General features: G+C 41.5%; 1 protein-coding gene and 2 long non-coding RNA genes across 5 annotated transcripts; 1 reads left to right on the top strand and 2 right to left on the bottom strand.

Annotated features, from left to right (window-relative positions):
• Positions 1 to 18527: 18527 nt before the first annotated feature.
• si:ch73-267c23.10 (serine incorporator 3) lies at positions 18528 to 65592 on the bottom strand. Of its 3 annotated transcripts, none has more exons than XM_034586841.1 (10): positions 65316 to 65589; positions 51592 to 51753; positions 47085 to 47278; positions 26806 to 26885; positions 26529 to 26666; positions 26137 to 26306; positions 25412 to 25502; positions 24678 to 24879; positions 21112 to 21339; positions 18528 to 19265 (listed from the first exon to the last, which is right to left on the bottom strand). In XM_034586841.1, exons 1-10 carry the CDS (start codon positions 65352 to 65354, stop codon positions 19130 to 19132), a joined length of 1440 nt encoding a protein of 479 aa, XP_034442732.1. In that variant the 5' UTR covers positions 65355 to 65589; the 3' UTR covers positions 18528 to 19129. The 3 variants fall into 3 exon arrangements, with proteins under 3 accessions (XP_034442732.1, XP_034442733.1, XP_034442734.1); XM_034586842.1 differs by having other exon boundaries at positions 26224 to 26306; XM_034586843.1 differs by lacking the exon at positions 21112 to 21339 and having other exon boundaries at positions 65316 to 65592.
• Positions 50017 to 54816, top strand: LOC117762281. The gene is made up of 3 exons (XR_004613987.1): positions 50017 to 50279; positions 54356 to 54370; positions 54806 to 54816. It is a non-coding gene; the product is annotated as an uncharacterized LOC117762281 (long non-coding RNA).
• LOC117762282 lies at positions 61873 to 62504 on the bottom strand. Its single transcript, XR_004613988.1, has 2 exons — positions 62335 to 62504; positions 61873 to 62084 (listed from the first exon to the last, which is right to left on the bottom strand). It is a non-coding gene; the product is annotated as an uncharacterized LOC117762282 (long non-coding RNA).
• Positions 65593 to 72089: the final 6497 nt, after the last annotated feature.

Genomic DNA, 72089 nt, shown 5'->3' with positions numbered 1-72089 from the left:
TCTACATTTAGTCAAGTCATGCTCAAAAAGAATAACCACTTCCATTGGTGACCCTTCACAGAGAAGGTCCCATACAAATACACTGCATATGATGACAGAAAACACGAATTCACTGACCAACCTTTCACAATAAGGCAACAAAATAAAGCTTACATTCACACTGGGCGATAATCCGCCTACAGCTGAGCTACACCTGAAATGTGTTTATATGGAGGGTTTATCTTGAAAATGGCCATAAATGTGTGTGTGTGAGAGAGACCGAGCGAGCAAGAGAGAGGAAAAGAGAGAAAGAGAGAGCAAGCAAGAGAGGGGGAGAGAGAGAGAGAGCCCATTGCCCTGCACCTGCCGTTTTTTACATTAACTTTTCATGTAACTATGTACTTTGTGAGGATTCGGGATCATGCCCATTGCCTTTGTGTTTTATTCCATTCGAAGCACACCTAGCGCAATTGCAAGACTCCTCAAGAGTCAAAAGTCCTAGGGCAAGCAGCACTTACAGGCCTTCGCACCCCACGAGAGTTGAGACTAGCCGGGACTGCGGGGCAACAACTGAAAATGGACAGGTCAAATGAGCTCCGTATTGCGTGCTTTTTGGGCACCACAGGAAGGATTAACGCATCACCACGCCCACTAATCATGCATTACGATCCACACTATCAAGTGTAGACCAAACATTGTCATACAAGGCTTACTTCCTGTTACCAGTAGTTGGCGCTATGACTATTACTAAATACAGACAAATAGATCTTTCAGGTCGGGGCTCTGATCAAGCGTGACAAAATTGGGGCCATTTCGACAATGCACAGTGGAGTTATAACGACTTCCTGTTTCATAGTCTAGTCTTTTAAAATATTGTTAAGTATTATTAAGCCATTTGGCCACGGCCATACCCAATGAACCATACAATGTCTTTAGAGTCTGACTCTGATCATGTCTGAGAAATTTGAATCTGAGTGGACAATGTACTGTGGAGTTGCAACAACTTCCTGTCCCATGGCGAAGCATTAACTTTCGCCACAACGCTATGGCTACATAATTTTAACTTAAGAGTATCATAAAGGACTTTTTTTAGCCTATTTGAGCTGTATATTGTAAACCAGCTAGGGGCAATGCATCAAAGTATAAAACATGTCACTTCCTGTCGCCAGCAGATGGTGATATTATGATGAGTCAATATTGACATATGGATCAGACCAGGACTGTCATTGTGCCTTCCAAGTATGGGCCTGATTGGACAATGCACAGAGGAGTTATAACAACTTCCTGTTTCATTGCAAATCATCAAACTTTAAGGCCACGTCATTCCATCAAACCTCAAAAGCTTAGCTATTTAACATCGGTGACTTTTCTTGTATTGGCTGACCGAATTTAAGGAATATACAATAAATTTCCCGGAAGGAGTTCTTTAAAGTTCGATGTGTGCAAATTGAAAAAATAATGTGAAAAATGCACAAGAAATACAAAATGAAGGACTTCCTGTTGGATTGACGTCATTGTATCCACTTGTTACGTCATTCTATCCACTGGTTACGTCCCCTCCACTTTAAAGCTTGCCGCCGTCACACCATTTCCAACCTGCCCTTCCTGTCAAAAGTACTGGAGAGAGTTGTTGCTAATCAGATCAAATCCCACCTTGATTCCAATAAACTCTATGAGCCCCTCTCAATCTGGCTTCCGTACAAAACACAGCACTGAGACTGCTCTGATCAAAATTACAAATTATCTATTGTTATCCTCATCCTCCTCAACCTTAGTTCAGCTTTTGACACCATTAACCATTCCACACACATCACACGCCTCAAAACCACCATCGGCATCACTGGCACTGCCCTCTCCTGGTTCCAGTCCTACCTCTCTGACAGACATCAATTCATCTCAATCAACAACGGCAAATCCATCACAGTTCATGTCACCCATGCTGTCCACCAAGGTTTGGTGCTTTGTCCCCTTCTCTTCATCATCTACATGCTACCACGTTGACAAATCCTCCGCCACCATGGCCTCCAGTTCCACTGTTATGCTGACGACACTCAGCTCTACCTCTCCTCCAAGACCATCACTGCTGCCACTCACTCCACCCTCACCACTTGCCTAATGGACATTAAAACATGGATGCAAAGAACCTTTCTAAAACACAACTGCAATAAATCTAAAATCCTGACTCCAGACTCCTGCCCCACGCTGGAATTCAAACTCAATATTGATGGCTCCATCGTCACCCCCTCCACCCAAATCCGCAACCAGTCATCCTCGACCCCACCCTCTCATTCCTGCCCCATGTCAACCACATCACCAAAACAGCCTTCTTCCACCTCCGTGACATTGCCCGCCTCCGACCCTCACTTTCACCTACTGCTGCAGAAACACTCATTCACGCTGTTGTAACATCCCGACTTGACTACTGCAACAGTTTACTATTTTGTGCCATAAAGAAAGTCCTTCACAAACTCCAGTATGTCCAGAACTCTGCCGCCCGCCTACTTACCAGTAACCGCTCAACTGATCATATCAGCCCAGTCCTCCATGACCTCTGGCTTCGGTAAAATACAGGATAACCTTCCAGATTCTACTCAACACCTAAAAGACCCTCAACAACCTGGCTACCCCCTACCTCTCCGACCTCCTCCACCAGCACACTCCCACCCGACACCTCAGATCTGCTGATGCCAACCTCCTTCAGGTCCCTAGGACCAAGGGCCGAACCTGGGGTGACAGGGCATTTTCAGTCGCCACCCCGTCTCTGTGGAACACATTACCAGTCAAAAATGCCCCCACACTGCTATCATTCAAAAAGGCCCTTAAAACCCACCTCTTCAGACTTGCCTTCCCAAGCTAAACCCCCCCACCCCATGCTTTTATAGTTTTAATTAAAAAAAATGTAGTATACCTTACTATCATCATTTTATAAATATTTTAATATATTATTATTATTATTATTATACTAAAGTCTGTTCAGGATGTTGTCTGTAGATGGTGAAAAGAAGGGGGCCCAGCACTGAGCATTGCGGCACACCTTGGTTGACTGGGGCTGAGTGGAGCTAGAACCTTTGACGGTGATGAACTGTTTCCTTTGGGAGATGTATGATTGGAACCAGGTGAGAGCTGTGCCAGTAAGGCCGATGTGTTTGGACAGATGGTTGAGGAGAAAATTGTTGAGATGTAAATGGCTTAAAAAAAGATCTCGTCAAAAAGCAAACTGACACAGGAGGAGGTGAAGGTAATGACTCACTGATAAGGATGACAAAATGTGCAATTGGAGATTATATTAGACTGGCATGTTTTCTACTGGTGCTGGATCAGACAATTAACACCTTATCCATTGCATTAGTATATCAATCAATCAATCAATAACATTTTATTTGTATAGCCCATATTCACAAATCACAATTTGTCTCATAGGGCTTAACAAGGTGTGACATCCTCTGCCCTTAACCCTCAACAAAAGTAAGGAAAAACTACCAAAATTTGTTTATTTTACATGGCGTCTCTGGAGTGTGGAGAAGCCACCAGCTATGTCAATACACATCCACTTGACCGTCATAACACCAACTGTGCACTTTGCCAAGGCACAAGCGTGATTTTTATGCTTATTCTATTAGAGCTCCTTTCTTTTCTGTGGGTTGACTAGAGGTGTAATGAAGAAATGTAATATTAATCATCAGGAGAAAATAATGACATTTTGGCAAATTATCAGAAAATAGCTTAAATGGCAGCAAATTAGTCCAACCAGCCATCTCTGTGTGCAACGTGTTCTAACCGCATGGTTTTACAGAACAAAAAGGTTGTCCACTCCATGGACACCATATAATCGATTCGGGTTTTCCGATACGTTCATTGTTTTAGCAGATTTTCACCGCTGAATAATCAGGAAAGACGCACATTAATGGTCCAGTAGTCCTGTGTCAGAGTCTCCGTCGGAGTCTGCTTCCTCCTCACTCCTCCTCTGACCTGCGCTCTCTTTACACTTTAACAATAAACATCACTGATCAGAAGTTATTAGGACACGTACAGTACTGACATTTACTTAGTGTTTGTTTGATTCACTCTGGAGTTTATGAGACACGTGTTTAAACCTGCTACACAACACGTGATGCGCAGTCAGGACATCAGGGATAAAGTGAGCGGAACGATCCAGAGTCATGATCCGACACCATCGATAAATAAATGTTTCAAGTTCATTGTTGCAGAAGAAGCCCTTTTATCCAGGAACATAAATATGAATTCAGCAGGTTTAATAAAGATCAGCTCTTCATGTGAGTGATTAGAAAACATCAGAGGAGCAGAGTGACTTTTTGACCAGCTTCAGTGCAGTGGTGCTGCCAAGGGGGGACCATGTGGGCCACCTTGATACAGTAAAGGCTATAATCTGAGTTTGTTCTTTTAAGTCTTAGGTGCAGCACACAAGTCTAAACTGAATGAATGTCAAATCAGTGTGGAGAGCACTGACCTCTGTCATGGACCTACAGTTGTAGTCAGATTTTTGAATTGCAAACCTTATTTTGTAAATTACAACACACTTGTAATAACAGTCTCTAATACTTTTTAAAGCACTTTCTAAATAAAAAGGTAGTTCATATTTGTCTGACTGATTTTATTAACTGATATCATTCAGGGGTACAGTAAACAGTTCTAATCAAGTTTTTTTACTATTTTGCTGCGGTCTCTGGGCTGAAATATTAAAATTTAACTACACCTGACACCGTCAGATACAGGCTAGTTAACTGTAATTAAAGTTTTAAAGTAAAAGTAGTAATTTGACCGATTATTATATTATTTTATTAAGCTATATGACATCACTAGATCATTAATACTGAAGGAGCATTATATTATACATTATATTATATATACGTTATATATAACAGTTTTATATACATTAGATATATTGTGAGAGCTTGTTTCTCTCTTTGACTTGTGGTGAGATGGATCATTAAAGTATTTGAGAACTCCAGAGGGAAAAGGCTTTTAATAACTCAGACATTTGAAATACAAAATTTATTTTTCAGAAGCAAAACATTTTCAAATCTACTGGTTTAGTCTTTAACAACTTTTTTTAACAGCTTGTTATATTATCTATTGTTTGTAATCTTCATTGTAAAAGGAACTAAAGCTGTCAAATAAATGTAATGCAATATAAAATACAATAATTCTCTCTGAAATGTATGAGAGTAGAAGTATGAAGTAGTATAAAGTGGAAATACTAAAGTGTTTACATGTTTTGAAATAAAAAAGAAATATTTAATATTTACAGTATTTGTGACATTGTGTAGTGTAAACTGTCCAGCCTGCAGAAGAGGAGTTATCATTTTATTCTGTCAAGCTTACTAGTTTTCGACCCTTCCATTCAGCCTGTCGCTGGATCCCAACATTTTGACAAAATACATGAGTGGCCTAAAAGTCACTAGGCTTGATGGGAGTAAAGATTCTCACTTATCCTCATCCTACTGACCAATTTGTGCCCCCTTAGTTCTGGAGGCAGAACAAGTGACATTGAAGGTCTTCTCAAACATTGTGGCACTGGCCATGTCAGTAAATTGGGAAAAGAGCTCATTGCATCCAACACAGCAGACCACCTTTATGTCTCTGAATTCTGTTGCAATGTGAACACGGCCGACTGTGGAGAGATTGGAGAGGATTCAATGCATACTGCATACTGCTGTCTTTTCACCTAGGAGCGAGTCTGACTGTACAGATATGACTCAGACAGTATGCTGACAGCAGCCTCAGCAATCACACCTCTGGGGCTCCTGCATCTATGGCCTCTGCAACATTCTCCACATCAATCCTCGTCAACACAGGAGGTTCAGGTCTTGGTCAGAGTTAATCAAAAGTGCCTTGTTCATATCTGTAGATGGAGGGATATTACATTTCAGCTGCATGGTGTTCCTCTTGGGTCAGTCCCAGAGGAGGGCAAGAGGTGGTGACAACTGATACCTCAAATCACTGTTGGGGAGCATTGTGGCAGAAGAGGTCAGTCCAAGGAGTTGGGATCCAGGGCGTTGCATAAATCTACCAGAACTCTACTTGGCACTGAAGCACTTCTTGCAGTTCCTCAAGGGCAAGCCTGTACTCATTCGGACGGACAACACCTCAACAGTGTTTTATATAAATAATTAAGGGATTCATTTATGGAAGCCCATAAACTGTAGACATGGTCTCAGCATCTATTGACCTCCTAGAGGACAATGTTCATCAGACAGTTAACTCAGTGGTAGATTATCTCTCATGCCAGAGGCTGTACGCTAAGGAATGAGGTTAGACCCAGGCTATTTGAAATCATTATGGGGAAGCCCAGATAGCTCTAGTCACTTCAACGTACACAAACTCATCGGCCTCTTTGGTTTTCCTTGGGCAGAGACCACTGCCCCACTGGGAATATGTACTTAACACTTAACCAAGCACTCTTCTTTATGCATTCCCCCCGATAGTTCCCACACTTTACGAGGGGAGAATGTTGAGTTGCAGGGTCCTCCTTGTGGGTCCCAAGTAACCATCGAGGATATGTTTCTCAACGGCGGTTTAGTGGTGCCTGGGGAAGTTGGTATACTTCAGCCAGTTCAGCAAGGGATATACATTGTGTGTTAAAAACTGTGGAATTTTTGCATATTTAGCTAACCCAAAAATGTGCCAATAGTATTTGAACATTGTCACTTTATTTCTGATGCAGATTTTGCATCAATACTGGCCCACAGACTGTAGGGTGACACAACAACATGAACATGCATTTTGAGTCAACTAACTATATTACTGTATAAATATTGCATTTTGCAAATTTTATTGTATAAATACAGAGACAGGTTTATAGAGTCGAAATACAGGTTTAGCAAGGAGGTGAGAGAAGCCAAACGTCTGTACTCTGAGAAACTCAAACACCAGTTCTCAGCCAATGACTCTGCCTCTGTCTGGAAAGGGCTTAGGCAGATTACAAATTGTAAGCCTAGAGCCCCCCACTCCACTAACGACCCACGCCTGGCCAACGACTTGAATGAGTTTTACTGTCGCTTCGAAAGACAATGGGACAGTCCTGACACCATCCCCCGTGACACCACCCTCCAGCCCATCAACTGCACCTCCCCCACCATAGCAAAGGCCTGCGCCTTTCCACAACTGCCCACCTCAGAGCCCCCTCCCTCCTCCCCTACCACAGTGACGACTCTCTCCATCCTGGAGAGGGACGTCAACAGACTCTTCAGGAGACAGAAACCCCGCAAAGCAGCCGGGCCAGACTCTGTCTCTCCATCAATCCTGAAGCACTGTGCTGATCAGCTGTCTCCGGTGTTCACAGCCATTTTTAACACCTCACTGGAGACATGCCACGTACCAGCCTGCTTCAAGACCTCCACCATCATCCCTGTCCCCAAAAAAACTAAGATCACTGGACTCAATGATTACAGACCCCTCGCCCTGACCTCTGTGGTGACTGTGGCATTTGAGCGCCTTGTGCTGCTCCACCTCAAAGCCATCACTGACCCTCTCCTGGACCCCCTGCAGTTTGCCTACAGAGCCAACAGGTCTGTAGATGATGCAGTAAACATGGCCCTTCACTTCATCCTCCAGCACCTGGACTCCTCAGGAACCTACGCCAGGATCCTGTTTGTGGACTTCAGCTCTGCCTTCAACACCATCATTCCGGCTCTGCTACAGGACAAGCTCTCCCAGCTGAGTGTGCCTGACTCCACCTGCAGGTGGATCACAGACTTCCTGTCTGACAGGAGGCAACACGTGAGGCTGGGGAAGCATGTCTCTGATTCCAGGACCATAAGCACCGGTTCCCCTCAAGGCTGTGTTCTTTCCCCTCTACTCTTATCCCTGTATATCAACAGCTGCACCTCCAGTCATCAGTCCGTCAAACTCCTTAAGTTCGCGGACGACACCACCCTCATTGGGCTCATCTCTGGTGGGGACGAGTCCGCCTACAGGTGGGAGATTGACCATCTGGTGACCTGGTGTGGTCAGAACAACCTGGAGCTCAATGCTCTGAAAACAGTGGAGATGGTTGTAGACTTTAGAAGGAACCCAGCCCCACCCACCCCCATCACCCTGAGAGACTCCCCAGTCGACACTGCGGAGTCCTTCTGCTTCCTGGGCACCATCATCTCCCAGGACCTCAAGTGGGAGCTGAACATCAGCTCCCTCACCAAAAGAGCTCAACAGAGGATGTACTTCCTGCGGCAGCTGAAGAAGTTCAACCTGCCAAAGACAATGATGGTGCACTTCTACACCTGCATCATCGAGTCCATCCTCACCTCCTCCATCACCATCTGGTACGCTGCTGCCACTGCCAATGACAAAGGCAGACTGCAGCGTATCATCCGTTCTGCTGAAAAGGTGATTGGCTGCAATCTGCCATCTCTACAGGACCTGTTTGCCTCTAGGACCCTGAGGCGTGCAGGTAAGATTGTGGCCGATCCTTCCCACCCGGGTCACAAACTCTTTGAGGTACTTCCCTCCGGCAGGAGGCTGCGGTCCATCAGGACCAAAACCTCACGCCACAAGACCAGCTTCTTCCCGGCTGCAGTTGGCCTTATCAACAAGGCCCGGGACCCCCACCTGACTTGGACTCTTATCCCGCCCCCACGCCTCAAGTCTGTGTTACATTAACACACATTACATTGCACATTGCACATTCTCATTGCACTCCTGTTTTGCATTTACTTCATTTTTTTTTCTATATATATCTTTTATATCTTTTTATTTTATATTTGTTTTTTTCATGTGTGTAGTACTTATTGTGTTTTTATGTTTTATGTTCCTTGTATGCACCTATATACCAAGGCAAATTCCAGGTAGGTGTAAACCTACTTGGCAATAAATACTTCTGATTCTGATTCTGATTCCACTGCTTGTTATTAATATAACTTACAAGGTTACAAGATTGGCTTACTCTGAAATTCCTTTCCTTACTAACCAATCACCACTCAGGAAGAGTAAGTTAAGTGATGCTGTCACTGCCGTAGAAAAAATGGCTTACAGGACACTATTGATTGATGCGTACCAGAGATGATATAGAAGTGAGTATAGGCTGTGCTGATTGAAATGCCGTATACCTGTGTATACTATGCACTACACCACAGATTCTCCACAATCCTCAGTCTGTTGGATGGAGATCCATGGCAGCTCCTCTCAGCAAGGATGGACCTCCTGTCCCAGCTGAATGGGAGGATTTAGCTTTCTGGCCTTTCTCAGTTCTCAGTTTGTTAGACCTCGTGAAGTGCAAGGGTTCCTTCAACAAGGATGGGGTATGGAAACTTTTGGACTCTATTTTCTTCATGGAGACCAGGGATTAGACCCTGTTCCCTGCCCTTTGCAGGACAAACTTCTTTATTTGCAGTCTCTTTTTGAAGCTGATCCGGCTGCTTTAAGCTACTGTATATCTGTAAAACATGGCCATATTGATTATGGGCCAGTCTGTGCATATTACTTAGCATAGTTTCTGCATAATGTCAGGAAGAAAAACCTACCAGGGGCAGCATACAGTTGATTGAGACCTGCCACTGGTCCTGCAGGGTTTAAGCAAATTGAAAATCTGATTTATGTAGGGGACTGATTAATTAATCTGAATTGAATGAATACCTTTTATTTTTATTCATTCATTTTTGCCATGGAGTTTGTAAAGCACTTTGAAACCTTGTTTAGAGAAGTGCTATACAGTGTGTCAGTGTGTACAATTTGGTGCAGATTGTTTCAATTTTGTTTAAATTAAGTACAAAGGCTTTACTAAATCAGGCAGGGTTCGGTACAGAAAAAGGCAGTCCAAGTAATCTGGCAGAGGTATCCAAAATCCGCTAGGCAAACACAGGTCAGAACGTCCAGAAAACTGGTCGTAACAGGAGGGCATACAGTACACAGGAAGATAAAGCTGGAGCGCTGACACGATCTGGCACAGAAGGAGAGTAGCACAGGTTTTAAATACACAAGGGACAAGACAATTGCACACAGGTGCAACAAATTAGGGAGGAGCAGGTAATCACAGGAGTGGGAAACACAGACTATCCTGGAGACGGGACTTGGTGCCATTCTAGTTTAAATGTTTTATGAAGATACATTTATTTGGAGGGAATATTCCAGAGAATTTCTTTAAAGCAAAGTTACAGGTGCATTTTTACTTAACTTCTCAATTTTCCTCATGAAGATTAATATTTGAACTCTAAAAAAAGTAGTATCATATTTTTTTTCTCTTAAACCTTTTAGATTTTTTGTTTAAATTTTAAAGAAAAATTTATATTGAATCATTTTTAATGCACCAGTGACCTACTGGAAACCATTTTTTTTGCACTCACGGTTCCGGTCAGGATGAATTACAACAAAGACCCCAAAAAATGTAATAATGACTAAAGCATGGTTGCTGTTGTTGCCTTTATTTTATCATGGTATTTGCATGGTTGTTGTTAACATTTCAATTATGAAACAATTCTTTTTTAGAATACAGACATTTATATATATCAGCAGTGTTCAAAGATTTTTTACTGGCTTGCATTTTTTGTTCACTGTAAAGTTTGTTCTGAAGATTATTGTTTAATGAACGACATGACATTATGTGAAAATACAGTATTATCATGCCAAAAAAAAAGATTGCTAGCATGCTAACGCTAGCGTGCTCGCAATCTTTTTTTTAAGGTTGTTGTGAAAAAAGTGATAGTAATACATTGAAACGATATTAAACTAAGATATTACAATCAATATCGTAATTTTTAAATCCTTATTTATGGAGAAAATACTACATTTTAGGGTCTCTCTCCCAGCTTGCCGGTGTAGGCAAGGCATTCTAGGTACCCCTCCGTTTGAAGTGAGGGTCCAAAAAAACTTTGTTTGAGGGGTATAAAGCCTTACCTCTCCGTCCCAACAGGTATTGGGACAGCCTACCCCTACACGTGAACGCACAAAATGAAGTGGAAGGGCTAAGGGGTAGGGCCAAGGGGTGAAATAGGATTGGGCCTTAGTTTCAGTGTATCTACAATTCCCTCCTTTCACATTTGAGGGAGGGCTGTCTGTATCAAGATATATCAGCATACAACAAACTAGTGGAATTAATATTTATTAGATGTGGAGCCTACAATCAAAATGATGCAGTTACTGTTTAAGGCAGGACATGGCAAAAACATATTTTTTTCATGTACTGGTCAATTTTGAGATTTTGGTCTATTTTGGTTCCATGTCTTCTTTCACTCTAATGGAAAGAAAAGTTAAAAAGTACACATTTTGATGGTGTTTGTTTTACTACCCTCTGACTGTCTGCATCTGTATATTTCTCATAAATTCACCAAACAAGGTAATCTGCATATTAAATGTTGTGCAATAATAGGTAGACTTGATGTTGGCTAATTAATAATCATAAAATATTTAATTAAAAACAATAAAGTTATCAATTAAGAATAATGAAATAATTAATGAGAAACAATAAAATTATCAATTAAGAATAATACAATTTGTAATTATAATTTATAAAAGACGGGGCACCACCCTGGTATCAGGGACCAACAATCAATCTGTAAAGATCAGTCTCATAAAATCTCAATATTTACTATTAATGATTATAAAATGAACAGTTCAAGCACTGGCTATCATGTTCCAGCTGTATTCACATACATATGCACAAATAATCACACAATACCGGTACTTTAAATACAATAGAATTTATTAAAGATAATAACATCAATGTTAATTAATGACTATTATCCTAACAAAAATCCACTATATCAAAGATCACAACACTAGCACTTAACACGATTTATAACACACATGCAATACCTGTGTGTAGGTCTATGTGTGTGTGTGTGTGTGTGTGTGTGTGTGTGTGTGTGTGTGTGTGTGTGTGTGTGTGTGTGTGTGAGAGAGAAAAGGGGGAGTCAAGATGGCGTACAAAGTCACGGGGGATGACGTCGTATTACTGAATTCAAGATGGCGGTCTAACCGCGTGGTGTCGTGTTACTGAATTCAAGATGGCAGTCTAACCACGTGATTTGACGTAGGATCGAATTCAAGATGGCGGTATAAACTCGTGGTTTGACCAACGGGAAATGGAGAACAAAGGGATGCTTTGGTCTATCTCGTGGTTCAAAGCGCCGAATGGCGTCGATATGCGACCGCACTATCTAAGTCCCCGAATGGGTATAACACGTGAATTATGTGGATGCAGGTCGGAAAGTGTGTGCAGGCGGGTTTAGGAGAAGAGAGAGAGAGAGAGAAAAGGAAACATGCAAAGAATGATCAGAGGAGATCTCAAACACCGCCAGAGACAACTTTGCGGGGACTTTACCACTCGGTACCCAAGCGGACGAACTAAGATCCGTCCAGCTGTGTACCGATCTTTTAATGGGTTAAAATCTCCGCAAAATTGGTCTAACGGTAAACAGGGCCGTGATGTGGCCGGAAACGCAGATTCGTCACGACACGCTGGCACAAAACAAAGGGACTTGGCGGTCCTACAGAAATATACACTCAAATAATAACACGCTAATGTTTAAACTAGTCTCTGCCCAGACATAAGCCTCTTACTTGTTGCTGGTCCACGGTTCGTTGATGCGCGAGCGGCACGTTCCGGGAAGACAAGTGAATTGTGTTCGTGGCCTCTAGAACAGCTGATTCGCGCGGTGGCAGCGGGGATTGAACTGGGCCGGATAGGAGAGAATTCGTCTCGTTCTCCTTGGCGAATGTGTCGTGCCCTTCGTGGCGAATGATTCTTGCCTTTCCTGGCGAATTTACTTGCCCTTCTGCAGGGATGAACAGCTGAGGAGAAGCTGTGGTTTTGGATCCGGAGAAAAGTCTGGGGATAACTCGGCCTGCGAGTGAAAGACCTTGCCGCGGTTGTTTCAAAATAAATTTCAGGTAAAAAAAGGGAAGTTCACAAAAATAAAAGAGAATGAACTTAAGTTAAAAAATACAAATACAAACGTTTGGTGGTTGCTCCCTTAAGTGTCTGGATCATCTGGAGGAACCGGGAGAGGTTCTGGTCCTATCTTCAGTGCACGGGATAAAGCAATGAATTGAGGGGGTTCTCTGTATTTATTACCTGAGAGGTGTCCGGCCTCCCTCCAGGGAGGGGCCGTGGGGTCTGTTGGCTCTCAGCCAATGGAAGGCCCGAGTTTGACCTCGGGCGGCGGTCAAAAAAACATGGAGGCCCCAAGGGAATTCTGGGGGTTTTCTGGCCTCATGGTCAGAGAAACAACTCTAGGTCAGGCTTCTCAAATGTGATGTAGGCCTCTCCTTTGTCCTGGGCTCGATCCCAACATAAACATACCATTTCTTGATGTAAGTCATTAGCTGGGGAAGTTCTGTAGTGATATGTTCTAGTATTTAGTTTTATCCTATTCACCTGCAGTGCCAATGGGCAAATGTATGCAAATTAGCACATTTTTATTAGTTAAAGTCTAATATGCATATCAAGGAGGCAATTTTGATGACATCATTAGGTACAAATTTAACTGTATTCACCTGTAGTGTCTACCCTTAAGTACAGTACATTAGCCTGTATGCCCTAACTTATTACATTATCTAGTAGCTCATGCGCATACACGTGCACACAGACATCAAAGGGGACTTTAGCCCCTGCCCTTTTTCTGGTGTGCTTTTTTATTTTTATTTATTGAATTTTTTTAATAAATTAATATTATACTCTAACCCAGCTTCCCCGTCAACAAATATATTGATTAAATAAAAAATAAAGACCATCGTCATTTACCCCCGAACCCCTACATTGAACGGGTTACATACAACAACAAGCGGAGAAATCGCGGGCTGACCGGCGCGGAGAAATGTGCGTCCGGCGTGAACAGCCAGACGGCTGCGCGCGCGAGAATTTCACTGCTCGGCGCTTCCACGTCCGGTGTGAATCCGGCATTAATGGCATGCATATTTGATCATTTATATCAGGGGTCTTCAACTAAAATTGCAAGAGGTCCAGACATCAACCCTCCTCCCCTTCTGGGGTCCGGATAATTAGAGACATACAAATATGGGCTCTGACTAAATCAGTTTAATTAACATTTTTATTGCAGAAGGTTGCTTTTGTAACAATACAAAATCAAACACAAACTGGGAAAAATACAATGTGGACAAACATGAAACAAAGTGCAATAAACATTTTGTCTTGGAATTTGCATAGGCCTACATTCCTTTTAACCATAAAGATGTAACATCCTCAAAGACAAACATATAAAGTGCTTTAGGTTGAATTGATTTTAACAACCACTTAAAGATTGAAGCAAAAACTTCTTAGAAAATGTAACAAGAAACAATTTTCATAGGTTCATTCACATGTAGCCTATTGTCTGTCGGCCTACTTCCCTAATTCAGTGGGAGAAATTGGCTTTAGCTTTCTCTGTTAGTATTTTGAACCTTGGGAGGAATTGGGTCAGTGCCATTCTCAAACAGGATTGTAAATGTTCGTTAGTCATTCTTGAACGGTATTTGGTCTTAATAATGTTAAAGGGGACATTGTATGCCCATTTTACCACAAGTTGATATGGTTCCTTGGGGTCTTAATGAAATGTCTGTAACATATTTTGGTCAAAATACCACAAGGATCATTTAAAACAGCACCCTTTTTACCCTGTCTAAAACAGCCCTCCACAGAGTGACCTGTTTTGAGTGCCTGTTCCTTTAAATGCTAATGAGCCAGCTCCCCCCTCCCCCCTCTCCCCCCATGATTTTAAACGATATAAATTACATATTTTATATGATATAAATTATCAAATATGCATCCCATACTTTGTATTCCCCCTTCTGTTGTCCTGGAGTTTTAATTTTCCCAATCACAGTCCCCCTCTGCCCATCCACTACAAGCACACAAGCAGACAGACAGAGAGAGAAAGAGAGGGGGGGGGGGGGGGGGGGGGGGGCTATGAAGACCATCATTTACCCCCGAACCCCTGTGTGAACAGCCAGGCGGCTGCGCGCTTGAGAACGGCGCTGCGTCCGGTGTAAACCCGGCGTAACAAGTGGGGGGGCTCTGTGTGTTTGTGCCAGTGTTACAGTAGTGCTGAACACTGCGGAACTCTTCCACACTGCTGGCTGTGTGGCGTTGACACAAATTCCAGCTCACGCATGGGAGAGCGAGCGGTCGCGCCCGAGCAACTGCTGCAGCCTCCCAGTCCCAACGATCCAGACAAATGCCACATGTGAGTGAATCGCGGGCTGACCAGCGGAGAAATGCTCGTCCCGTGTGAACAGCCAGGCGGCTGCGTGCTTGGGAACGGCGCTGCGCTGCCTCGCTGCGTCCGGTGTAAACCCGGTGTAACGAGTGTGGGGGGACGGGGGGTGAGGTGGGGGGTGGGCCAAGGCCATGTAGGGAGACTTCCAGTGTATTGTTACGACACAAAACACAGGAAGCTCATTCGAGTCACTCAAGCATGACGTTTCTGACTTAGAGGAACTATAACAAAACGCGCAAGTGTTTTTTTTCCAGAGTTTTTGGGTTGGTAGACATGCCAGATACCCACATTAACCTGTAGAAGCACTAACAAAGTGGAATTTGCATGCTATGTCCCCTTTAAGTGTTGAGAATGCTGATTCGCAACTGTATGTGGAGCCAAACATCATCAAGGTGTGTACTGCCACTTTAGTGAGACCAGGGAAAACTTTCTCAGGTACAGTCTGTAGCCAGAAGCTGGCAGCATCACTAACTCCACACTGCTCTACATTTGCTTATAGATCAACAAGTTCCATCTGTAGAGATGCCATATCTACCCACTTGAAGGTCATTTTAGCCTCCTGTGAAAATGTGGTAACATTTTTGACCAGAAAAGGATTCTGAATGAAAAGGAGGACCTGTTCTCCCAGGCTGAAGTCATCAAAACGATCACTGAAGTTTCCAATCAGTTTTTGTATGAACTCAACATGAGAAGAAATATCTCTCTCACCCTGAATTTGCTTCATTGCTGGAAAATGTGTAAAGTTCTCTTGGAGATCCACTTTGAAAATCTCCAACTTCCGCTGGAAAGACTGGACAGCTGCTACCAAATCACACAGTTGTTCTTGTTTTAAGTTGAGGTCATTTAGGTGTGAATGTCAACTAAGAAGGCCATAAAATCTTTTTTTCTCTCATCTTCCAAAAACTGAGCAAACTGTCTGGCCTTATGATTCTTCTGTTGTTCCAGGAACATTTTTATTTCATTTCGAATTGCCCAAATGCGTGCTAGAACTCTGCCTTTGCTCAACCATCTAACATTGCAGTGCAGCAGTAGGTCATTTGAATTTGCACCAACTTCCGTCAGGAATTCTCAAAGGAGGCGATGTTTATGTGATGACGATGCCCTGAGAAAGTTGATAAGTTTCATCACAGTATTCATAACCTCTGCATACTCTTCTGAACGAGCAGAACAGACTGATGGATAATGCAGTGATATGAGAAGAGGTCTGGGTTGTCCTCTGTCATTTGAGTTACTGCTCCTTTTTCTTTACCCATCATGGAGGGAGCTCCATCGGTGGTGATGGACACAACATCTTTCATACTGATACCTCTCTGTGTTAACATTTCTTTTATAGCTAAGTATATGTCTTCCCCTCTGGTGTGTGTTGTAAGTGCTGTGATGCCTAAAATGTCCTCACAGAAATCGTTCCTCTCTGCGTGGTAAAATCTGGCATATACCAAAAGCTGAGCATTGTCACCAATATCAGTTGATTCATCAACTGCTAAAGCTATGCACGGTGCACTCTTAATAGCAGCAGTGAGCTGTAACTGAACATCCGCTCCTAATATTTCGGTGCGTCTTGTAGCTGAGAGGGGGATTTGTTGAATTTTTTCTGTCAGTTCACGTCTTTCTTTTCCATCCAGAAGTGTTTCGGACACAGCACAACACTCTTTAACGATGCTCCCATCTGTAAAGGGCTTTTTATGTTGTCACAAAATCCAGTGTATTCTCAGCGAACACTCGTATGTCCGCTGTTGTGCAGAGAGGGAATGAGAGAGGACCCGCGTAGATCGCTCATACTGGGCTTTGAGCTCATTGATTCTTCGGGTCCTTACCTCGGACTGCTGCGGGTACGAGTCTTCAAAGTGTCTGTGTTTGGTTTCATAATGGCGTTTTAAATTGCCGCTTTTGACAACCGCAACAGACTCAGAGCAAATGAGACACACCGGTCTTGTTGAGCTCACTGCAGGAAGAACAAACACATACTTTTCTGTCCACTCTGCTCGGAAGACTTCGGTTTTCCACGTCAACTTTCCCTAACTTTTGATAACGCCATATTTCGCCTTCATCCGTGGCGACCCGGCTACCTAGCAACCCGGCTACACAGTATATGATAGCAACCCATAGGACCCAAGCGGCTCCACTGGGCTGGCGTCGTTATGCCTGATTAAAAGTCTCTTAAAAGTCAAACAAGGCTGCCGAAGTATTTATATATATATTTTTTAATGGAGAGTCGCGGTCCGGATTTGGACCGGAGTCCGCCAGTTTGTGACCCCTACCGTAAAGGCTATAATCAGAGTTTGTCCTTTTAAGCCTTAGGTGCAGCACTCAAGTCTAAACTGAATGAATGTCAAATCAGTGTGGAGAGCACTGACCACTGTCATAGACTTACTGTTGTAGTTTAATTTATGAATTGAAAACCTTATTTTGTAAATTACAGCACACTTGTAATAACGGTAACAGTCTATACAACATCCATTGCACTTCTGTCCGTCCTGGGAGAGGGATCCCTCACATGTGGCTCTCTCTGAGGTTTCTACCTTCTTTTTACCCTGTTAAAAGGGATTTTTAGTAGTTTTTCCTTACTCTTGTTGAGGGTTGAGGGCAGAGGATGTCACACCTTGTTAAAGCCCTATGAGACAAATTGTGATTTGTGAATATGGGCTATACAAATAAAATTTGATTGATTCATTGATGATAATACTTTTTAAAGCACTTTCTAAATAAAAACAGAGTTCAGGTTTAACAGATTTTTTAAACTAATATAAAGTGGAGTAATATAGGAAATTGTGGATGTGATACATTGAAATACTTCAAGATGCATCGTTGTTTCCTTTGTTGTTGCTCTTGTGATAAACCTAGTGAATACCAAAGAAGACCATTGTCTCTGTGTGAACTGTTGAGTATTAAACAATTGTGTGAGTGTAAGGGTAATAAAATAAATTGTTAAGTTAGTCAAAGATGTTCTACTATATTCAAATTGTTGTTTTAAATAAATAATTATGAGAAGTGCCCTTTTTCTCAGTTGAGCCCCTGCCCCCCAAAATGTCTGTGCATGTATAAATGCATGCATAAATAAATTAAAAAAACACCCTAGAAAAAGGGCACTTTATCTCTAGGATGAAAAAGGGAAGGGGCTCAAGCCCCCTTTGATGTCTATGTGTGCATGTGCCAGGTGAGTTGTGTAAATAAAATTGCTATTGTGAAAATAAATGTAAAAGCAAGACAAATCTTCCCAAAAATTAAACAGAAACTGAAGCAGTACTGACGTTGAGCTTATCACATGGCAATTACAGTAAATCAAACATCATTTGGCCAGTGTTTGTGTTTCATGTAAATCTGGTTTGATACACAAACATTAACCATTTAACAAAATACATGTTTCATTAAGAAAAGACTATGTGACTGTCAGTGCAGTTCCGTCGTGCATGGGTTCATGTTACATACTGAAATGTAACCACAACATCTTAAAGACACCTTTACATGTTTTACATTGACCATTAATATTTGGCAGAAACTTAAACTGACTTCAAGTCATATTGCAGATATTTGTCATGTTTATCCACCATGGTTTAATACACTGATGTACTTAAGATTACTCTCAACATATTCCCAAATCTCCATCCTTTTACAGACATACAAGGCATTGGAGGGCGTAGCAGCAAAGTATATCAGCGTACAACTGTATGCAATTCACAAAGCAACTCTCAGTATTTACTACAGTAATGAATGAGGAGAGTTGTAATACTAAAATAAATAATATACTTTGAATGTATAAAGTAGATATCATATTTGATTTTAATTCTGAATAATATTTGTTGTGTTAAGAGCCTCAACACAAAATATGTGATTGGCATATATGACATATATTATACATGTACCTACACAGTTGTTATATCATCTGTGAACCATACCATGTTTTGTTTTCATTCCGATTGTAATATTTAGCTGGAGTTTGACCGCAACTTTGTGCAAGATTAAGTGGAGTGAGAGAGAATGGTCGATCAACTGAAGTCTCGGTTTGTGAGGATCATGGGGGCTACCAGGGTCCAGATGTACAGGGCCAAACATACCCAGCTGGAGGTGATCTTCACCCACACTGCTGGCCACTTGCTAGTTATGGTGTAGTCTGCGTCAGGGCTGTCGGAAAACACAACAAAGGCCTTTCAGTAATCATAATTTATCTACTTGTCATGATTCAAGCTGGATAATAATCTTTCATATAGCATGAAAAGAGAATGACCCTTACCATAGGGCTTTCAATTGAGGTATTTAATGTTAAATTTTACATGACTTTTCAAACAGGGACATGCAGATGTGCCATAAGGAGTTATTACGATTACTTATAGTTCAGAATGTCATCAACAGAACTAAATACAAATGACATTTCAATCCCCTGATGCTCTTAGTTATGCTGCTATAGCTCTAGAAGGTCGGGGGACACATGACACACGGAGCTTCTCTTCCCAGCTTCTCCTTCCTCTTCTCCATCCTTATTACATCAAAGAAATTAATATCTCATCAATACATGTAACTGACTTGACTTCTTCCCCGGAGTCCCTTTGCCTTATCGTCCGCAGATCCAGGGCCGCGGCTGCGGCCACTTCGTGGATTATGATGGTGGATCGCTAATCAGAGATCGTGATCGTAATGGTGGATCCTGTATCGTGCTGGCTGATCGTGATAATAATGGCGGATCCTGTATCTAGCTGGCTGATCGTGATAATAATGGCGGATCCTGTATCTTGCTGGCTGATCGTGATAATAATGGCGGATCCTGTATCGTGTTGGCATCTGATAGTGGTGTTGGACCACGATCAAGGTGGCAGCTGATGGTGGATCCTGATGGCGGCAGTGGATCATGATTGTGGTGGCTGCTGACCATAGACTATGATTACAACAAGACTGGTTGATATACAATATGTCTCCTTAAGATACTCGACCATTACTGACAATAATCCATCAATTCATTGACCTTCCATTATGCTACAAAGTGTTTATTCTAATCAATGCTGCAAATACCCTTATCTTTCTGATGTTCTCCATTACACGTGGCATCTATTGCACTTCTGTCCGTCCTGGGAGAGGAATCCCTCACACGTGCCTCTCTCTGAGGTTTCTACCTTCTTTTTACCCTGTTAAAAGGTTGTTGTTTTTGTTTTGTTTTTCCTTACTCCTGTTGAGGGTTAAGGGCAGAGGATGTCACACCTTGTTAAAGCCCTATGAGACAAATTGTGATTTGTGAATATGGGCTATACAAATTAAATTTGATTGGTTGATGCAGAATGCAGAATCTTCACCTAACAAAGTTTATTTAAAAAAGGCCATGCATGATGCCAACTCTGTACTTATGTCTGAATACCATTTACTCTGGCCCTCATGTTATTATATTATTTGGGAATTTCAGTCCTTTTACTTTAGTACTTATGTTCTAGATTAGAAAAGCGCTATATAAATACAGACCATTTAGATAAATAGATTGAAAAGATAGAATAATTGTATTGTCATTGCACAGTGTACAATGTAATTTAGCAGCAATCCCCAAGGTGCAATATATACATAACAATAAAAAAATTTTAAAAAATTAAATGAAAAAAATAACGACCCTGAAAGTTGGTCGCTGTGCAGTTAGCTACAGCAGCTAAGTTGCTCCTTTTGGTTGGTCTGAAATCAAAATTTCTCAAGGAGCAATAGTATACTTGTACAGGTAAATTTCAAGCAACTACTTTAGATGTTACCAATAGAAATTAGATATTATTATTTGTTAATGATCAGTTTTCAGTTGCAAAACAGTAGTAGTAGTAGTTGTTGGGGACACTATAGAAATATGGCAGTGGTTGAATGAATCTTTATCACCACACCATATTCATTATTAGATTTAACAGGCTAATATGTATCACTTCAAAGTGACATCTTAACTGGACTCCTGTATTGTAGACCCAGAGTAACACAATGTAGGTGGTTTGTTGAGAAGGGGTGTACTGACCTATACCAGTTGGTAAGGGTCATCATGATGTACAGTGAGGCCAGGAAGAGCATGAAATGGAAGAAGGAGTAGCTGTACTGAACCATGTCCCGCTCATTGTCCTCCACCCGCCTGGGTCCTGTTGACTCCTCTGATAGGTCAGGGCTGCTGCCACCCTCAGCCAGAATGGCTGAGTCTTTGGAGGCCATGGTCAGCTTGTTCACCTGACTGGTGCTGGATGAACGAATGCTAAACAGGGTTAAATGAATAGTTTGTACAGTTATTTTTACTATCGATTACTGTGTTTTTACAAAGACCCAAAAGCATAAACCACAACAGCATATGACAAAACAAGATGACAAACATTTTTCATACTTATCTGAACCCTGTAAATTAAATCAAGTTTGTGAAGACTACAACAAAGAGACTGTCCAAGACATTGTTCGTAATTGTTTTATAATAGTTATAGGGTTTCGACTAGTTTCGTCCTCTAAACCAACAACTTGTCTATTAAAATCAACCCAAACTAGACTTTTTGAGGAAGTTTTTCCTCTAATTGACAGTTCCATATTAAATCAGATTAATATATCTTTGTTAACCGGCTACGTACCACAAGCTTTTAAGGTAGCAGTAATTAAATCTCTGCTTATAAAAAAGCCCACCCCAAAGCTGTTGCTAACCAGCTATGTGATTACTTAGATAGTAGTAGTTTGTTGGAAGACTTTAAGTCAGGATTTAGAATCCATCACAGCACAGAAACAGCACTATTAAAAGTTACTAATGACCTTTTCATGGCATTAGATTATGGACTTGTGTCTATACTTGTCCTGCTGGATTTTAGTGCTGCATTTGACTCCATAGATCATACGATACTGTTACAGAGACTGGAACAACATGTAGGGATTAAAAGAACAGCACTAGGCTGGTTTCAGTCATATTTATCAGATATATTTAAATTTGTTAATGTTAACAATGACTCCTCCATGAACACACAATCATCGTCATGGAGTACCACAAGGTTCTGTCCTTGGACCGATACTCCTCACCTTATATATGCTCCCTTTAGGCAACATAATCAGAAAGCACCAAGTACACTTCCATTACGTACGTAGATGACACCCAGCTGTACATATCTATGAGGACTGATGAATCTAATCACTTAGTTTAACTTCAGGAATGTCTTAAAAACCTCAAGTCCTGGATGACCCAGAACTTCTTACTTCTAAATTCAGAAAAAACTGAGGTCATTTTAATTGGCAAAACATCTCAGAGAAACCAGATAGTCATCTTGGATGGTATTAGTTTGGCCCCCAGCTCCACTGTGAGGAACCTAGGAGTTATGTTTGACCAGGACAAACTCTGGGCAAAAACAACCAAGTTTGTAAACTTGGGCAATGTATGGAGAGCCGGAGGAGATGGCGGGGTGCGCTGGGTTCCTTACGATTCGAATGACAGCACGCAGCGCGGATCACAGAGACACAGAGAGGCACAGTAAATTACTGACAAAGCTGGTAAAAACTGTTAAAAATATTTTTTTACGGTCCAAACTTGTATGAAAAGACCCAAAATAAACACTATAAGCAGACTACTTAATTACTATAACTGCATTAGCTTTTGTGTAGGAACGATTCTGTCCCAAGCATTTGATCCATATAAACGGTGGATCACTATATCCGTGATGACTATATCCGGTTTCCTCTGTACAGTTAATAGGATTGCTTGATGTGTTTTCCAGGAAGGGTGTGATAAACTTAGAACAAGGCTTTCAAATGAGTTCGAGTTTAGTTAAGGATTAATTGATGGAGGAGGAATCCCCATGAAGTTATTTAATCACCTCAAAGACAGACATTTAGATCCGTGCACAGAATGAATTTTTTGCCTTTATTTGGATAGGACAGAGTTAAGTGTGTGAAAGTGGTGTTAGGGTTAGTGACGAGAATCGAAACCTGGGCCACTACAGAGAGAGGCTTAAAAACTCTGTACATGGAACACCAGCTCTACAGGAGAGCTATATGGCGCCCAAAGAGGACATTTTTTGATGAATGGATCAGCTTGTGGAGAGCTGGGAAATCCCCAAGTTGACAGTATTGAAAGTTTCATTTTCACTATAGTGCAGTCTTGCCAAACAATGATTTGACACTGACTGAGTTGTTTCAGTTGGTTGCTAAAATGAAAAATGTGTGACACAAATAAAGGAATGCAGCAATGACAATTTAATGATAGTGTTATTGGCAGTAATAGTAGTATATGTGGGCAGGCCAGGTATATTGTAAATCTAAACAATATATCTCAATCCATAATGTGGGCGCAGCGACGATACAGCACAAGGACTCCGGGGGAAGAAGTCAAGTTAGTAAAATGTATTGATGAGAAATTAATGTGATGAAGAGGGAGAGAAAGAAAGAGCAGCTCCATGTGCCATGTGTCACCAGACAATCTAGGCCTATAGCAGTATAACTAAGCGCTGGTCCAAGGCAGAACTGAGCCAGCTCTTACTACATTGCTCAAAAAAATGAAGGGAACACTTAATCATCACAGCAACACCAAGTCAGTTAAACGTCAGGGATATCAATCTGTCCATTTAGAAAGCACAAGTGATTGTGAATCAATTTCCCCTGCTTTGGTGCAAATGAAAGTGACAACAGGTGCAATGGAGAGGCAAAAGCAAGACAACCCCAAAAAAGTGAATGGTTTTGCATGTGGTGGCCACAATTCATAATTGCTTGTAGTGGAAAAATAACTAAGTGTGGTTGAAACCTATGTTGTAGTTGAAAAGTAAGTTTTATGACCTGTATCTAAATACATATATAACCTGTCTAAATACTTTATGATCTGAACTGTTTTATGGTCTGAACTGTGTATGACCTGAAAACTGTAAGACCTTTTTTATCACTTATTTACTCTCCATAGAACTGAATTTATGTCCAAAGGAAACATATGTAAATCTGTTTTCTGTTTCTTGATTCCTCTCTCAAACTGCGCCTACAGAACCAGTCTGAACTGGCTCAGAGAAACAGCCTTAGTTCTCCTATATACGATCCTTGTATTTGACTGTTCTCTATCTTCACTCTGAGATCCCTGTGACTCTCTGTGTTGATCCTTTCTGCAGAAAGCCTCTATTAAAATACACAAAGACAAATTTGGTTTTCCAGCCTCTTGTATTTCCAGATTTCCATCACATGCTCTCTCCTTATACTTGCTGACTGATTCTTCTCTAGTTTTTTGTTCTGCTAGTGTCCTTGTCACTACATGGCCCTTAATAATATGGCACCATCATACCTTAAAGAGCTCATAGTACCATGCCAACCCACTAGAGCACTCCAGTACCTGCCGCCCAATCAGTTGCTGCACAGGTAGTCCAGCTCCTCCAGGATGGCAAATCCATACTTGCAGTCACAAGAAAGACTGGCCATTATGGGAGGAGAGCTGGACAGGGCCATAGAAGGGCATCAACCCAGTGGCAGGACCAGTATCTCCTTCTTGTTGCTTTCTAATTTTTGCTGTGGTATTGAATTTCAATGATATTGATACTACTAAACTACTGGTATCATGACATCTAAAATCTTACCTCGGGGTAGTAACCCTACCTGGAGTAGAGGATGCACAGGACAAATATGACAAGCCCCACAATGCTCTGGGCATCCCACCATTGCAGGTATGGAGATGATAGGACAGGTTCCTCTGTGCCAATGATCACCACGGCCGTCTGGTTCTCTATCTCAAGAGGGGCTAGCGTGGGGGTTGTGATCTGCTGAAAGATACTCAGCAGGCTGGGGTTACATACTCTGTCTGAGAGGAGGAAAAAAAATTACATGTTTTTATCTATAGCATAGTTTATGCGATGGAATGTAATGAGATATATTCTGAAAATGTGTGACCTCATTTGCAGACACATTCCTGACATTCAGATGTTCTTGAGAGAAAATTCTTGAGCTCCAAGACACTAGCTTGAAAATTCTACTTAAACCATTTCAAAGTAATAATAATGCTTTCTTTCTAAGTACTTTTAGCTAGAAAATCAATTAACTATAGCATGTGAACATGAACCATACACATTGAGCCGAACCAAGAGCAAAATTAATTGCATACAAAATTGAAAGCATCAGCGTGGTGATACATATCCTACACGTTATATCCAAATCAGCCGATAGTTACTTTATTGAACTATAATAGTGTCATTTCATTAGCTGTGTGTAGTGCTCTTTTCCCTGCTGTCGTTGTATCGCTCTCTCTCTAATAGATCGCTGTTGTTTCTGCAATCCATAACTGCACCAATTTTGTAATCATAGGAATATTTCTTGCAACTAACAAACAGTCTCACCAGGTTCATTGGTCATTGCAGACCAGGTCAGAAACATGGTGTACAGGGTGATGATGGAGGACTGTAGAAGACCTGAACGTGGCTGAGATTCCTAGGGACACACACAGATAGAACAGTCATGTATGAAAAGGCAAGCTCACGAGAATGTCTGCAGACATCCTGTCTTGTCTTGAGTGCATGTCTGAAAATGGCTTAAGATACATCAGACTACTTCCAGGGCCAGGTGTGAGTACAGGCTACATAAAACAAGTCCCATTCATAACAGTCCATACAGTTTGGTCTTTTTCTACTGTTAAGAAACTGGTCCTATATGCTTCTTAATCAGTAATTGGGCTCATGGTATGTAGCTTGCATTCGGCACACTTAAATCCTGGTAAGGTTTGACAGAAGTCTATTGACATAACAAGTGCATAGCAACTTAAGCAACAAATCAGTTCTAGGTTTTGACCTCTGAAGTTAAAATAACATTTCAATCAACTCTGATCTCATACATGTCCTGTCTGGAATCAAATTGATGGAAATCTGTCAAAGTGATGGACAAATTTCATCCCTAATTGTATTAAGAATATTCTACTGTATTGCAATCCCTGTACATATGGTAAATATTACCAGACTTTAAACATATTCTTTAAATTGTGCATGTCACAATTTGGCAATGTTGCATCAAATGACTACATTTGCCTGACTAGATGTTTGATGCTGAACCACTGTTCTCAGTTCTGTACCTGTACTTTGGGAAAAACAGAGACAACAGATGCCACAATGCAGAACAACATGTTGAAGCTGATGAAGAACTTGTTGATGAAGCATCCATCAGGCTTGGTGTAGAAGATGAAGAATATTATGGCGGCAGTAAATGACAGGATGTAGTTGAACGCTGTAACCACCAACAAAGCTAGAAACAGAATGCAGAAATGTTAGTTATTCAGCAATAGGTATACAAAAAACTCAAGATATGTATCTCAATTATTTGGTGTTCAACCTATGCATCTGCGTTGATTTGATATGGTTATCACTTATTTCAGTTGTGAGCAGTCTTATTGTATTGTGTGTATTGCACAGTGCCTGCATGTTTTCATATACAGCATGTTACTAGGCCACAGCTCGAGTCTCTTACCTGCATACCAGACCCTGGAGTTGCCGTTCTCCATCTTGTCTACCCAGGACTCATTCCAGGAGTGGGCAAAATCCACCAGCAGCACGAGCTGGATCAAAATGAAAAAGAAAGCTCCACCGGAGCCCACCACAAACCACACTGCAACGAAATAGGCCCACAGGTCATTAAATTACTCATCTATCATATAATATCTATTATTATCTATTACTATTATCATATTATTGTATATTGGATTTAATGATCTGAGTTTTAAAAAGTTCAAATACAAAGTTCTTACTGTAGGTAAAAGGCCCATCTGGAATGTAAAAGGCAGCCACTGTAACTGCTACCAAGGCAGCAAACTTAAAGAACCAAAATCTGAAAACAAATGAACTGACAGTTATTAAGCATACAGGAGGCACATAAACATATCTGTAATAAAATTAAAATAGCATCAGTCAGGCAGTTATATATATTTTTGGAGTTGTATTGACAGTACATCTAATAAGTGACCCACAAAAGCCTCGAAAGCGTTTTATCTAAATTTAACAGTAAGAGAGTCACTTGATGAGGGAAAATTTTTATGTGTGAAAGTGTGACACATCACTGATCTTTCAGACAGACAGCATATATTAATAATGTAACTGTAGAAAATATTTCCTGTTGCTGTGGTTTTATTTTAGAGAAGAAAACAGAACTTCTTCCTCTCTTGTCTTGATGTCACTCTTTAGCACTTACAATCGAAGATTATGTTACACTAACCTTTCATTTAATACTCAACTGAGAGATAAAGAGTGCTGTTCTGCAGACCAAAGCAATACCAGAGCAGTATACTGCTGAAAACCTGGCAAATGTCTCCCCCACCAACTTGGTCAACTTTTATAACACCACACTCTCCTTCTGCCTCGACCAGCTAGCACCCATTCAAACCAGATCTGTCACCCTTCACCCACTCCGCCCCCTGGTTCACTGACGAGCTGCACCAGCTAAAATCAAAAGGATGCCAGCTCTAGAGGCTCGGCAGGAGAACTGGTCTCACGGTCCACAGAGGCATACAAAGAACACCAACATCTTTATAAAAACACTCTCAACACTACCCACTCTGCATTTTACTCAGGACTAATGCAATCTGGCTGCGACAATCCAAGAACACTTTTCTCCACCATCAACAAACTCCTCAAACCCAAGGACAACCACTCCCACTCCTTTACAATGCAACGAATTTGTCACACAAAGTGTCTCAAATCGAGCACACTGTGTGTGCTTTGCCGAAACAGTATCTTGTACCTGCCGCTGTCAGCAGCGCTCACAAGGTTGCATATATTGCCTCCTTCCTGGTTCCGAAACACAAACACCTGAGAATTATGACTGATGAAGTTAAACTTGAAGGTGTGTGATCTCCTCTCAAGCATCTCTGAAGGGCATGGAAGGGGTTTCCACAGTAGAATTAGATAATTACCACACTGCGGTTGTATTCCTTGGCCAACCAGTACAGTTTCTGTGTACATATTTCTACATAATTATTTTCACAAAAAAAAGTGCTTTGTGAGGTCACAGTGACCTTGACCTTTGGCCACCTATTCAGGTCATCTTTGAGTCTAAGTGAATGTTTGTGCCAGATGTGATGGCATTCCATCAAGCTGATCTTAAAGGTGCAGTGTGTATAATTTAGTGGTGAAGTTGCATGTTGCATTTGAATACCCCTCACCTAACCCTCCCCATCCAAATATGAAAGATAACCTGTAGTTCAGTTGTCATGAAAACTCAAAAGGTGTTTAGTCTGTCCAGTTTGGACTACTGTAAAAAACATGGCGGCCTCTGTAGAGAGGACCCTCTCCCATTGTAAACATAAAAGGGCCTATTCTAGGGCAAAGAAAACTAGAATTTGTGCTATTTAGATGATTACACATTAGTGAAAACATCACTAGGATTATTTTTATTTCAATTTCTGCCAATAGATCCCTTTCACCTAAATCTTACACACTGGATCTTGAAAATATCGCCTTCAAGAAAAACAAAAACATATTTTGTGAGGCCACTGTGACCTTGACCTTTGACAACCAAAATCAAGTGAGTTAATCCTTGAGTCTAAGTGAATGTTTGTGGCAAATGTGAAAGGATTCCTTGATGGCGTTCCAGAGATATCACCTTCACAATGTGAAAAATTTGCTTTGTGAGGGTGATAGTGACCTTGACCTTTGACCACAAAAATCTTATCAGTTTATCCTTGTGTAAATATAAGTAAATATTTGTAACAAATTTGAGGAAATTCTGTCAAAGCATTCTTGAGACATCAGGTTCACAGTAATGGGACCAAAAAAGAGGCCATAATTTTTTGTTTTAGGGCAACGTGACCTTGAACTTTGACCTTTGACCACCAAAATCGAATCAGTCCAAGTAAACATGGGTGTCAAATTTAAGAGAATTCCCTTCAGATGTTCCTGAGATAATACATTCACAAGGCAAAACACATGTTTGAGAGGTCACAATGACCTTTGAGCACCAAATTCTAATCAGGTCATCAAAGTGAATTGTAATGATGTACATTATAAACAGTTTTAAATTGTAAAGTTGTAAACTGTCCAGCCTGCTGAAGTGGAGTAATCATATATATCTTGCAGTGTCTGGGTGAACTGGATTTTCTTCTCTTAACTGGGTAACAAAATAGTCTTGTTTATTTTATGAATACGTTTATTAAAACAATAACAAGCAACTATGGGAAAAATATTGAAATCTACATTTTGGGATGAACTCAGCTTTACAGTGCAGCAAAACACAAGTTAAAGTATAGGTGTATCCATTGAGTGAAAATATTATCTTGAAATTAACAGCAACTAAGGCTGTAAAATATATGTAGTAGAATGGAATAAATAAATGACAAACAAAATACTGTGGTGTACTCAATTACTTTAGCACTGAGAAACAGTTAAGTTCCATTATCTCAAAACACTATACTAACAAAAAGATAGATGAGCTTCAAGCTCAGATCCAAAAGAGAGCACAGAAATACAGATAGTCTCTATACGCTGAAAATAGAGAATAATCATCTAAGCTGTTCTAATTTCTAAGCAACATGTAATAAAAAAAACTTAAGCCTGAAATGAAATTGATTTGCCACAGTAACATACTCAGTAAGTAGGCAAAGAAAATAAATATGGAATAAATAAATACAAGAAGATATAATGAGTAGAAACATAGAAACCATGTTCAAAGAAGAGACCTTTTTTAGTCCTAAACAGATGATATAATGTAAGCATTGACAAATTATTAGATTTCTTTTTTGTTAGTTGTGTTATCCTTTTGTGGATGCACTTCATAAATTCATTGAGTGATAAATTACATATATATAAATGAAGGGTCCTCATGATCTTTGCTACCTCTGGCCCTATCCTCAGTGCTGGTGCTGGCAATAGGGTCCTCGTGATGTGCTGGGCCCCTGTCACCTGGCTCTCTCCCTGGATCTGACCCTTCCACCACTCTCAATGACCCTGAATAGTCTCTCTACTTGAATAGAAATAAGGTGTTTTCCATACTCATAACTACACAGTTCAACACAACAACAAGACTAATGTTTTTACTTTTTACAAGTCTAAATAAGAGAAGGCTTTTTCATCATAACTTGGAGACAAAAAACATAAAATTTACCTGATTCTCTATGCCTCTGTCTGACTGTCCCTGCCTGTCTGTGCCCAGCTCTTGCCTTTGCCTGATGACAGTTTGACATGCTTTTGAACCTTGTGATTTAGGTGTCATGGTGCAGGGGCTGGTTGGTATGACACACACACACACACACACACAAATGCACACACTTAAGCACTCACCCCAGCGCGCACTACATGAAATACATATACATACACATCTACTGTGGTCCAGAGGGCTAATCTGCAGCAGTCAATTTATCCAATGAACAGAAAGAGATGTTTTGCACTTCCTTATCTGCTCCTCACATTCCATTAACAGATTCACATGCTTTTCAACCTTGTGATTTAGGTGCCATGGTGCAAAGGCTGATTGATAAGACACACACAGACACAAACGCACACACTTGAGAACTCACCCGAGATCGCAGTACATGAAACACATACACAGACCACAACTTTAGGCAGTTTGCACCTCATTTCACTGAATGGATGCTACAGCTTCCTCAGTCGAGCCTTTTTCCACTTCTCTTTAATATCTCTCACCAATTCCTGAATTGCAATTTCAGCCTCCCTTAGAGTTGGCTGAGGTTCCTTATTCTCTGTAGGCTCTTCCTAAGAATCATATAGTATTTTTAACTTCTGCTACTCCACACAAAGTAACTTTGAAACCAAATGCTGTATAATAAACAATATGCTTTATCCCAACAAGCCATTAATGGAATTAAGCCTGTGATCATGTCACTCTTTGAGCAAGGTGTATTAGTTAAAACATGAAGTCCCTGCAATACACATAATTATTATCATTATTATTATTAACTGGTGCTGCTATCATTTATACATCTCTAAATGTCACTACTATTTTTTTAAATTATAACAGCCAGTTTGACAGAGCTTAAATATGACAGTTACACAACTCTTCCTGGTCTCTCTCTATTCCTCTCCTCCCCCTCCTCACTCTCTCTCTTTTCTCTCCCCTCTTTTCCACCCACCTCTCCACTCTTCCCCATTTTTCTCAGCTCACCCGAACCGGTCGAGGCAGATGACTGCCCACATTGAGTCTGGTTCTGCTAGAGGTTTCCTCCAGTTAAATGAGATTTTTCTCTCCACAGTCGCCGAAGTGCATGCATTGTGGGAACTGTTAGGTTTCTCTATAACCTTTAAGGTCTCAACCTTACTATGTAGACTAAAAAGCCTTGAGATAATGTATGTTGGGATGGTTTCCGTATTTGCTATACAAATAAAATTTTAATTAATTCTCCCAATTGCAAAAACCAACATAATGGCTCTTTGTCCAAGATCTTAAAGCAGTGAAGCTCTTGAAGCAGTGTTCAGGCTGCAATGCCTGTGGTCCCTAATGTGAATTCTACATTGGCCTTTCTAAATCCAAATTGTACACTATAGTTGATTTGTGTTATGCCTTATTCTCAGTCCCACTGGATCTAGATTGCCAAAATCTGTTTGCTCACACCTTTGAAGGTCAGCAGTATACATTTACAAGGGCACCACAACTCGCAGGTGGGACCACGTTGCTTCAGGAAAACCAACCTCCTTCTGGCTTCCCCCTCTGAAGAAGCCTGTTATGGAGACACCCCTTCTCTTTAAATATCTAGCAGAAAAAGGCCACAGAGCATCCCTGGTTTGTTTCTGCCCGTGGCTGTTTGGCCTTTTTCCTCCGTAGACACTTCAGATTGAGTGCTTCTGCTCCTCTGCTCGTCTTCTCCTGCAGTGAAAATCCTCACACCGAACTGTTACCTTGCCTTGTGCATTCAGCCCGAGCCCCCAGGTTGTGTCCGATCTTTCTGATCGCCTGCCTGCATTTTCTTGTCTGGTGCAAGTTGCATTAAAGGTCCTTACCAACTGACTCTGTTGTGTGTTGTGCTGCATCTGGGTCCGACACATGCCTGTTACACACATCAAATTTTCAAATCAGTTTGTCTCATAGAGCTTAACAGGGTGCTACATCCTCTGCCCTTAACCCTCAGCAAGACTAAGGAAAAACTACCAAAAATAACCCCTGTTAACAAGGGGAGAAAAATGTAGAAACCTCAGAGAGCTACATGTGAGGGATCCCTCTCCCAGGATGGACAGAAGAGCAATAGATGCCTTTTAGTCTGTATGTACATGAGCGCAACAGTTTCACCTCGGGCAACCTAGTCCAAAAACATTGGCTCCAATTACTGCCCAGTGGCCTTCTGTTCCACCAAGCTGCCGTCTGTTGTCCAGGAAATGCCAGCTTGCTTGAGAGCAGTCGCAGCTGTTCTGATTGAGGGATCAGCTCCTCTTCTCATGGGTTCTGAATGTCATGTTTATGTTTCCCCTGCTGTCCTACACATTGTAAACATTTCCGCTACACAACATGACAGCTGCTTGTAAATGAGGATATGAAGCGGCCATTTTGTCAAACTCTAACATCTCAGCCGACAGGGCTCCACCTCTGAACCAAGCCACCCTGCTTCCAGTAGTTAATATTGATGATATGTTGCTCACACATGATTGTGAAGTTTTGATTGGCACTGTCACCTTCCCCAGGCCTGACTTGAACCCCCTATTTGCAACTTCTTTTGTGATGGCACGGCGATGAGCAGGGGCCCTGCTAGAAATTTGGGCCCAATGAGACTAAAACACTGTGTCTGCCTGCAATGCAAACTGCCCTCCAATCACATGCACACTGCCCTCCAAAAAACTCTTCCCATTTCGGACCACTCAACAAGGATTTATGACAAAAAATAATTGTGGAGACTAGACCACCCAGAGGTCTATGAGCCAAGCTGCCAGTGTGAACAACAAACAAATGCCGTCTGCTTGTAGCTCCTACTGGAAACTAAGCAAGACTGAACCATGCAGTGAACAGAGAGAGTGGTAAAATATAAAGGTCATCCTGATATTTTCACATGTTTATTTTATTTATAACTTTTTAATAGATAGATTTTGTTATTACATTTTAATTACATGAACTAACTCATAAAAATACCAATATTAGTGTTCTCTGAGGGCCCCTGTCTGTGCTGGGCCCTTAGAATCATCCTAACGTTCACCTGCATTACGGTGCCCCTGGCAATGAGACGCACAGGCACATTGTTTTGAAGCATACGGTTTTAAAGCATATGGAACACGTCCCCGTTCCGTTTTTTCAAATGGGTGATTTGTATTACATGGATGTGAGAAACCCTCCTTCTCTGTTATCTGTTGTCATTAGAGGTGTGCGTCTTCACTAGATTCACGATTTGATTCGATTACGATTGAGCATCTTGATGCATCGTTGTCAACAGTAAGTCTATAACAGTAAGTCTATGACAGGGGTCAGTGCTCTCCACACGGATTTGACATTCATTCAGTTTAGACTTGTGTGTTGCACCTAAGGCTTAAAGGGACAAACTTTGTCCTTTACTGTATCAAGGTGGCCCCGCCTGGTCCCCCTTAGCAGTGCCACTGCATTGAGCAGCATTACTCGGCTGATCAACAAGTGACTCTGCTCCTCTGATGTTTTCTAATTCCTCACACTTAGAACTGATCTTTATAAAAACCTGATGAATTCATATTTATGTTCCTGGATAAACGGGGCGTCGCTTCTTCTCAGTCAATGGAGTTAAACACTGTGTTACGTCATAATCTGAGGGAAGAACTTCTGTCGGCAGGAGTGTGTGTGTGTGTGTGCTCGTCTCTGTCCCTCTTCACACACAAACTGATAACGACATGTATTTAGTTATTAATCGTTGATGTCGGATCATAACTCCTGATTGTTCCGTCACTTTAACCCTAAAGTCCTGATTGTGCGTGTCACGTTATGTCTCATGTTGTGTGAAGCAGGGGAATGCGTGCACGGTGAGTTTAAACATGTGTCTCACTAACTCTACAGCGAATCAAACCAACACAAAGTAAACGTCAGTCCTGTACGTGTCCTAATAACTTGTTGGTCAGCGATGTTGTTTATTGTAAAAGTGTAAAGTAAGCGCAGGTCAGAGATTGAGGAGGAAGCGGACTCCGACGCAGCACAACCGAACCTATAATGTGCGTCTGTCCTGGTCCTGAAGCAGCGCTGGTTATAAAAAAAGCGGGACATCGTAAAAAAGTGAACTTAGCGGAAAACATGAATCTGTTTACACTCTGTAAACTGTAGACATGACACACATACAATCCAAAGAATCACAAACAGAAAACTTAAACTACTTACAGTTGGTAAAAAACAGCCATCACCACTTGGATTTGTTTGGGCTATTGCTGGCACACTCCACACGTTAATAATGATGCCTCTCTGTTGCCAATAAGGGGATTCAATCAGTAGGTGGCCCCAATTACCCGAGGTTTCTCTTCAGCACTGTAGCCAGGCTGACAGAGTCACACCTCCACCGAACCCAGTATTGCTCGATCCCTGAATAGCAATATCTTTATGACCTTCTTTAATGATAAAATTCTAACTATTTAAAAACAAATGAATAGATTCAGTCAACAGAAACGCAGTGGTGTTCATTTTGAAAACGGGTACAGGACGTGCGTCTACGTGCAAAGTGAGCGCAGGTCAGCGGGGGAACGAGGGGGGAAGACATGTGGCAGGGTAACACAGCACGATACAAGGTCACTGGATATTCAATGTTCCCCCGATCCCGAAGCGGCAACGGCAACCACCCTGCAGCATTGTTACTGTTCGGTACCTCCAGTACTGTAAAAAGAGCACTGTGACGTTTTTAGAAATTTTGGATCGATTTGGTTCCGAAGGTTGTCGTGACATCCCTGAGGGGATTTTTGTCCTTTGCTTATTACATTATCATGTGAGGATAAAACATGTCCACAAAATGTATTCTTATACCTATGCTAATATTTCTTGTGTTTTTCGGGTTATTTTGTCAACAGAGCATGTGAACACCCACACACTCATGGAAGCCCTGTCACCACTGTTTGAAGAAACAGACGACAAATTAAACTTGGCTTTGGACAGTACAGATATATGCTTTATTTTTGGTTCCGGTGTGTCTATTTTTTTCACAGTATCCCCTTTCCTAGCTCTAATGTCATCACAGGCTTTGTGCCACCCATTTTATACTGTGATTTGTTTTCCATGCCATGTTTGTTTCAGCTTTAAGAGAAGATTGTTATTTCATCGCTGGCTGTTGCCGTGAGTCTTGTCCATGGATGTCCTGCACCAGGATTCATTTCGCCAACACCCTATTCTCGTTTAGTTGGTGGCAATTCATCAATAAAAGCTGTCCTGAAGGAGACATTGCTGATACCGACCCCTGGGAAGGTTAAAAAGGTAAATGCACTGTGAATATACACTCAGCTGACAGTTAATTTGGTCTACCTTGCTTAAAGTAATGCGGTCTAATGTTAAGTCCTGCAATAAATGTTAAGTCCTGGTTGATCCTGCCAGTAGCATATGCTTGTCTCAAAGATTAAGTCATGCAAGTCTAAGTACACACGGCCGGTACAGTGAAAACGCGAATGGCTCATTAAATGGCTCATTCTTTTTACCCTGTTAAAAGGTTTTTTTTTGTAGTTTTTCCTTACTCTTGTTGAGGGTTAAGGGCAGAGGATGTCACACCTTGTTAAAGCCCTATGAGACAAATTGTGATTTGTGAATATGGGCTATACAAATAAAATTTGATTGATTGATTGAATAAATCAATTCATGAGGGTTTTAATGTTCAGTTTTTGTTCAGTTTCATTTCAGTGGTGTAAGACTAAATAACCTAAACATTTATGTATAATGCAATCCGTTTCAACTGCACCAAAATTCAGACTCGAGTTAAAAGTGTGTGGTGTTCTCTAAGAGCAAAAAACTTGACAAATGAAACCTGTGGATTTATCATATACGGCTTGTATTTTTGGTGGCCACACTATGCTTTTGTTTATAATTTTTTCTCGTGTGGTGTTTTTTAGCTTTCTGAATGTACCTCTTTGGATGACCTGATAGATGCCACAAACCACTGCAAGACTACATGGCAAATGCTGGGTGTCTCAGGCCAATGAAATGCATAGAAGACAGGGATCTGCTGGTTGACGATATTCATGTTTCAGGTTGTCCACAGAGTCTGTGGTGCATTTGGAAAGTTTGTGTTTACAAACCAAATTAGGGAAATCTTTGTTACACAGAATTTAAGAGTGGTTTCTATTCTTTTCCTCTGCATAAATTCAAGAACAAAACATTTGATAATTAAGTGTATATTTTCTGTCTCTCTCTCTCTCTGTATATATATATATATATATAGTGGATTTGAAATTGTTTGTCTAAGTCTGCACAAGTTATTTTTGGATTCACATTTTCTCATCCTTCTGAATTGGTGAAACAAGTTATTCCTTTATCCCTGGCAAGTCTAACATATGGTTATGATGAATATATAATTTCCAACCCAGTTGTAAACAGTCTTTTTTGTCTTGTGTCTCATTCTTATAGATTTAGGGAGGGGCTGAAGACCATTGGTGTTCTGGATTCAATGAGAATGCATCCAGACAGCTTCAGACCCTTAATGTGTCATGAACCATGCCTACTCACTGCTGACTTTATGGATCACATTGTCCACATTTGTCTGTTCGCTGTGGGAAGCAACAAGAGAAGGGCAGAGGAATGTGTTGTCCCATTTTGGAGGGATTACCTGCAAGATTTTGAAGGTAAATATTGCTGCTTGATATGACATTGTGATAAGGTCTCATGTTTTTGTCATGTTTACAAAGTGTACAAATACTAGTATAGGAGAAAATACCTGGGCTACTCATCGTATTGAACATTCATTATTCTCAGAGGATGAATCAAAAGGTTTTGGGTTTCTCCTAGCTTTGCTTTAGTGCAGATGTAGCCCAGGCAACTAACAGTTAAAAATTTGAAGAGACTTAGCTCATTCAAGAGGCAGGGCTGCAGTACCCTAGGCATCAGTATACTGTTCCGTTGCTGAATAACATTTGAAGAGAAGCCGCTAGTAACTTACTTTAAGATTGACACAGTAAATGAATAGTGTGATTGATACCTTGATATTGACAATTTATACTTTGATATAAGATTTTAGATTTGAAATCTAGAATAGTATTTAGAGGGTGCACTTGAAACTTTCATTGATTCATTGATTTGTTCATTTTGTAATTTTTTGTTTTACTGATGTGATATTTCTACTAATATATATTATGTATATTTAACGCTATGAAATACAAAAGTATTCATACACAATTCAGAGTGTCTGGTGTTCTTGATTAATGCAAACCATAACAATTTCTACCTTTGCAGAATTTAGTGTCTTCTGAACCTGGTCCTGTGAAATAGTTGTATGCAAAGTACTTTAATGTATACACTTTTTTATAATATTACTGTAATTTGTGCTACACAACCATCTGGCCAATTTGTCAACTACTGATTCCATATAATAATAATAATAACTTTACTTGTACAGCACTTGTTTACAAAGTGCTTCACAAAATCCATGGCAAAAAAAACATATTTCGTCTCCTTCCTTCTTTCCTTTGTTCCAATTTATTCTTTTTTGTATTTTTCGCTCATCTCTGTTTTTCTTACTATGCGCTTCCTTTCTTTATACAGAATTGGCTGTATTTCCATTATATACATTTTGTAGGTCTTTTGGAGTGCTGGGGGCGCTCCTGAAGACTTTTTATGACTCTGTGGTGGCATCTGCCATCTTCTTTGCAGTAGTTTGCTGGGGCAGCAGCATTTCAACTGCTGACAGGAAGACTGATTAGGAGGGCCAGCTCGGTCCTGGGATACCCGCTTGACCCAGTGGAGGTGGTGGGACAGAAGAGGATGATGGTGAAGCTGTCTTCTCTCATGGACAACCAGTCCCGCCCCCTGCAGGACACCATCACAGCACTGGGCAGCTCCTTCAGCACAAGACTGATTCACCTTAAGTGTCTGAAGGAGAGGTATCGCAGGTCGTTCCTTCCTGCAGCAGTAAGACTGTACAACCAGCTCTGCTCCCAGTAAAACTCCATGCACCACCACTATGGACTGTCACTTTAACATTCTCAACTGTGCAATATTCACTGTACTATATTCATTTGTCTGTGCAATACAAACGGTTATGTGCAATCCATTCACTGTACATATTCTGACACATAATATATTTCTTTACACTGTATATACCGGTTTAATTACATTTATATTTTCTACATATTTTAAATATATATATTTCTATATACTTCTTTATATTCTTCCACAAACAACTGACCTTGAAAAAGAAGGTAAATTGGCTATCTCCCTGCAGCTCTAACAAAGCTGTTAACTTGTCCTTAAAAGTGCTGCTGCTTGATTTAAATGCTCCTTGTAACTTCAATTTAGCTAGCAGTGGTCTTAGCAGGGGCAGGCTTTGAATTCAAGACTGTAAGCCAATCGGGCAATGATAATTTAAATGGCATTCCTGTTTGGTCAAAACTCAGACTCTCTCTCAGAGAGGGTATAGTAGTATTTGTGTAAGACTTCAGTAGTGTGTGAGAGAGTATGATGGTGCATGTAAAAGACCATAGTAGTGTGTGTGAGAGACAATGATATGATGTGAATGACAATAGTAGTGTCTATGTGAAAGTTTCTGAAGAAATGCAGTGTGTATGTAAGATTATGATAGTGTCAGTGTGAGAGTGTGATAGTGTCTGTATGAGATTATGATAGTGTGTGTATGAGACTATGATAGTGTGTGTGTGAGACTATGAGTGTGTGTGTGAGAGTTTGATAGTCTGTGTATGAGAGTTTGATAGTCTGTGTATGAGAGTTTGATAGTCTGTGTATGAGAGTTTGATAGTCTGTGTATGAGAGTTTGATTGAAACAGAAGTTACATGGAACTCTCAGCTCCTGATTGGTTATCTATGATGAGGCGTGGTTTCACTGAAAAGTCCTGCCATCTAAAATCAACAGATCCATAAGGGAACATGTTGGCCGCACTGTGCCTCCTGGGGAATGTTTTAAATTCTCTGACCAATACAACGTCAGAAATGCTGGATCCACAGAGACCTCCTGTAATACAGCCACACATAGGGACCTGCGGCTGAGGAGGAAATTCAGACCTTGTTCGTCAGGTGTAGCGTTATCAGGTTATCATGTAGGTTATCATGTAGGTGGGGCGCTTCATCTGAAGCTCGCCTGACGCCGGGGCCACACTGGCCACGGAACGGCCACGGATCGGCTTGCTTTTCATTTCCACGTCCATTTACCAGATCAGAGCGGAAACACTGCCTGTTGTTCAGATTTTCTCCGCCTGCCGCTGCGTTTCGCATCAGAATATACAGAGAAATGAACTTTAAACACAGTTTCAATGTTTGTCTTTTAAATAAATGTCACAAATATAAATGATTGCAATAATGCATGTGCACATAAAAAAAAAAAAAAAGGACTCCAGAGTTTCTGTAGAGGGAATCTATTCATTTGTTTTTAAATGTTTTTATTGTGAAGCAGAGAGTTAAGCAAGAAATATAGTACTTTATAGTACTATTAAAAGTTAACTTGAAGAACTTCAGGTGATGGGCAATAGTCTCTCACTATCTCTTTCACTCTCTGTCTGTCTGTCTGTCTCTCTCTCCCTCCCACCTGAATGATGCAGGTAAAAACAGGTAAAAAAACATATGGTAATGTATAATGATATCATCGTAAAAGTTATATTTGTGGCCACTTTAAAATATAATGTATATTAATTATAATACTAATACATTAATATAATGTTATAGTATACATATATATTATATAAATATAAATATATCCATTAAAATATAGCAGGGCATTATGCCTGGGGACGCACTGGTTGTCTCGACGAGGACAACACTAGTAGTGTGTGTGAGAGAGTATGATGGTACATGTAAGAGAGTATAATAGTATTTGTGAGAGAGTATAGTAGTCTTTTTAAGAGTTTATGATGGTATATGTAAGAGAGTATAGTAGTGTGTGTGAGAGAGTGTACTGGTGTGTGTGAGAGACCATTATGAATTATCTCTCATAGGGTCCTTCATAGTTGCCTGCTGCATCTGCACTCCCGCCATCAGTTCCACTCAGTGTCTGCCTCTGTCTAGTCTGTTGATCTTTCTCTGTTTGTGTTAAATTCTGTTAAATCGTGACTGCTCGATACTTGCTAGTCTTTTGGCAGGATGTGGAAAGGGGGGCAGGTGGAGGGAAGGACAAGAGGCACTGCTCTCTCGTAGAGCCTGTGGTGACCTGGAGTATCTCTCTCTCTCAGAGACTCCATGAGGACTGATGCATATGATGGGGGAAGGGGAAATGTTTAGATCACATTCAGTGATATTATAACTGACTCATGCACATAATATTAAGGTAATGAATGAAGGTGATAACTGTATGATGGCTTCTCCTTATTAGGGCGGACTATCCGGAAACGCATATCGCTCTTCTCAATCACTAGTTTGAGTAACCTCACGGCTGCCATTACTATGAAAATGCAGGGCTGCCAAGAGAATCCTGTAGAAAAATTTGATTATGCAATTCAAAAGTTGAATAAAAAAGTGCCATTAACTATCCTAGTTGATTGAGTGCACCTGACTAATACTAATGCAGTCTAATACAGGAGCCCTGAAATAAATTCCATCTTCATTGTTATAATGTTTTTTGTTCCAACTGTGTTAGAGAGGTGATAGTGAAACTTCATATCAGGGAGATGTGCTGAAAAAAAAGTATATATATATAATACTGTCATATAAATGCAGATTAGTGGCGGAACATTACATCCCCTTGGTAGTAGGGGGTACTGCAGTCTTGAGTGTAGATTAGTGTTCTCTTGTGTGTACCTGCAGATTTTTGTCTGAGATGAGGGCTGACACTTGAATGTGTTGTTTCTTAAGGAACTCCATGCTGCGCTTCAGGGGCAACTTGGGACCTCTGAGCTCTAAAAACATTGTTGAGTCATATTGCTGACCGTGTTAGAATCGAAAGTGCAACTTCTTTAAGTGTCTGATTACGTTACATTACCTGGACTCGTTGGCGATCCAAAACATTGTTGATTAGGTCCTTAATCAATGAGTATGTTCCACATTTGGCACAATGACAGGACAGTCTGAAGTTCAGACTCTGAACTATGAATTTTAATTCAGATTTTGCAATGGCATATGGTTTCATGTTATAGCTGCAAATACTGTTTGACCTTTTGTATGTCTATGTTACAAATCCAGGAGTACTACCTGCTGTCACCAGAGCGGATTAACACCCCCATCTTCTTCATGTTCTCTCAGATCCTTCTTTGCTCATTCTGCCAGGTCTGTGTGATGGTAGTGATTGTGTTCAGGTGTTGAAGGCGAAAGAAGGTGCTTGCACTGATAGACTGAAGCCCAAACTGCTTCAGCACCCTTATTGTCTGTGTAGCCATGCAAACCGAAAGACAAGGACAACAACTGGTGAAGTATAAGTAATTTAAAATTGTAAAGTTCAAATGCAGTTGGTAGACTTCAAAAAATGTTTCCCTCCTACATTGTGTAAATGGAAAAAGTAAATGTATTTGCTATAAAATCTGTATAGCTAATACTCGATAGAGGAGTGATAATTAAACTACCTGCTGCACTGCAAGCCACAGTGAAGCACAGATGGAGTCATCACTCGCAGTATCTCCAAGAATCTTGGCACATTATATTCCACATTAAAATGCATTCCATATTTATTAGCTGTGCAAACAAAGTCATCAAGCTATGCAAATGCACTTCACGATGGTCAGATGGTAGGTTTTACAAAATATGTTGCTAATGCTAGCTAATGTTAGCCTTATAAGCTAGGTGGCTTAAAATAATAGTTAGGCTGGATATCATCAGATAATACATAACGGACCAGGCTGCCATAAAATGATTACTTATCACATTGAAATCATTATGCTGACTGATTTGGAAGCTCGCAGACAGTGGAAGCTGAAGCTGCTGCTAACAGTGCACCTGATGAAGCGATGGAACCGTATTTGCTGTCATCTCACACGGTTCTGGCTTTGATATCCCATCCTTAACTCCATCAAGACACTGGGAACATAATCCTCCTTTCTGAAATGAGCGCCGCATACGACTGCATATTTTTGTGACAGATCCAGTGTTAAAATCTTCTCTCTTCACTTGCACCTGAAACGCAGGCTCTAAATCTAGTGCCACTCTTTCTGTCAGGAAAACTGTGGACACGATGTCCTGACAGGCTGGAATTGGTGCAGCCCACACAAACACAATAGTTCAGCAGGATCACAGATGTTGAATGCAATGTATAACTCCAGAAAAAAACGCAACTTCCTTAAACATAGCAGATCAGACTCATGACCAATTACTACTACTGCACAGTTTGCAGTAGAGATGACACCCCTTATGTGACATAATATGACGTGATATTGAAAAAAAAGCATTTGTAGGAGCAATGCTGTTCGCTCTGAATTTTTCCCTAATGTCTTGTAAAAAACATCATGAATTAACCTTTTGACTGATCATTTTAAAAAGAGGCTAAGTGTGAATTTCGTAAAACTTTTGACCTGCAAATTGCTCTTTAAAGAAGGATGGTGGTTTAAAGGCCCTGATTTCCTGATGCAACCTGAGAACCACTGGCCGATACATCCTCAAGTACCTCTCGTACTCAGTCTCGTACTTGTCCCAGATGTCAAGAAAGTTGCCGTGGTTTTTGCTGCAACTGCTCTGCATGATCATTGTCCTCTAACCCAGTTTACTGGGCACTTCTCATCATGGGACATATAGATCAAATCTGCAGCTTACCTCTTGAAATTCAAATTCACAGAAAAGTCACTCTACGCACACATCTGTTAAATCAGACCATGCCGGACAACAATTGTCCATGAACTATCTTGCAGAGGCTGAGGAAGCACTTGTGTCTTATATCCAAGAGCAATTCTTCAGAGATTAAATGACTGAGAGCAGTATAACCTAAAAACTAGATCCTATCCTCCAGAAGGAAACCCTGAGAGTTGCTGGCAAAGCCAGATGAGACCAAATAGCCGGATATTCTTCCCAATGACAGCCACTTCTCAAGACTATTCCTGAGCAACATGCACACCTTGGTGGGTCCCTGCAGAAGAAACCAAATGCTTTCCAAACCATGAACAAAATATTCCGGCTGTGTGGAAGATAACTCACAACTGCGTGCAATGGCATGGTAATGCAATGGAACAAAAGATGACCGACCAACCTCTAAACCGTATTACACCTGATCTGCCACTGTTTACCCATACTGGCTTGGACCCTGACAACGGAACAAACAAACAAATAGATCACAAACTCCAAGAAGCACTTGGTCATCTTAACTTTAATAAGATCCAAAACTTGATTCTCCAGAAAGGTTTCAAGTGAACTTTAAAAAACCCTTACGGTTTGCATCATTGAGGCGTATTGGAGCATCTCATCTGAACAATCAAAAAGATTCCCGACTCAATCACAAAGGAGCAAACCTTAAGCGACGAAAGTCTCCAAACAACACTCGAGGAGGTGGAGGCAGTCCTTAACAATTGTCCTATCACAGCATTGTCCAACGATGCGAAAGGCCTAGGACCTCTAACACCAAACCACCTGCTTCAAATAAAGGGTATGCCAATTCTTCCATCCAGACTTTTTGACAAATGGGATACTTACTCAAGAAGAAGATGGAAACAGGTCCAATACATCACAGACCTCTTTTGGAAACGCTGAACTCAAGAGTATCTTCCACTGATTGGGATAGACAGAAATGGAATCAGATAAAAGGAAATCTGAGACCAGGCGATATAGTGCTGATCATCATTGAATGATCAAAAGGGTGGACAGGTCCATTACAAAACTGTGCCTACTCAAAAACATGACCTGACAAGCCAGACCTGACTGACCTATGTTGAGACGACCCTATACCCCTAACCCCTTCTTTGCTTTGATCCAAGATAATTTGATTTAATCCGAAATTATAAAAATAATAATAATTGTTTTTTTAGATTGCGTTTTTGAAGTTGCACCACATTAAATGTTGTGTACTAATTTTGAATTACTGATTTACCTTCAAATTTAAGTTGTGAAACTGACAAACTGACCCTTGAAATTGACACTTGAAAAGACTTCAAGGAACAAATGAACTCATTAAACTGAGGGATTTGGGTAATTGATAAATCCTAATCTCTTGAGTATATTGGTTTGTAGATTCTTATAGCATATGTACATGAAGAAATTGCCCTGTAATGGCCAATTAGGGGCAAGAGTGTTGACGCCATTGTGCAGATTTACTTTGCAATGTTTTGGACAGTTATCCAGTCATGTCATGATCAAATTAAATCAGATTGTAATAATCATCCATTAATAATAATTATACTAATAACAATCAACTCAACACAGGACATTCCAGCACATTATTATCATAACTCCCAATCAAAATATATGATATTTCATAACATAAATAACATAACATTACAATGGAAAATAAATCTGCAAAATAGCAAGGAGAAAAAGGGGGCTTTCTAGGTCAGGAAACAAGGAGGAGCTGAAGGTTTTTCAGACGGAGCTTAAGAGGAGGATCAGGGAGGGAAAGAACAACTACAGGAAGAAGATGGAGGACCAGCTGCAACAACAGAGTTCTTTCTCACCTGGAGAAGCCTGAGAGCACTGGGAGAATCATGTTTTTTTATTCCTCCAGTGCTGTTGTGCCCGTGAGTGGACTAGCAGCTCAGAAGGGTAAGAGGGATCATGAACAACTATCTCTCTCTCTCTGTTGTCTTATTCCATCTTATTTCAACACCATTTTACCTGCACTTCTGAGAGACAAACTGGAGCAAGTAGACCTCCGCCTCACATCCTGAATATTGGACCATCTGACCAACCAACCACAGTATATGAGGACCCAGGACTGTGCGTCGTACACAGCTGTCTGCAGCACGGGGGCCCCACAAGGAACGGCCCTGGCTTCTGTACAACTCAGCCTCCTGTCACCTGCAGAGGTTCTCTGATTACTGTGCAATCGTCAGCCTCATCACAGATGGGGACTTCAGGAAATATAGAGAACTGACGCAGGACATAGCTGTGCATCAAAGTCAGTCATTATATTTTATGTTTCATGTGACATCCTGTCCTTTCTGTGGATTAAATGTGAAACTCTGTGTTGATTGTACTTGAATGGCTGTGAAAACAAATTTCTAGTGTCTAAAGACTTTGTGGACAGGTGCCAACGGAACTGCCCCTAGATCAATGCGGGGAAATTAAATAACTGGTGGTAGATTTCCCCCCTTCTTGTAAGTATCAGGGTGTTCACCTGAAAAATAATCTGGACTGAACTGATCATGCCATTGCACTTTACAAGTAGGGTCAGAGCAGACATTATCATTGTCTGTGTGCATCTGTGAAGACATCAGCCATCTTCTTTGGAGGGATTTTCTGGGGGAGCAGCATTTCAACAGCTGACTAGAGGGCCAGCTCAGTCCTGGGATACCCCCATGAAGGAGGCTCCTTCAATGACAGACTAATGCACCCTAAGTGTCTGATGGAGAGGTATTGCAGGTTGTTCCTCTATGCAACAGGACGACTGTACACCCAGCCCTACTCCCAGTAGACCACACACACCTATTATGGACTGCACTTTAACTCAGGTTTAACTCTGCTAAATATGCAATATTCATTTCTGTCTGTGCAATCCATTTATCTGTACATATTCTAACACTGTATATATAAGTTTTTATTCAAATTCTTTTTTTATATTTCCTTACATTTATAGGTATTGCATGTTTATTCATCATTACTTAACTGATGTCTATTTTGACTGACCTCTTTGCTGCTGTAACATGGCAAATATCCCCTGTCTGAGTAAGGATGATCTTATCTTATTTTTTAGTCAGCTATGTACACAACTCCTGAAAATAATTTATGAATGAAGCTGTTCACCAAGTAACATGATGGTTGGTACATTTTTAAACTGAACAAACTGAATAACTTTTTCTGAACAATCAAAAATATAATGAATAGATCAGAAATACACAGTAGCTGCAGCTGTAGTAAAGAATCTCAAGACACCAAATGTGAATGCAGGGCAAAGGTAGCTGCTGTACATGATGTAAACCTTATGAAACCTATGATCTCAAATGATCACAAAAAGCCTTATTAAATACACTTGGGGCCTGATCTACTAAAGGTTGTCACGTGTGCAAACTTGATTTCACCCGCAAAAAAACATGCAAGCTGATCTACTAATGGTGCGCACTGAGGATTGCGTGCAGAATAACAAGCACTGTCCATTTAGTACGTTTACCTAAATTAATATGCAATATCAGGCATTTCTACCCAGGTGTGCAATATATTGGGAGGAGTAGATGCAAATACTTGAATGCACAAGCATTGTGATTTACAAAGCCTGAAAATAATTGTGGTGGTTGTGACTGCGTCTATATTTAGGTTTGAAATGTAGGTGCTAATCTGCACAGCTTTGTGCACAGATGGCTGCAGTTATTGTGGTGAGGAGGAGACGGCATGGAAGAAGACGGACCCCTACCTGTTTTATTTGCCGAGGTATTATTAATAGCAATTTTTTCTTCTTCTCTTAATTCCGTTGGTCGCTATTTTTGTTTTACCCACAGCATTTACTTTCTCGCAGATACTCTCCCATATCTCATTTCTTTGAGTTATATTCATTTGTTTTGCCGTAGCTCAACAACATGTTTGTTTGCCTCTTCCACTAACACCTCCAATATCATGATAATAAATTTCGCCTTGTGCTTGCGGTCACTCTGCTCTCAGTAATGCTCCATGGCGGAAACCAGTTACTACTGCCTTTACCATGTTTGCACCTTTTATCATTTACGCAATTATTTTTAGTAGATCACCCGCAAACCGCCCACCAACCAAACGTGCAATCTGTTATAATCCACAAGCAATTTAGCACTCTTTATTTGGGATCTTAGTAGATCAGGCCCTAGGTGTATGCTTGTTTTCAGAAATTGAATCAGAAGGCAGCTAGATTTCCAAAAACATGCACATGCTTAGCTCACCACATATGGAATAAAATGAGTGCATTGCTGGGGTAACTTCAATCCTTACCCATTATGGATGGCAGCACGGGGGTCTCTGCTGTTCTTGATATTGATCATTAGAGAAGAAAATCCCAGGAACCACATACTCATGCCAAAGCAGACACGGTACACTGCCTTGTAGCCCACAAACATTTCACAGTTGACATTAGCCTGTAGGCTGGGGATAGAAGAACCTGCCCCATCTTCACAGAAGCCTGGGATCTACAGCAAAACAAAAGGAGTTTACATTTTACCTGTACAAAGTATCAATACACAACACCAAGATGATCAGGAGCTGAACCTCGTTGAGTAAGGCTGGGCAAAACAATTTAACAAAATAAACATTATGAACAACCTTAAAGGGATAGTTCACCCAGAAATGAAAATTCACTCATTATCTACTCACCCCTATGCCGATGGAGGGCTGGGTGAAGTGTCTGAGTCCACCAAACACTTTTGGAGTTTTAGGGGTAAACAGCATAGCAGCCGAATTCAATAAAATTGAAGACATTGGTGACCTATCTTTAGACGTAATAAAAAAACAAAAAAACACAACATGCATCTATACTGCTTGTGCGATGTCATCAAAGTGTCCGCAAGCCCCGACATTCATAATCAAATCGAAACGAGGTCATTTCCACTAGAGGTGTGCATCTTCACTAGCCTCACTATTCGATTACGATTTAGCAGTCAATGATTTGATTCACAACGATGCATCAATGCATCTCGATGCATTTCAATGTATTTAATGTATCACATCTCCAATTTTCTATATTACTGCATGTGGCACGATTAATACAATCCCTCAGACAAACATGAACTCTGTTTTTATTTAGAAAGTGCTTTAAAAAGTATTATAGACTGTTAACGTTATAACAATTGTGCCGTATTTTACGAAATAAGGTCTTCAATTCAAAAATCAGACTACAACAGTAAGTCTATGACAGTGGTCAGTGTTCTCCACACTGATTTGACATTCATTCAATTTAAACTTGTGTGCTGCAACTTAAAAGGACAAACTCTGATACCCCGCCTGGCTCCCCCTGGCCCTCCTTAGCAGCACCACTGCAATGAGGCGCATTACTCCGCAGGTCAACAAGTGACTCTGCTCCTCTGATGTTTTCTAATCACTCACTTACAACTGATCTCTATAAAAACCTGCTGGATGAATATTTATGTTCCTGGATAAACGAGTCGTCGCTTCTTCTGCAACAATGAAGTTAAAACATTGCGTTAGGTCTTAACCCTGATGTCCTGGCTGTGCACGTCACGTTACGTTGTAATCTGCGGGAAGAACCTCTGTCGGCAGGAGTGTGTGAGTGTGTGTGTGTGTCTGCTCGTCTCTGTCCCTCTTCACATGAACTGATAATCACTTGTATTTAGTTATGAATCGATGATGTCAGATCTTGACTATGGATCGTTCCAGTCACTTTAACCCTGATGTCCTGACTGTGCTCATCACATTACGTCTCGTGTTGTGTAGCTGGCTTAAACAGTGTTTATTGTTAAAATGTAAAGTGAGCACAGGTCAGAGTGGGAGTGAGGAGGAAGCTCCATTGAACGTAGCGGAAAACATGAATCATTTATGTTCAGTCTCTGCATCGATGCAGAGTCGTCCAAGTCTGCATCCCGATGCATCTAAGAATCAAGATATTTCCACACCTCTAATTTACACCGTGTTTTAAGCCTAAAGGTCCACCAGAAGTGGCTAAAGCTAAAGGAAGTTAGCATTTCCGACGGTCCCTGATTGCACCTCATCGGAAGATATCAGCGGACTTTTAGGCTTAAAACATGGTGGAAATTAGGGCTGCATGATATATGGAAAATCTATCGTCATCGCGATATCAAAACTGTGGGATAGATATATCGCAAAAGACAGCAAAAACTGCGACAAATGGTGTTCCATGCGCCATGCATTCACGCTCTGCGTGTCAAAAATATTTGGCCAATCAGATGGAGCCCTGCTGCCCTAGACAGTAAATTAAAGACATTCAGATCATTGACAGGTCAATGAATCATTGTTGGAAAAAGAGAATAGAAAAAAAACACGAGAATTTGAAAACAGATATCGCTCCTCCTCTTCCGACTAAATTCTACTGTGAAACTCTCTCTCTGTCTCTCTCCCTCTGACTTGCTACAGTTTTAAAAGTTGATTTGTTTGTCGTCACAATATCGACACTGATCATCACATAATGATCGATACTCTCTCTCTCTCTCTCACACACACACACAGTGTGACCGGACACTCCATATACAAATTTGTAGTGGTCTCTCTTGAACTATTTGGAAATAAAAAGATATAAAAATAACTAAAGACTTATTAAAAAGAAATAATTATCCCAATTATAAATAAAGATTTGTGCACATAAAAATAATGATCAACTTAAAGTGACCTCTTTTGGGATCATAATAAAGATATGTTCTCAAACTGAACTCATGAACTTAATTATAGATAAACACTTCTTCACAAAAAATAAATCATTAACTTAATTTTAAATAAAAGATTAGCTCAAAATAAAAAATTTAAATATTTATCATCTTAAAATATATTCTTTAAGGATCGAAAAGAATACTGATCTTAAATTTACAAACTGTCAACACTGAAGATTACATTGTTGCATTGAACTGAGTGAGTGCTTTTGCATTTACATTTTAGTGAGAAACTTGTGCTTGTGCTTCACTGAGGATCTTTGTCAGTCTTGGTGGCAGGGAAGCAACTGCTGTGATCAAGCTCTTTTCCAGGCACAGTCTGTTTCTTTGCTTTGTTTTGATCACAGTCATTGCAGAGAAGGAGGCCTCACATAAATATGTGGAGGCAAAGGGTAGTAGCTGCTCCTGCTCCTGCTTCACACACACCCAAAACTGTGTAAGTGTGGATGTGGCAAACTTCATCTGGAGGCCACGGTCAGATGACACTTCCAGGAGTTTTTCCTGATAAGTGACAGGTAGCTTGTTTCGGTTTGCTGCGGGGAGGCTTTTCACATCGTGTCTTGAGATGACCTGAATTCAGAAAGTTTCTTCTTAAAAAACTCAGGTGGCTTACCAACATGACTTTCATGTTTTGTCTGGAGATGCCGCTGAAGATGTGCTGGCTTCATGCCACTGTTGGCTAATCTCTCCCCACAGAAAAAACACAAAGGGTAAATAACCAAATCTATGTTATTGTTAATATTGTTGAAGTGTCTTTCTGTTATTTTATTGTGAAATATTTGCTTGCTTTAAGGTCAGACAATTTCATTTCCGTTTTTTTTAAAACATGCTTTTATTTTGAAAGTGTTCCGGTAGAGACGCGGACTTCCTGTTATGAATCTGTAACTTCACAACGGAAAGGTTTTATGTTTTAGCGACCCTCCGAAGAGGCACAAGCTCTTACGGTGTTGTTTAGGGAAGTTTCAAATAAACCTGAAAACATCAGTTAAAGTCTCAACCATCTTTCGGGGGATATGCTACACAAAGCCTTGGGTGGGTGGCAACTCGTGGACGTAAATCCCATTAAAACATATTCTTGTGAATACTGACGGAATTTTGCCGGCTCTGGTTTCACCTTCTTTGGCAATTGTCCCTCCGTGTTTTCAGCGGCATTGCTGCTACGCTTCAACCGCAACTCCATTGTTTGAGTTTTCAAGGCGGCAGTGATGACAGGTGATGACAGGTGGCGTGTGCCAGGTTGGGTCAAACCATCCTGGTATGGGGAGACTCTGGGTTTTTAGGATAGTGAAATTGAATAGCCTACTGAATATAAAATTCAGTTCATGAACTTACACTTATATTTTATTGAATATTTATTAAATAACAATTTTTAAAGGATTTTTGAATGGATGCTAATTTTAAATATATTCTTTTTAAATCTCACGTACCCCCTGGAGTGCCTTCACGTACCCCCATTTGAGAACCACTGCTGTAGGTGATCTTAGTGGAACTGTGCATGACTCCCCGGGTGTCTGCCCCGGACATGGTGGCGCTGCAGCCGGGCTGTGCGCTTTCTCCCGGCTGTGGAGCTGTCCGTGGTCTCTGGGTCCTTAGCCAGGGACTGTTTATGTATATTTATCGCAAGTCGTATCATCATCGCAATATTCAACAAGGATATCGTATATCGCATGTTTTCCTAATATCGTTCCGCCCTAGTAGAAATGACGCTGTTTTGAGTCGAATTTGAATGTCGGGGCTTACGGACACTCGTATGACACCACACGAGCAGTAAGGAGGCAGTATTTACGTCTGAAGATAGTTCACTAAATCCTAGTCCCCCCTTTTTACCCCTGAAACTCCAAAAGTGTTTGTGGACTCAAAGACTTCACCCACCCCTCCATCGGCATAGGGGTGAGTAGATGATAAATTTCATTTTTCTGTGAACTATCCCTTTAAGTTACATCCAGAACAATTGTATGATTTTGATAAAGCAGTTTCTAAACATCACCACATGCTATTAACATCCTGCAGATGGAATGAGACAACAGAGAAAAAAAGAGAGAGAGAGAGAGCGAGAGAGAGAGAGAGCGAGAGCGAGAGCGAGAGAGAGAGCGATCCCCTCATACCCTTCTGAGCTGCTTGCCCACTCCCGGGGACAGCATGATGCAAGCGACAATGGTCCCCAGCAGCAAGATGAAGGCATAGATGACTCTGGTAACAGTGGAGTTTCTACTGCTTGGGCAGCAGCTGCACATCAGACATGTTGCACTGCTGCACAGGCATGGCACCTGGGAACAAACAAAATCATACATTTCAGAATTTAGGAGGAGACATATTTTCTGACTGAAGCTTAAACAGTTTTAGTAAAAACTCGTAGCATATCCCCCAAAAGATGGTCGAGACTTTAACTGATGTTTTTGTGGTTTATTTGAGCCTTCCTTAAATAACACCGTAAGAACTTGTGCCTCTTCGGAGGGTCGCTAAAAACATAAAACTTTTCCGTTGTGAAGTTAGTCATAACAGGAAGTCCGCGTCTCTACCGGAACACTTTCAAAATAAAAGCATGTAATACAAAAAACTGAAATGAAATTGTATGACCTTAAAGCGAGCAAATATTTCACAATAAAATAACAGAAAGACACTTCAACAATATTAACAATAACATAGATTGGGTTATTTACATAGGACATGAATAAGACAATTACACATCTGACATGACTTAATTGTGCATAATTGTTGCTCACTAGTTTCTACAGGGAACCAATCTTACAGGTATCCATTGACTTTGACACTGCACGAAAACTGATGATAGAACATCCCCATAACTGTGACCATTTTTGGAGGAACTCCATATGATCACAAGATCTTTCCTGAAGTCAATGGAAACAATGAATAAAGGGCTGTTCCACTCAATGCACTGCTTAATGATGTCTCTAAGAGCAAATATACGATCAATGCATCCGCTGCCTCTTCTGAAACTGGCCTGCACCTTTCTCACCCTCTAGTCAATAGTAGTATCAATTCTGCCAAAGAGAACTTTGCAGAAGACTTTGGATGGAATGAAAAGCAGTGTGTTACCTCACCAGTTGTCACAGTTCTGGAGGTTGCCTTTTTTAGGGAGCTTGACAATTAAGCCCTTTTTCCAGTCACCAGGTATTGCATCCTTTTCTCAAATCTTCCTGAAGAGGTCTGTGAGTGCCTTGGTTAAAGTTTGAAGGTCGGCTTTAAGCATTTCCGCATAGATGGTGTGGAATATTGGTATATTGTATATGTTTACTTATGCTTTGTGGACCTACAAGGTCAGGTTCCATGGTAAAAGTAGCGCATGCACATTGACCTTTATCACGTAAGATGACAGTAAAGTGATTGAACGCTATCTCTGCGTCCGCCTAGTTAATACATCATAATAACAATAAAAGTAAGTAAGTAACGTTTCCTCACAGGGAAGGAGAGACACCTGGTGTCGGTACTAGTGAGTACAATAGTCCTGTTTGGAAGAATCTCACTTTTGCCAAGCGTTTAAGATCGCGCTCAAAATGGAGCTGGCCAACAGGAGAGGGGTGGAGAGTGAAAACGTCAGGGCGGCAAGCGTTCACAAGGTGAGGCTGCAGGGAACAAAAAACTGCTACAGATGCAAAGGGAAAAATCTTCATGCAAACTGGTGGCTGTGTGGAAATAGGTCTTCCAGATGGACAACTTATTGGTGTTGATATTGGGCTCTATGTCAGATTCATCAGCCAGAGAACAAAGCAATTTCTCCATAGCAAAGTTTAGTTTTTTTTGAGTTTGGGCACTCAAGTTTGATGACGTCAAGATATTTCCTTTGTTCACTCTGCTAAACCTTTTTCAATTCAATTAAATTTCATTTGTATAGTGCCATATTATAACATATATTATCTTAAGGCACTACAATTTTGACGGGAATCCGTTAAATCAGGAAACAGGAGAGGTGTGCATGTGATTCGGAAACAAACCTTTCCCGAAAGCCATGTATGTCCACTGTCATTCTCCCAGACTGAATTTGGTACTCTGTGAGGTATGTTAGTACATTCTTTGATATGCTGAACAATATAAAAAGTTTCATGACAGCTGGTCGTGGCAGATGACTCGCTCCCAAATGCAAAAAAAATCTTAATTTTTTACTCATCCCACTTGGGAAATTTTATCACACATTATTTACAAAGCCCAAACTGTCAGTATCTCAGTGTATTGACCTAATTGAGGGACTAAAAGAGATTTTGCTCGGTTTATAGTGTAATTTTGAATAAGTGACAAAGCTAACAGAGGAGCTGATAAAGAGAAATTAAATCATGAGACGGGATATTACATCTCGCAGACTCGCAGGATCTGTGTGGGGATGTAACCATCTGGTCCAAACGTGCACAGTTTTGTGATTCCGTGCCCCAACCACACAATTGCAGGTGCAGCCTGTTGAGCTCATTACGTTATGGCAAGGACCCACTGGCTGTGATTGCACCGTGATTCTGCTGTGTGTTGCGATTGTCTGTTGTTCACACTGGCAGCATGGTTCAGCTGCTACTGCCAGCACTATTTTTACACGGGGTTTGCCTTGAAAATGGTCTTAAATGTGTGTGTGAGAGAGAGAGAGAGAGAGAGAGAGAGAGAGAGAGAGAGAGAGAGAGAGAGAGAGAGAGAGAGAGCTTCAAACTGTATAGTACTGGCATTTATTTGAGTACCTGCTACTTTAAACAAGGACATACAGTTGTCATACCATAAACCTCATAAAGGCTGTAGCTATTTAAAAGTCAACTTAAAGGGGGGGGATTCTTTTTGCCAGGAGTTTTTTTTACCACTTTCCTTTAATTTACAGTAGAAGAGATCATTCCAGGTGTTTTATTAAAGGTTCAAACAGAATATGAGAACATCAAGCTTGTGTTTTTAAATGTCTATGCGCCCACTAATGGGGTGAAAAGTGGCATTTTTAAACATTTTAGATGATACTGTTAAAACCTGTAGTGGTGATGATTTGATGTGTTTTGGAGGTGATATTAAACAGGAAATCCCACCTTAGACAGGAATCAATTAGAGCCATCCTGCATCATGTCGTAGTCTGAATCAACTGACTGAGGCACATGAGCTGTCTGATGTGTGGAGGGTTTTTAACAGTAATCATAGACAATACACCTGGAGTCACGCAAAAGAAAATGTTTTATCCCTGGCCAGACTGGATCACCTCTATATTTTTAAAAGGTGTTTTATTCAGCCTGTGGGTTTTACTGATCATTGTTTAGTCTCCTACTCCGTTTTTATCAAAAAGGTTTGTTTAAAGAGCGCCTATTGGCATTTTAACACAGCCCTTTTAAACGACCAGGCTTTTAGAAATGCTTTTAAGTTATTTTGGTTTTCTCACAGAGAGCGCAGGCCTGCCTTCAACTGCATTCAGCAGTGGTGGGACTTTGGAAAAACACAAATCAACAACTTTACCAGCAGTTCATTCGCAATGTCAGCAGAGATTTAACCTGGACTTTGAGGGATCTGGAGAGACAGGTAGAAGAACTACAGTCTTTAGTCGCTTCTACAGGAAATCAAGGGCATTTAGACTCCCTCAAGTCCAAACAGCCTGCTATAGCCAACCTGCTGTGCGTCTCAGCACAGGGAGCTCTGGTCAGGGCACGACTTATGAACATCTCACAGATGGACGCCCCCTCCCAGTTCTTCTTTGGGTTGGAGCAGAAAAATGGACAAAGGAAGACCATTCACTGTTTAAGAACGGGTAGCGGCTCTGAAGTCTCAGACTCGTCTGAGATCAGGAAGTTTGCTGCCGGTTTCTATAGAGACCTCTTTAAGAGTGAGTGGTCAAGTAATCCAGATGTGCAAAGCAGCTTTCTGAATGGTCTCCCTCAGGTCAGCAGGAACAACAACAGAGAGCTAGCCGCAGAAATAACACTGGAAGAGCTGCACAGAGCCACCATGAGCCTGCAGCGTGGCAAAGCTCCAGGGATAGACGGCCTTCCTGCTGATGTCCTTTTGGTACATCTTAGGACAGGATCTGCTCGAGGTAATCAATGACAGTCTCCAGAACGGAAAGCTCCCTCTGAGCTGCAGGAGGGCCGTCATCACCCAGCTGCCGAAGAAGGGAGACCTACAAGACTTGAAGAACTGGAGGCCGGTCTCTCTGTTGTGCACGGATTACAAAATCCTGTCCAAAGCTCTGGCCCTCAGACTGAGGGAGGTTATGGCGTCCTTCATCCACCCTGGCCAGACTTACAGGCTCATAAGTGACAATGTCACATCGATTCGAGATGTTTTGGACCTCTCCAGTTCATTGGCAGTAGAGACTGGTCTTATTTCCATTGACCAGGAAAAGGCTTTTGACCGGGTTGAACACCAGTACTTATGGCAGACTCTGGCTGCTTTTGGGTTCAACCCAGGCTTTATAACCATGGTCCAGGTTTTCTATACTGACATTCCAGGCTGAGTGCTCCTTTTAACATCCAGAGAGGGGTGAGGCAGGGCTTCTCTCTCTCTGGTATGTTGTACTCTCTGGCCATCGAGCCTCTACTCCATAAGCTAAGAATGGTTTTAAAAAGGTGTGTGTTTCCCCCAGTGCAGTGTATCTTTTAAATTATCAATTTATGCAGATGATCTTATCGTCCTTGTAAATACACAAAAAGACATTGATATTTCATCTGACACTGTAAATAACTTTGGTTTTATATCTTCTGCAAAGGTGAACTGGGGGAAGAGCGAGGCTCTGATGGTTGGAGAGAGGCTGGGGGATCGGCTCAGGCTGCCTGGAGGTCTGGTCTGGAAAAGGCGAGGACTCAAACACCTCGGAGTCTTCCTGGGAGATGAGACCCAAATCAAAAAAAATTGGGACAATGTCCTAGAAAAAGTCAAAGGTCGACTGTTAAAATGGAAATGGCTGATGCAAAAAAATGTCGTACAGAGGCCGAACACTCATTGCAAACAACCTGGCCTCCACCTTCTCTCCTGGCAGAGGTACAACGGGTTTTAATAGATTTCTTTTGGGGCAAGATGCACTGGCTCACAGAGTGTCCTTTTCCGTCCTAAGGAGGAGAGGGGACAGGGTCTAGTCCATCTGGCCAGCAGGGGCGCTGCCTTCCGCCTCCAGTTCCTACAGAGGTTGCTGACTGGGCCAAGAGATACTCTGTGATGACCTCTATCCCGGTGCATCCTGCAACATTTTAACACCCTGGGTCTGGATTTTAGCCTGTTCTTAATGAATGATACCAAGATAATCACACCATCTCTTCCTGTTTTTTACAAAAGTGTTTTTAAAGTCTGGAAACTTTAAAAAAAAAGAGAGAAGGCAGCAGGGGGACTCCCTGCACTGGCTGCTGCAGGAGCCTGTCCTGTACGGGACTGTTTTAGATCATCCCCGCTGGGCAGAAGTCACCCTGTCCAGAGTGCTGTGGGCTGCGGGGGTCTCCATGCTGGGCCAGGTGGAGGAGCTAGCCGGGCCCCAACTAGAAGACCCCACGGGGCTGGCCAACAAGAATCAAGGAGAAAGTACTTGACCACTGGAAACAAAGGCTAACAGGTCAGGACATCCTGCTTTTAAACTCATTCACAGATGGTTCTATTTCCCCCAATGTGGAGGACCCTTTCCCCGCCACTTTCCTGGCACTGGATACAAAAGACTCTTCTGGGCCTCTGGTGAAGCCAGCTCACCCGGTCTCCCTGGAGGGAGCTTCGGGTAAAACTCTCTACAAACTAATGGTAAAAACACTGAATATAAAGAAACTTAATGGATGAACTGACACTCCTTGGAGGAGCTATCTTGGTTTAGACCAAGAATTCAAACCTCAGTGGAGGTCGCTGTACAAACCTCCACTCAGTAAAAGACACGAAGACCTTCAGTGGATGGTGCTCCACGCCATCATGGCAGTAAACGCTTTTGTCTCCATAATCAAAACTACAGTGGAAGACAAATGCCCATTCTGTGGTAGTCGAGAAACCATCTTTCACTGTTTTTATGAGTGTCACCGTCTTTCTGATTTCTTTCTGTTTTTACAAGTTGTTTTTACCAGTTTTAAAGAAGTTTTTAACAAGCAGGTTTTTATTTATGGTTTTAGATACACGCGCCAACACAAACACAAACACAAAAGCCAGCTTTTAAACTTTGTTTTAGGGCAGGCCAAGATGGCAGTGTATATAACCAGGAAGAGGAAGATAGAGGAAAACCTCCAGATTTAGTCCGTCCCTGTCTGTATCAACATGATTAAATCCAGAGTATTGGTTGATTTTAGTTTTTATAAAGCAGCAGGTGACCTGGACTCTTTTAATGATCTGTGGTGTTTCCAAGAGTTTTTATGTTCTGTGACAGCTCAAGAACTTGTTTATGCTGATTACCTTGTGTGAATCTTTTATTTATATATTTATTGCCGAAATGTGTATTTTAAAATAATTTATTAGGTGGTACAATGTGTGTAGTTAAATAGTGCCTAATAAAGTTATTTTCAAAAAGTGTGTGAGCTGAGAGCTGGTTGCGGTTAATGAGGGGTTTGTGCGATTTTGTTCTATTTGTTGATAATTCTGTTTATATATATATAGTGTATTGTCGGTTATAGGGTTTGTGGTGTTGCGGTGTACACGGAGGAGGTGTTAGGTGGTGCGTGTGTGTGTGAGTGTTTGCAGTCGGCCGCGGGGAGGGTGGTGGGGCACAGCAGCGTGAAGTCCGCTGCTAGAATGAACAACGCGGTTGTCATTTTTCAAGACAGCGTAGAGAAGGCGAACACGTGGTGGCGACCGGGATTGAAGTGAGCGATACGTTCGTATCTGTTCTGCCTCTCGCCACACCGGCGGTTAAAGTGACTCTGTCTAACGTCCCCCCGTTTATTAGAGACGAGACTTTGATAAGAGAACTGTCCAGACACGGAAAGATAGTGTCTCAACTAAAGAAAGTGTCCTCAGGATGCAGGTCCCCTCTGTTAAAACACGTGATGTCCCACAGAAGGCATCTATTTATGATCATGAATAACAGGACTGAGGACCTGAACCTGGTGTTTAAACTCAGAGTGGAAGAGTTCGACTACGTGAACTCTTCCACAACGTCAAACAACACGAAGTGTTTCAGCTGTGAGAAGGAAGGACACCAGGCTAAAGCGTGTCCACAGAGAAATAAGACAGCTGACACTCAGGAAAAACAGGAGGGGACAGGGGGGGGTCCAGCAGGAAGGGCAGGAGGGACAGGAGGGGACAAGTGGAGTCCAACAGGAGAGTCAGGTGAGTGAGGAGGGACAGGAGGTCACAGGGGAGATCCCAAAGGAAGGTCAGGTGAGTGAGGAGGGGACAGGGGGGGGGACAGGGGAGGTCCCAAAGGAAGGTCAAGTGAGTGAGGAAAGACAGGAGGGGACAGGGGGGGTCCAACAGGTAGATCAGGTGAGTGAGGAAGGACAGGGGGGGTCCAACAGGTAGATCAGGTAGGTGAGGGGGAACAGGGGGGGTCCAACAGGTAGATCAGGTAAGCGATATTGACATGGAGGGTGATGAGGAGGTGCTTAAAGTTCCTCATCTGAAAAGAAAGACCAGGAGCAACAGTGGAAGCTCAAAGGCAAAAAAAGGAACAGTGAAGAAAGGAGGGAGAGGAGCAGCAGAGTCCGAGTCCAACATGGAGACCGACTCTGCTGACAGTGAATCCTCCGACTTCAGGACAGGAAGCCAAAAGAGCACAAGAAGCTACAGTGCGGGGAAGATAAAAGTGTTTCTCCAGAAAACAAAGAATATGAAAGGATTGAAAATAGAAGATTATTTCTCTGATAAAGAGCAGCTCTCAAACTCTGCCCGGCTGCACATGAGCAGCAAAGGCAGAGGAGGCTTCACTGACCAGGAGATATATAGACTCAAAATATTGTTCAAAGAATTAGACAACAGAAAAACAAAAACAATGATGAAGATGATGAATAAAGTTTTACATCCTGATTACCAATCAGTCCTGTTTTTGTGTGGGTTTTTTATATTTTACAACATGAGTCTTTTAGTTCGTTGAATATAAACGGAGCCAGAGACGCGGCGAAGAGGTCTCTGATGTTCCAGCAAATGAAACTTAAAAGAACTGAAGTGGTGTTTCACACCAGAGTCTTTGGAAGTGGAGGAGGTGGTGGAGGGCAGACTACTGGTGGTGAGGGCAAAGGTTGAGCAGTTTTATTTTGTTTTTATGTTTATGCTCCTGTCTTAGAACCCGACAGAGTCTGTTTTGTAAAGGTTTTAGACACAGTTTTAAGCAAAGTTAAAATTTATGATTTTTTATTTTTAGGAGGAGATTTTAATTGTACAGAAGATGATGTTTTAGACAGGACCCATCTAGAACCCCACAGTGCATCGCAGCGTGCACTGAGGCAGCTGCTGCAGGCCCATGACCTTTGTGATGTGTGGAGAAGGATGAATGACAATAAAAGACAATAGACCTGGACTCATTGCAGAGGGAATTTAATTTCCATGGCGAGATTGGACCGGTTTTATTGTTTTAAACATAATTTTAACATCTTCAAAAAGTGCAATATACTCCCTGTTGGTTTTACGGATCACGCGCTGGTTGTGTGCAACGTTTTTATCTCTAAATTAAAGTCCAGAAGTGCATACTGGCATTTTAACACGTCTCTTTTATGTGATGCACATTTTAAGGATGTTTTTACATTTTAAAACTGTGGTGGGACTGTGGGAAGGTTGAGATAAAGCAGCTCTGTCAACAGTATACTCTCAATGTTACAAGAGACATAACCAGATCTATGGAGGATCTAGAGACGGAAATTGTGGAGTTGCTGAATTTAATAGATTCCACTGGAAATCGAGATCATATTAAAGATCTCAAGTCTAAAAAATCTGCTCTTACAGACCTACTGGGCACTAAGGCTCAGGGGTTGCTGGTCAGGTCACGGTTCCAGACGGCAGCGCTCATGGATGCACCATCGAAATTCTTCTTTGGAATGGATAAGAAGAACAGACAAAGCAGAATCATCCACACTCTGCGATCTCCTGAAGGAGAAGAACTCAGTGACAGCAAGGAGATCCGGAAGAGAGACGTGAGTTTTTATAATGATCTGTACAAAAGTGAATACACTGAGAACAATGCCATGTATGAATCATTCTGTGGAGAGCTGCCCAAAGTCCCACAAGATGTGAACACTGGGTTGGATGGGCCCCTGTCGATGCAAGAACTCTACACGGCCCTGCAGAGCATGGAGGGGGGAAAGGCCCCGGGCATCGACGGGATTCCGGTAGAGTTTTTTTAAGATTTCTGGAACGAGATGGGCGAAGATCTTTTAACTGTTTTTAACGAGAGTTTTAGAGACTTGGTGCTGCTGATAAGCTGCAGGAGGGCAGTAATAACTCTCCTGCCAAAAAAAGGAGATCTTCAGGAGATCAAAAACTGGCGTCCTGTGTCACTACTATGCACGGATTACAAGATCCTTTCCAAAGTGCTGGCAAACCGTCTGAGAGAGGTGATGGGGCAAGTGATTCACCAAGACCAGACCTACTGTGTGCCTGGTAGGTCTATCCTGGACAATGTGTCCTTAATTCGGGATATTGTGGACTTCTCTAGTTCATTAGGCATAAAAACTGGTCTCATTTCTCTAGACCAGGAAAAGGCTTTTGACCGGGTTGAGCACCTTTACCTCTGGAAGACTCTGGAGAGGTTTGGCCTCAGCCCATGTCTCATAGCTATGATCAAGGTTTTGTATCAGGACATTGAGAGTGTACTGAAGATTAATGGAGGCCTGAGTGCACCTTTTAAAGTGCACAGGGGGGTGAGACAGGGCTGCTCGCTCTCAGGGATGTTATATGCACTTTCTATCGAACCCATGCTAAATAAGATAAGAGCTAACATTGAAGGTTTGATTTTAAATGATTTTTAAAAAAGCCACATTTTATCAGCATATGCAGACTACATCATCGTCATTGTAAAAAAACAGAAGGATATTCAAGAACTCGGAAAAATTGTCAGTGATTTTAAAACCATGTCAGCTGCCAGAGTAAACTGGGGGAAATGTGAAGCGCTGGCAGTTGGAAGTTGGGAGGGGGGTCTACCCAGCCTGCCGGGGGGGTTGATGTGGAGAAGAGACGGTCTCAAATACCTGGGGGTATATGTCGGCAATGAGTCCATAGTTCAGAAGAACTGGGAGGGGGTGGCTGAGAAAATACAAGGAAGACTCAACAAATGGAGATGGCTGAAACCACAGTTATCGTACAGAGGCAGAACATTGATAATTAACAACCTGGTAGCTTCTGCTCTGTGGCATCGGCTTGCATGCATGGAACCACCAAAAGGACTCACACAAAAACTACAAGCCATTTTAACAGATTTCTTTTGGGACAGATTACACTGGGTGCCCCAGTGTGTATTGTTTTTACCAAAGGAGGAGGGGGGGCAAGGGCTGGTGCACATTCAAAGCAGAATAGCCACTTTTAGATTACAGTTCATCCAGAAATATCTCGCAGGTCCACAGGATGTTGTTTGGAGACAAGTGACAAACAGCATCCTGAGGGGGACAACTGGTCTGGTTTTAGACATGGCACTGTTCTTAATGGATTTTAAGCTTTTAAAACTGTATGGATTATCTCCTTTTTATCAGTCACTTTTTAAGACATGGAACCTTTTTAAATGGAAAAGGCTGGAACCTGCAAACTCTCTGCACTGGCTATTGGAAGAGCCGCTAATCAATGGAGCCAGGCTGGATGTCCAGAGCAGCTCAACACCAGGCCTCACCAGTATGCTGTGCACCACCGGAGCTGTAACCCTGAGGAAAATAGATGATGCAGCAGGTCCTGGACTAACCGACATCCCGGCTGTGGCTTCTCTCATTGGACAGAGGTCCATGCGACAGGCAGAGAGAATTTTTATTTATGGTTTAAGAGACTCACAGATGAGGAGGTAAAGATGCTACAGGAGTACAGTACTGGAACCGAAACCCCCGACGACAGCGACCCCTTTCCAGAGTTAGGTTTTAGTCCAAATCTGGACGGGCTCACAGGACCTTTTTTAAATAAAACGGACTGGAAACAGGTAGACCTGTACACAGCCAAAGGAAGAGCCATGTATGAATGTTGTGTTTTAACCCTGAATGTGAGGACTGACACGGTGTGGAGGAGAAGACTGGATGTGGACAGCAATGTCAAACCAGTGTGGAAGGTTTTATACAAACCACCTTTGAAGAAAAGGACTGGTGACCTGCAATGGAGGATTTTATACGTGCCATCGCGGTTAACAGTTTTATTTCTATCATCAACCCAACAGTCAAATGCAATTGTCCATTTTGTGGAGAAGCAGAAACAGTTTTTCATGCTTGTAAAAGACTCTGTTACCTTTTTAATACACTTCAGAATGTTTTTAAACAGTTTGATGAGCCATGGAATAAGAGTGCCTTCATCCTAGGAGTTGGATATAGGCAATCCAGCCAGTGCAAGTGGAAATGATTAAATTGGATAGTAGGAGAAGCCAAAATGTCCATCTACAGCAGCAGGAAGAACAGAGTAGAGGACAGGACAGGACAAGAAGCTCTTCCTGTTTTTATCTCGCTGCTGAAGGCCAGAGTCTGGGTAGATTTTAGGTTTTTTAAAGAAATGAAGAACATGGATGGCTTCATCAAACAGTGGTGTTTTAATGACGTAATATGTTCTGTGATTGACGATGTTTTAATATTTAATGTTATTTTCTAGGTAGGTTTTAATATTGTTCTGAAATGTACTGTACAGATCCACTTATTGTCATTGAAACATTGACAGTAGTTTTGTATAAATTTTGAAAAATAAAGGTTTTAAATCTCTCTCTCTCTCTCTCTCTCTCTCTCTCTCTCTCTCTCTGACACACACACACACACTGATAAGGTGGTGTTAAGCGATACAGAGGATCAGATATAGTCAACAAGTTAATACCTAGCCAGACAAGGTCGGCTTAGTACGAGCACAGACTAGGCCATGGTAATATGTGCCAGATAACAGCACATGGCCAGCTTGACCAAGCTTAAGACCAACACAAACCATGATAATGTGTTCATTAGTGTAAAATTGACAGAGGCATGGTCTTTATTTTGCTTGAACATTACAGTACCTTAGATAATCGTTTACTCAAGAGTAGAGCCAAGCAAACCACATTGCTGCAATTATTAGTAATTTATTAAATTGATGACAATTTCCATAATATAATAATCATGTATATATATTATAAAATCCCCAAATATTTGCTGGTCATAGCTTGGAAATGTATCTGTTTGTTTTCTCTATTTCAAAATCACTGCAAATTCCGCATTTGTTATGTTTGTTTTAATATTTGATTATTGCAAAACTTGTGATGAGTGTCATTATTTTTAATCATTTGTATAAATTGTGAGGTTGTTGAATTCAGAATTGAACAGATAAACAACCGAATAAAGCATTTGTACTGCCCAGCAGCCTAAGCCTATTATCCTCTCGTGGTAATTGTTGTAACTCAAGCCAGTTATCTAAAATGGATCCTGTCCCATATGTTTGATTATCTACTCGTATGCTCTCCTCCTGCAGTACATATACCTGCTGTTACCATCATCTGAATCCATTATTTTGAAGGTATTTCTGATTATGGCCCTTTTCCAGACCCTGCACAAGGCAACAAAGCCGAGTTAATCCAATTAATCATGTGTAAGCAGATGACCAAGTCTGTTATGATCAACTATTTACATTGCAGTGGCCTCTATGATTTCCATTATGAGACACACAACACCTTTGTTTTGTGTTTATTAGAAACTACAATGGCAGTAGAGCACATACCCCCACCAGGGCCCAATAGTACCATTAAATTCCATCAAGCTGTACCAAAATAAACACACTTATAGAAATCAGTCCCCTAAATATAAATTGTTTATTTAACAAGGATCCTTAAAATTATTTCCTGGAAAATTCATTAAAATGTCAATAAAACGCCATTTTTCGCAAAGTGGAAAAGGTGGCAACATTTTATGAATTCTTCTTTTTGTCAAATACCACAATTACACAAAATTTCTGTTTTTGCGTTTTGCTGCAAACTAACTAACAAACAGATGAAATGATGACACTCATTTTTAGATATATGTGGATTGAGCAATTTGGTCAAGTAAGCCGTCATTTATTAATGCGCGTCTATTTGCGCTGATTCGGTAAAGATGCTTGGAGCGGCCAAAAAGATCGAAACTCTGCCTTGTTTTAGAGCAACAATTTATCACATCGTGTTTCAGGGATGTCTAATTGACTCTGACGTCACGGAATTAGTTCTAATTTGATAAAGTACCATTTACAATTTTCCCCTTGTTACAACAGTCATGTGCAATTCTTCTCTTTTCACTGATCAGACATCTGCCCATTCCGTCTTTGAACTGTTCGATACTGGTCACACGGTGTAACTTACTACATTGCTGTGAACCAGTCGTTATAATTTTTGATTATGTGCTTGTAGATACAACAAGTTCTATCACCATCTCTCTAATGAGATATAAATGACTTGTGAGCTCAGTGAGGACTCCACAGCTTCAGTAATTAACGGGTAGTTTGGTGAAATGACATCAATACGGAAACTGTGTAAAGTGACGGTGGTGGCCGAACTAAGCAGCGAGCGAAAGGCAAGTGATCAAAACGCCGGTTACTAGAATATGGTCGTTTCCGTTCTTCCCACAAACATACAAACAGTCGGGGAATGAATACAAAGCAATTCATCGATTTAGTATGACGAATGTAATCATTGCTCTGTGAATACGTCAACATCGAACAAGAGTCACTAAATGCTGTACGTCACGTTCTGCTCTATCTTAGCCCAAAAGAAAGGGCAGTATTGGGACTAAAACACCAGGTATAAGACTAACATTTAACATCAATGGCGGCTGTTGATAACACAGTTCATTTTCGCAATATCAGAACTTACACAACTGGCGAATGTCAAGGCTCCCAGAACAGCTCCCATGGCTGCCCAGTTTCAGACCAAAAGTTTGTAGTAACAGTCCGTAAATCCGTGTTCTTGCTTCCGATAATTTTGTGTCTCTCCAGGGTAGGTTTAAAACAGAGCTGAAATTAAGTGCTGGACCACAGTCTATGTCCTGGACACAGGAGTTTAGTCTGAAATCCTCATTATGCCCGGGCAACACTGGCTGCGTGAGCAGCGCATGACGCCTGCGCCACGCGTCTGCTTCTTGTCACGGGCGTCTGTTGTTCAGACAGGCATCTTGTCAGCGCTGAGCTGCAATTTGGGATGTCTGATATGACTAATATTTTTCCTCACGCAGCAAGTGTGGCTGCTTCATTAAACCTTTAGATTTACTGAAGTGCTGTTATTTGTTCATTATCAGAGGTCTGTATCAAGCTCATCAGACCCAAGTCCACAACTTTTCAAAATTAAAGCTCTGCAATTCCGCTCAGTGTAAAGCATTGGATGTAACAACAAAGTGAACGTTATGCTTTTACTTTGAAGACAAATTGCCAAACAGGAAGTGATTCTGTGAATGCTTTCACATGACGGAGATCAGCGCCTGTGTTGTATAAAGCTGCTTCCAGACATGCACTGGACTCCAGAGATCCGTTTCTCCGCAGGGACTGTATGTGTGAACAGGGAAACCTATTTGATGTTCCATAGTTTAATAATAGAGAAAATTAAAGAAAAAACTAAAAACTAGAACCCTACATTAGCTACATAAGCACTCTTCATCAGCTCCAAATGAGCTAAATAACCACTGTATACATTTTCAAAGTGACTTAGGGACTTTGTTGTGCAATAGAGATGGACAACATACAAAAAAAACGTTTTTTAGACACAATAGTGAATTTTACATGAATAAATTAGTCCTAATGTGCTGCGTTGAGATGGATGCATACAAAAAGGGTTATTATAACCTGCCAATGAATCCTTATTTCGGCAGGGTGTTATTTTATTTAAATAGATCTTTTAAAGATCAGTTAAGTTACATTTTTCTCCCAGCTGTTGTGCCAATGAATCAAAAGCCAAACATAACAATTGGCAACACTTCCTCTACCCATTTCAAAATAAAAGCTCTCCAGCTATTCTGTTGACTGAAGCCATTCATTTGTTTTTTAAACAGCTTTTATTCTAAAATATTTGAGGAGATGCATGACTTCATACTGTAAAGTACTGGTATTTATTTCAGTATAAAGGACCAGTTTTATACAAGGAAATACATTTGTCCCACCAGAAACCTCACAAAGGTTGTAGTTATAGGCTGTTAAAAGTTATTGAAGAGAACTCCAGATGATGGGCAGTAGTCTCTGTCACAATGCACGATGAGTGAACATTTCACGATGAGCGAACATTTCATAAAGGATTGATGACACAAAGCCAGACCTCTATGACCAACGCTGGCAGCATGAACAACAGACAACCGCAACATACAGCGTTTCCGTGGCGCAACCGCAGCCAGTGTGTCCAGGGCCTGACAGTTCACGTTCTTTTCTGCTTGTAGCACCTACTGGAAACTAAGCAAGACTGAACCATGCAGTGAACAGAGAGAGGGGTGAAATATAAAGGCTATCCTTACAATTTTGCTAAAAACATTAACTAACTAATAATACTAACAATCTGTTCTCTGTTCACTGAGGTTTAAAATGACACTTTATACATTTCTTTTGTTCTGACGGGAAAAAAGGAAACATTTTTCTTATTCAGCAACGAGTACATTGATTTATCATTGCAGCTGCCTAACTTGTCTGTGCTAGGCCCATGGAAGTTTCCTAACTTTCCCCCGCCTTAAGGCTGATTGTTGCTTCTGTGTCGAAGCTACGCCGTAGGTCAATCCCAGTCTTACATCCTTTCAGTTACATTACATTACATTTCATTTAGTTGACGCTTTTATCCAAAGCGACTTACAATAAGTGCATTCAACCATGAGGGTACAAACCCAGAACAACAAGATTCAAGAAAGTACACTTTTCTTCAAGAAAGCCAAACTACAAAGTGCTATAGGTTAGTGCCATATAAGTGCTACTAAATCGCTCCTTTTTTAAAATGTATTTATTTATTTTTTCTTTTTATTCAAGGTATAGTCGGAAGAGATGTGTTTTTAGATTGTGGCAGAAGATGTGTACACTTTATGCTGTCCTGATGTCGTTGGGGAGCTCGTTCCACCATTTAGGAGCCAGGACAGCAAACAGTGGTGATTTTGTTGAGTGTTTAGCTCGCAGTGAGGGAGCAACAAGCCGATTGGCAGATGCAAAGCGGAGTGAATGGGCTGGGGTGTAAGGTTTGACCATGTCCTGGATGTAGACTGGACCGATCTGTGTGGAGCACGGTACGCAAGTACCAATGTTTTGAAACGGATGCGGGCAGCCACTGGTAACCAGTGAAGGGAGCGGAGGAGTGTGAGTGAGATAAATTCAGGATTGATTTTAAGATTATTTTAATAACTATCAAAGCTCAACGTGGGCTGGCCCCTAATTACATTTCACTGCTCTTGACTCCCTACAATCCAAATCGCAACCTGAGATTGGCCAGCCTGTCCTTGTTAGCTGTCCCTAGGTCAAGGCTGGTTACTCAGGGTTGTTATGGAAGTTTTCTGGAAGCTGGTGAAAGGAGAACTCAGGCAGCAGCTGATGTCTTATGCAAAAGGTTTTAATGTAGACTTGATGCATCAAGGAGACCAGAAGGTGGAACAATATACAAAAGCTAACAGAGTAACATGAGTAATTGTCACCCCCAAATCTGAAGATGTCTCCCACAGCATCCCCATATATCTCCTTCTACTTGCATCACCCATTCTAACAGCCCATCCAAGAATGGCTAGAATTGCTGTCACTCTCTATGTTACATGTAGGTGTTCACATCCTGTTGGATAGTTAAGCCTAAAGTCTGCATAACTAAATTACATTGTGTCCTTGCGTCTTGCCACTGGTGAAATACGCAAGAGTTATAGTTGGTGAGAGTTGAAGTTGGTGCCTCTCTGTCTGGCGCATCTGAGTTAGATACAGTAATGTGCGAGGATGGTCAAATATTTCTCAACAAGGGTGACCAGGCTTTCTCCGTCAGGGCCCAGAGGCTCTGGAACTCCCTGCCGAGTTTAGGCTCGCCAAATCACTACCTGTCTTTAAATCACTGCTCAAATCTTTTTTTATAGGAAAGCATTTTTAACATGTTATTCGTAACTCTGGTGCTACTGTGATGTTTTTATTCCTTTTTATCTTACTTTTATTGCAACTATATTTTATGTAGTTTCTTACATGGGACAGCTTTTGAATCTACTGCTGATGATAGCAGGCTTTTGACGTTATTACGATTAAAAGGCCGAAACACCTGATGACGCCAACAGAAGATTATTATTTTCATTACAACAACACGTCTGACAGAGTTTAAATATGATGGTAACACAACTGTTCCTGGTCTCTCCCCCTCTTTTCTCTCCCCTCTTTTCCACCCACCTCTTATCTCTTCCACATCTTTCTTCGCCAACCCCTACCGGTCAAGGAAGATGGCCGCCCACACTCAGTCTGGTTCTGCTAGAGGTTTCTTCCAGTTAATGATAAAGTTTTTCTCTGCAGTCGCCAAAGTGCTGCTCATTATGGGAACTGTAGGGTTTCTCTATAAATTTGAAGGTCTTGACCATAATGATGTGATTTGGTGCTTAATATTGAATACCTTTTATTTTTATTCATTCCTTTTTTTGCCATAGTGGCAGTCGACCATGCCACGGGGCTCTCCCACACACAGCCAGAGATGGCTCTGTTGCTTTGCAGCATCTATTATTTGTCTTTACACACACACACACACACACACACACACACACACACACACACACACACACACACACACACACACACACACACACACACACACACACTTCTTCAGCTTTTTAGCTCAGTCTCTCCTCTTTGAGTGTCTCAGTCTCTCTCCTCAGTGTCCGTCCTCGGAGTCGCTCTCTGAGGAAGCTCTGCTGCTGCCTTTTGTATCAGGGGATCAATCATCTAACAGTTCTCACCTGGGCTGATTGATCCTCAGGTGAAGGTGCTCTCCCAGCTATCTCCACAGCCATGTATTTTGTGAAGCACTTTATAACCTTGTTTAGATAAGTGCTGTACAAATAAAGTAATTATTATTATTATTGTTGGATTGTTTGTTGTTTTTTTGGGAGGGGGGTATGTGGTTGTGTGTGCTTTTGGAATGTGTTCTGTGTTAATTTCTTCTTTTTTTCTCTCTCTCTGTTCATATATATGGGCTTAGCATTTATGATGCACAATATCTGAGGCAGTTATGGTGAATATTCTGACATGTAATTGTAGAGGATTGGACAAACTAAAAAGGATTAAGCAGGTTATGGGCAGGATTAAAGAGTTACATGAAAAAATACTTTTTCTTCAACAAAACTCATGATGAGCAGGGGCGTGGAGAGGGTGAGGAGGAGATAAATCAGTCACACTACAGGTTCAGAAGGTGACTGAAGACCCAGCTGGTAGATGGATCACAGTTCAGGGAACTCTTCACTTTTAAAGAATAAATTTAACAAATGTATATGATCCTAACGATGATGAAACACAATTTTAGAGTGTCTAGGATATCGCCAACCTCCCTTGGCATTATGTTATAGCCGGCTATAAAAATTATACTCTAAATCCTGCTAGAGACTGCTCATCTGGTACAGAAAATACACGTGCAAATGTTGGAAAATTGATACATAATTTCATGAAAGAATTAAATATACTTATTATTTGGCGGCACATCAAACCTGATTCATCAGCATACTCGTGGTACTCTGGCACATATCAGATTTACTCCTGTATTGATTATTTCTTAATTCCTGCACAATTACTTTCTAAAATTTAAAGGGGACATAGCATGCCCATTTTACCACAAGTTGATATGGTTCCTTGGGGTCTTAATGAAATATCTGTAACATACTTTGGTCAAAATACCACAAGGATCATATAAAACAGCACCCTTTTTACCCTGTATAGAACAGCCCTCCACAGAGTGACCTGTTTTGAGTGCCTGTTCCTTTAAATGCAAATGAGCCAGCTCCCCCCCTCCCCCTCTCCCCCCATGATTTTAAACGATATAAATTACATAGTTTATATGATATAAATTATCAAATATGCATCCCATACTTTGTATTCCCCTTCTGTTGTCCTGGAGTTTTAATTTTCCCAATCACATAATTAAATGTCCCCCTCTGCCCATCCACTACAAGCACACAAGCAGACAGACAGAGAGAGAAAGAGAGGGGTGGGGGGGGGCTATGAAGACCATCATTTACCCCCGAACCCCGACATTCAACGGGTACAACAACAAGCGGAGAAAGCAGAATCGCGGGCTGACCTTATATATACAGTCTATGGGGCTGACCAGCGGAGAAATGCTCGTCCCGTGTGACCAGCCAGGCGGCTGCGTGCTGGAGAACGGCGCTGCGCTGCCTCGCAGCGGCGCTTCCGCGTCCGGTGTACCCCGGCGTAACTACTGTAACCCGGCGTAACTACTGTAACCCGGCGTACAGTAGAGCTGAACACTGCGGAAGTCTTCCACACAGCCAGAAGACCGCTGCGAGGCAGCGCAGCGCCGTTCTCAAGCGCGCAGCCGCCTGGCTGTTCACACGGGACGAGCATTTCTCCGCTGGTCAGCCCCATAGACTGTATATATAAGGTCAGCCCGCGATTCTGCTTTCTCCGCTTGTTGTTGTACCCGTTGAATGTCGGGGTTCGGGGGTTACAGTAGCGCTGAACACTGCGGAAGTCTTCCACACAGCTGGCTGTGTGGCGCTGACACAAATTCCAGCTCACGCACGGGAGAGCGAGCGGTCGCTCCCGAGCAGCTGCTGCAGCCTCCCAGTCCCAACGATCCAGACAAATGTCACATGTGAGTGAATCGCGGGCTGACCAGCGGAGAAATGCTCGTCCCGTGTGAACAGCCCGGCTGCGTGCTTGGGAACGGCGCTGAACTGCCTCGCAGCCTCGCTGCCTCCGGTGTAAACCCGGAAGTAACGAGTGTGGGGGGATGAGGTGGGGGGTGGGCCAAGACCATGTAGGGAGACTTCCAGTTCCTTGTTACGACACAATACACAGGAAGCTCAATCGAGTCGCTCAAGCATGACGTTTCTGACTTAGAGGAACTATAACAAAACGCGCGAGTGTTTTTTCCCCAGAGTTTTTCGGTTGGTAGACATGCCAGATACCCACATTAACGTGTAGAAGCACTAACAAAGTGGAATTTGCATGCTATGTGCCCTTTAAATAAATACCACAGCGGCAGTATTACACTTATTGCTAATTCAAGGATGCTCTGCTATCCCCCAAAATGGCAAGAAACAATGAAAACACAGTTAAAACTGCAACAATATAACACAGATTTAACAGTGACATTTCTGATATTCGCATTAAATGTAATGAAGTGAAGGGAACATTGTTTTAGAGTTTGGGAGTGTAGGCAGATAGCAGAAATCTGGAAAAAGTTGAATCGTAAGATAGATGAAATCCTCAATGTAAAGCCTCCTCTTGAACCAAAGAAATTTATAATTCAGTGTAGTGCCACAATCCCATATAGGGGTGGAGAATGTTATTTGTCAGTGAAAATGGAAAAAAGGTTCTTTTTATTAACCAAAATGTTATACAAAAAAAAGGAAACATGAACCCTGGGAAATCCAACAAAACCAAAATCATACTAAGGCAAAAAAAGAACAAAACTAGTGAAATCTGCAGCCTCATAACAAGCTGC

The sequence above is a fragment of the Hippoglossus hippoglossus genome, chromosome 5 (genome assembly GCF_009819705.1).
Source record: "Hippoglossus hippoglossus isolate fHipHip1 chromosome 5, fHipHip1.pri, whole genome shotgun sequence".
In the NCBI taxonomy this organism is placed as follows: Eukaryota; Metazoa; Chordata; class Actinopteri; order Pleuronectiformes; family Pleuronectidae; genus Hippoglossus; species Hippoglossus hippoglossus.
This window is presented reverse-complemented; position numbering and strand designations above follow the sequence as displayed.

Excerpts from the sequence above, each read along its gene's own strand:
- si:ch73-267c23.10 (XM_034586841.1), bottom strand. The coding sequence starts at position 65,354 with ATGGGAGCTGTTCTGGGAGCCTTGACATTCGCCAGTTGT. Across the intron at positions 51,754-65,315 it reads CCTTGACATTCGCCAGTTGT|GTGCCATGCCTGTGCAGCAG; the intron begins GTAAGTTCTGAT and ends GTTTGTTCCCAG. Across the intron at positions 21,340-24,677 it reads CTGTGCATCCTCTACTCCAG|CATTCGTTCATCCAGCACCA; the intron begins GTAGGGTTACTA and ends AACCCTGTTTAG.